The following is a 57,901-nucleotide window of genomic DNA, read 5'->3' on the forward strand; positions in this document are numbered from 1 at the left end:
CAAAATATATAGGGCATAAATTCGATTTTCTATTAAAATCTGAAATCTAATCCCCATAAAAATAAAAATAAAGGAGAAAAAGGATAGAATAGAAGAGAGTCAGAAGCCTATTTTTTTTTCAATTTTCCAGCTGTGTTTGCCAATCCTCGCATCACATGGCGTCCCTAAAATCCCCCACCAAATCCCTTAACCCAACCACGCAACCCTCTGTAACTAACCCTGGTTAATTCCCAATACCTTTCTTTTCCTTTTATTCCCTTTCTCTCCTCTCTCTCTGACACTGTCCTCACACAGCACAACATAGCACACAGTCTCTCTCTCTCTCAAAGAAAGCCACTCATAATGAGCGCGTTACAGCTGGTCTTCGTACTGGCGGCCATGAGCGCCGTCGTCTCCGGCCACAACATCACGGCGATGCTGAAGGACTTCCCGGAGTACAGCGAGTTCAGCGACTACCTCACCAAAACCAGACTCGCCGACGAGGTCAACAGCCGGCAAACAATCACCGTCCTCGCGTTGACCAACTCGGAAATGGACGCAATCGCAAAGAAGCCTCTCTCAGTCATCAAGAGCGTTCTCAGCCTCCACATTGTCCTCGACTACTACGACCCGCAAAAACTCCACAAAATCCCCGAAGGCTCAACCCTAACCACCACTCTTTACCAAACTACCGGAAATGCCCCTGGGAAGCTCGGCTTCGTCAACATCACCGACTTGAAGGGCGGCAAAGTCGGCTTCGGCTCAGCCGCGCCGGGATCCAAGCTCGACTCGTCCTACACCAAGTCGGTCAAGCAGATTCCGTACAATATCTCCGTGCTCGAGATCAGCCAGCCGATCCTCGCGCCGGGGATCTTAACGGCTCCGGCTCCGTCGGCTTCCGACGTTAATGTAACGGCGTTGCTCGAGAAAGCTGGATGTAAAACGTTCGCCTCTTTGATCGCCTCCACCGGAGTCGTTAAGACCTACTCGGCGGCGATGGAGAAGGGACTAACGGTGTTCGCTCCGAACGACGAGGCGTTCAAGGCCGAAGATGTTCCAGATCTGACGAAGCTCACCAGCGCCGAGACAGTTTCGCTTCTTCTCTACCATTCTCTTCCTTCCTACACTCCCAAGGGGACTCTCAAGACCACCAAGGGCTCGCTCTCCACGCTCGCCACCGGCGGCTCGGGGAAGTACGGTATCACCGTCACCACCGCTGGGGATGACGTCACTCTCCACACCGGAGTCGGTCCCTCGAGGCTCGCCGACACCGTGGTCGACTCACCGCCGTTCGTCATCTTCTCCGTCGACAGTGTGCTCCTTCCGTTCGAGCTTTTCGGAAAGGCTCCGGCACCTGCGCCGGCGGGAGAGCCGGTTGCTGCTCCGGCGCCGGAACCGGTGCTTCCTCCGACTCCGGCCTCTGCTCCGTCGCCGCTCGCGGATTCGCCTCCGGCGCCGCCGATGGATTCTCCGGATGGATCGCCGGCGGGAGGGCCTGGCGCGGATGCAGCTGACAGTACGGCGCCCAATGGCGCCGGAGCGCTTGCTCCGGTGCCGGCGTTGTTTGTGGTGATGGCAATGGTGTTGATGTCGTAAATTCGCTAGTGTTTTTTTTTACGTCGTTTTGTTTTTATATATGTCGTTTTTTTGTTTGTTTTGGGTTTGTTATTAGAAGGGGAAAAAAAAGATGTCTTTTGTTTGATTTAATTTATTCCATAATTTCATTGATGGAGTGGTGTACTTCTACGACTATGAGCTTGGTTTGCTGCAGATTTTAGCAGCAATGGCAGTGAACTTCTTGTTGATGCTTTTCTTAATTGGTTCAGCTTCTTTCCACTTTCCAGTACTCTATTTCCTTATCAATTTAGTGGTTTACTTTTTATTTATTGATATTATTGGGTGTTTTATCGCGTGCTTCGCATCAAGTTTCCTTATGGTGGACAGTGTCGGTGGGTAGTGATTGGAATCCGGGTTTTTGCATAGATTTTTGTCGCAATGGACTGTGAGCCCACGTGGATACGAGTGGTCCCCATTCTCTTTTTCTCTCTCCATATCTGGCCCCCACTTTATTCATTTGAAATTTTTTGGCTGTAAGTTTAATTATTCGATCTTTCTAGAACCCGACATTATTAATGTTAATGTGTTGGACTTGTGCGTACAATTCAACTGGTGCTTGTGTTTTAGCTTGTAATCTGCACTGAACTTATTAGTTTAACTTACAGGGCATTTCAAACTGGAAATAAAATAAATAAAACGAGCTTTTACAATGCTGGTCAAAGGAAAGAAAAGAAAATATACGGGGCTTATACTTATTTGAATGAATCGCCGAAAAATTGCTACAGCTAATAATTTATGATCTCTACACGTAACTTAACATTGTGCAAATCCAAAGCATAATTTGCGGTCGTTGACCCCACACGTAATTTGAAATCCTCATGGTTTGAGTTGTTTAAGGTAATAAGAATATTAAATTGAATGGAAGACTGAATTGAACATGTCATGCATGAGAAAATCATGGCCAGAGTCCTCTCTTCAATATTAAAAAAAAAAAAAAAAACTAAAAATGAAGACTCGACATCACAAATTCACAATCATGCTTTAGCTTCATAAATTCACTAATAATGGAAATTAGTAATAGACCCACTGATGGAATTAATAGCATTAAAAAAACCCTTACATTGGTTAATACACATACATATATACATGCATGCATAAAATAGGAAACGTCATTTAAACAAGAATGATGTTGCTATCTAGCTATTTTTAAGTTTGTTCATGGTAAAATAGTTAATTTTTTTTAAGTTGAGACAAAATAGTGTAAATTTTAATAAAACCTCCAAAAATACCCTCACATCGCTAGGCATCCAAACTCGGCTCTGCGCGTCGTCCATCAGATCTCGCTAGACGCTGATTGCCGCGTCGCCGACAGGCTCGAGCGACGAAGAGAAAATCGCGATCTCACCACGAGGGATTCTGAACGCGCGACGGAGGATCGATTCGGGATCGGAGCTCAGCGACGGATCGGAGGCCTCCATAGCCGCGATGCACGAGTTAGGCGGCGAGTCACACTGCAGAATAGTCGAATCGCTGAGTCGGCTGAGCCGATCGTGGAGAGTGATTTGGGTGTGGAGTTTATGGTTAGGGTATGGCGACTAACGCGCCGGCGACGGCCAGGACGAGGAGGATAAAAGCGAAGATCGCGATGAGATTGTGTTTCTTCGTCGAATAGGGTTTTTGAAGCGATTGGTCTTAGAGTTGGTCATAGTCTTTGGATGGCTTCGCCATCGATCGTCATCACCGTCACCATCACTGCCTTTTTTTTTTTTTTTTTTTTTCTTCTTCTTCTAGTTCATAGAAGAGTTGATTAAATATTTTGAAAGCTGATTAAATATTTTGACATTTCGTTGCCTTCTCGTTGCATATTACTAGACTTCAAACATTTTGTTGCCAATTTAGATGGCGGATTGAATATTTTGAAGGCACGATCAATTTTTTTTTAAAACATGTACCTTGACTGAAATCAGGTAACTTGTTTGTGTGTTTTGGAACTAGATTAACAAAATTAAAGGTATGATTAAATTTTTTGAAAATTTGTTGCCTATTTTTTATGATGGAATTAGTTTTTAAACTATTTGGTATATATAAAAAGTGTAAAAAAATAATGGATTAAAATTTTGGACACCTAAATTAATTATTTTGAAAATTTTGAAAAAACAGGTTCACCCAAAAATTAAAAGTATATCAATATTTTTACACTATAAGTGGTTAGACATCACTAATTTATAAAACTTTTGCTATTTTACTAAACATTTAGTTTGAATTAGCTACTTCGTACTTTAAACAAATATTTTATAGCATAAATTATTCAATTTATGAACGTCAACAATTAACAAAAAAATGATTGCGGCCAAATTTCACTTTGTACGTCTTTTATCGACATCGAAAATGTAGGACAGAAGTCACAAAATTACCATCGGGGTTATACAATCAAACTTGCAAAGAAAAAAAGAAGGTAACATTTTTTTTTTGTCCAACGATAAGAAGAAGCAAAAGGGGCACGATTTCATCGGCGTCGGTCAGTTCTACGGGTTTATCACGACTTTAATTTGGGAAAACCTAGTATGCTAATTCCCTCTTGAATACCACTTAATCTATCTCGAGTATAAACGGGTCTAATTGTTTGACGAACTTACATCTTTTGACTTAAATTTTATTAAAACAAACAATTGCATTTGCTAAGGATATACGGGCAACTACACAAACCGCCTAGTCTATCTAGATCTAGGTCGAAATGTAAGCGAACGGATTGAGCACACTTGATTATCCTCTAGGTGCTTAAACAAGTCTAGGGGTCCTTTTTTAGTTAGCTACTCTAAGAAAATATATCACTCTAAAATTAATTCCCTTGAGTACCACATCCACATGCAAGCACACTCCTATATGATTTAACAACCGAACTAAATTACATGACTACACCTCACCTAAACTTGGGTATTTGGAATGAAAATAGGGTGAAATTCCATTCCTTCTGGCCAATTTATAGGAATGGAAATTTCTTTCCACTGACAATGCATGAAGGGAATTATTTCTTCCGTTGACCGGCGGAAATCAAGGGAAATGGTACGGAAATGTTCCTTCAAATTGTTTTTGTTGATTTCAGCCTTTGTTTTATTCTTTATTTTTTAACCCCTCATTTTTCTTATCCTATAAATATCACCCTTGATCACATAATTTCCTCACAATTTTCTCATATAATTTATTCTCCTACCCTCTTTAACTACTATAACTCTCATAAAATATTAATATATACTTGTTTTATTATAAAATTTCTAATTTAATTTTCATATATAATTTTAGTATGTATTTTTAATATACAAATTTAGTAAAAATTATCGTTTTCTCCACTTTTTTTTTGTTCTTCTTCATATATAGTTTGTAATATAGTTTTAATAGGTAATTTTAATATATAAATGTAGTATATAGTTTGTAAGATTTTATGAGTTTAAAAAACTAAATTACTCTCAATTTTCTCACTTTACATTTTAGTCTTTATGTAAAAAACACTACATTTAATCCTTTATAAAAGTATTTATTTTAATTATTATTTTTTATGTATGAAAATAAAAATTTCCACCAATGGAATGAAAATTCCCTTCTATAATGAGTGAAATTCAGGTCAACACTAATAACTCCTTCCAGTCAAGCACAAAATTCCGTGTTCTATGGAAGTGAATTCCACTTCCTTCCATAAGCACAAGTTTAGTCATCTCCCCTTTTAAGAATTTAGCTCAGCATTACTTTTATTAAACAAAATCAAAATTGAAATAAGTAAAAACATCAAAGGATATAAGAAATGAAGACATGAAACTTCAATTCAATAACAAATCAACAATCAATATCAAAGTTCCAATTCCAAATCCACAAACTCAAATCAACAATAATGGATAACATTAATCTAAATCTAACCCAAATCAACACTGAGTAGTTTCAAATATCCAAATACAATTCATCAAAACATCACATGAGTCTAAATCCAACTCAACAAGTTAAACTAAAATAAGTATTTAAAAAAAAAAGAGAACGAGAGAAGAGTAAAACTAATGAATGAGTGTATAAATAATGACGATGGAGGTAGCTGTCACAAGCTCCTCTCTTTATTCTTCTTCTTCAATCCAAAAGCTCATAATTCTCAATGGGCTTCCTTAGATTTCAATGCCCAAAACTTATTCCGAATTTCATGTCAAGTGTAATGTTCAAAATCATATAAATTAAGAGTATATGGGATATGTTTAAAGCATTTGGACTCTTGGATATCATCCAAAGGGCAAAAATACACAAAAAGACTTGTGAATTGGCGCATCCGGCCACTTGTTTGGCGCGAAGCTCCGCTTTAAAAATTTTGATAATGGCGCGGCGCACCGTGCTGTATACTCTAAAATTGGCTTTTAAAGTGCGCCGCGTTGAACCTCTCTTTTCTAACGCGCGCACCAATTTGTTGTTTTGATGCCCCATGACTTCCAAAATGTCTCTAATGTGCCGAAAAATGCTTTCCATTGGCTTTATTAAGATCGAAACACTTTTTTTTAGCTCAAAGACTTGAAATTTTGCTAAAAAAAACAATATAACATCAAAACAGTTATCAACAGGTATCGATTCTTGCTCAAAAGGCATTAATAACTGTAAATTAATCACACTTATCATCGAGCTGTTGATAATTCATAAATTATAAAAGTCTCACGAAACATAAAACGTGTTAAATGCATAAATTTTATAATAAGTATTTTTATAATCCAGAAAAACACGTTTCACACAGGTTCTTGATCTTCTATACTATCATGACTATAGTGTGGCTAAATATCAAAACTCTCATAAGAACACAGATTATAAGGACTTGCATATAATCCCGCTATTTTAATTTTCAGGCGTCTAACACAGTTTTTAGTTTGTTCTTCATGATCCTCGAGATCTTCAAGATGGATCGACAGAAAGTCTTGCTAGTCTTTCTCTGAATTAATTAAGACAAAGGCGTGAATCAACACTTTTGTTCACAGATTAATCCAACGAGTGAGTCAGAATAATTTTCTCTTCACGAGAAGTGTAAAAGTAAAAACTTTCTCAAGCACAGAGAGAAAATTTGACTTCAGCATACAAGGGAGTTGGACGATTGTTCCTCTATGCCTAACCCCTTTTATTATAGTTTTTTAACGACTTAGGGTTACACCCGCCTACAATAAGCACATTCAAATCCAAGTGACATTTTTCATGCTACTTAACTATTAATATTTTTATATGTTAAAGCTTCTTTTATAAAATATAAAAGTGTTCCATGAAACCAAAGTTTTGAGCTTGTAATCAATATAAATACATATTCAGAACAAGAATATTCTAATTCATTTCATCATAGCCAACTAGCTCACTATCGACATAATAACTCAAAACAAAGATGAACATGAATTTGAGTGTATATAAGGTTTCCTATTTTTCTTTTAATTTGTTAAATCTTGGTGATATTCCACTAAACTCCCAAGATTGCACTATCAAAATTATCATAATTATATATACTTGATTGTGAAACATTGTCCAATTAATATAGTTAGTACGTGAGCACCTACCCTTGAGGTTCATGCCATGACTTGAAGGATGTATATTACTATTATACCATTCCAACTATACATGAGCCCTGAGTTCCATTGATTCTCAAGCGAAGATTATTTTGTCACTCACAGTGCAGGATTGATGCTAGATTCAACTATCAAGTGAGCAAAAATCATGAGAGCTGAATTTTATTTGTGGTGTTTACTGTTTTTCACTGATTATACTTGCCATCTTCTAAAATAGAAGTATTTAAACATATATATATATATATATATATATATATATATATATATATATAGCTATAAACAAATGCTTCTAGATCGAGTATATATAATTTTGGATTCTAAGAGCACCTCTTGATTAAAGTTGATCATAACTGTGACCATTATTTGTGATTTCAATTTGTGACTTGTAATGATTTCTTAAATGCTCATCTTTTCAAGGCATGTTTTGGTCATGTGTGGCATCCCGGTACATGCTCTCATCAGTGAGATGAATATGTAATCTTTTGTTTAATAATTATTTAGGCTTAGACGAATTTTTGTTACGTAATTTTAAATTTTAAATTGTCTACGTGCTTACACTAGATAGAACGTCTTTCCCAATTTTGTTTTCATGTGTAAAAAATAAAAATGACAATACGTAAATTTCAAATCACCAGTTAATTTTTCAAAACATTTCTATCATTATATCTAGCATCACATTTCCGTAAAATAAAATAAAGGATATGATATAATTACCGATTTAAGTTAGAAATTCTACATAACCCGATTAATTCTCAAATTTCTAAAACTACCAATTTGAATCAAAACTCATACAAAAAGCATATTTGGTCACTAGACAAACTACAAGAGCATACTTAAACATACTTTTTTATTTATAATTTTTTCGACCTAAAAGTTATTAATAAACCCGGCTGATCATGAAAATTTAAATAAATTGAAAATATTCAAACGCACAATATGGTAAAAGGGTTTAAGTACAACTTAAAAGCAGTATCATGAAATTAAATTGATTAAATTCCTAGAATTAAAAATATAATTTCGAGTACAAAGGGTAATTTGTTTATAGAATGAAATACTTATTTTTGTTTTTATAACAATCTAATATAAAATCGTTAAGCAGGCATTTTGATTAAACCCGAAACAGGATTATTGTGCTGAATCCCAAACGAGACTTTCGAAGTCCATATAGTCCAACTCAAAAGCCGAAAGCTTATCGTCGTCTTGAGTTCTGAGCCAAAGAAAGCTATGGCGGTTCAGTCAGAGCCTTCTTCCTCGACCGCGAAGACCGAGAAACGACACCGTTCAATCTTCGAAGTGTCGGAAAATTTCTTCGACTCGTGTGCCCTCATTCCTTCTCCGCATTATATAACCTTGGAAGCACCGCCCGAGCCCTCCAAAACCACCGCTCTCGAATCGCTCAGTGAAGAGGCCGAGTCGGAAAATCGCTCCCAAAACGCCGTCGCTGCACCGAGGCTGACCTGCAACATCTGCAAATCCGAGTTCGATTCGCTCCAAGACCAGCGCTCGCATTTCAAGTGCGATATTCATCGATTCAACGTAATATCTCGATTCATTTTTGTTAATATTGTTTCGGAACTTCAATTTTCTTATCATCTGAAATCGTATTGATTGGGAATAAGTATTATAAAATTGAGAGTCAAATTGGTTAAATTTTATAGAGAAAAAATTGTTTGTTCAAATTTATTTATTTTTTGTCATGAAGTCGAGGATCATCATGTTCGAATTTACAAATTTTGCATTAGGAACCAACGTGAATTCGATTCCCTGTTGTTAAGCTTGTTTTGTAACCTCAATTTTTCTCATCATCTTGAATAGCATTGATTGTGAGTATCATCGTGTTTGAATTTTACATAATATGCAATAGGTTAAGTTGAGTATTGCTGGAAAGAATATCGTGAAGGAAGATGATTTTGACGAACTTACACCTGATTCGTTCAAAGACTTCGACGTTTCAAGTATATCAGGATCCGAAGACGAGGCTGAGAAAGAAGTTCATCCCCGAAAGTTTTTGGCCGGGGCTCCTAAGCAAAAGTTGTTCATACTGCTTCCGACGGGCGAGAGAGTCTCGGTGTGGAAGTGTTTGGTTACAGATGAGTCTGCAGATCTGACGTTCGATAACGATAAAGGAGGGTTTTCAGGCGCCGGTGAGATTGTACCGGGTTTGAAGGAGAAGGATGTTGTTGATAGGCTTAAGGGTTTTGTTTCCGAGCCGAGGGACGGTACGCGTTTCAGGGTTTTGTTGCTGGTGAGCGGTGGTCATTTTGCAGGCTGTGTGTTTGATGGTAACTCCGTCGTGGCTCACAAAACGTTTCACAGGTTGGTCGGTTGTTTTTTCTTTTTCCTGTTTAGCCTTTTCACATATCTGCCAAATTGAATAAGCTTTTTCATGGAATGTAGTTTGGGCTGCACATTCTTTATTTAGTTTTGGCTGACATTTTCACTCTCCAAAATTAATGTCCAACTTGACATTGGCCAGTGTAGCCCTTTCATTCTTTAGTCTTTGAAGGATATCTTTACTAATTGGAACTTGGTTTTTAGATTTGCTGACAGATTTCATTTTGGTCATTTTTAGATATGTTGTGAGGGCTAAGGCGGGAAAGAAACAGTCTTCAAATGATGCAAGTGGCAGGGTTGCTCATTCTGCTGGAGCCTCACTTCGGAGATACAACGAGCTTGCGTTGAAAAAGGTACTGATTACAGCTTTGAGTTTTCGACTACAGGACCCATGTTTAGGAGAATTATTTAGCAGCCCGGAAATTGTATTTTTAGTTTATCTCTTAATTTGCGAAAACTTGGCTAATGTATAGGAAATTCAAGAACTGCTCGCAGCTTGGAAGCCTTATTTTGATGCTTCCTCTTGTGTTTTTGTAAATGCTGCTTCCAACAGCCGTCAACTACTTTTCAGCGGTGGAAAACCTTGCTTTAGCCATACCCATTGTGCTGTCCGCCACATTCCATTAACCGTTCGAAGGCCTACACTGAAAGAGGCTCGACGGCTTTACAGTCAACTGACTCAAATTACCCACGAAGTAGACGAGAACGAGATACCTTCAAGTGCTGCAAGTGATTCTCTTCCTCTATATAGCGAAGTGCCTGCAAGCAATGGAAGCGAAACAGCTTGCAAAGAGATAACGATCAATGAATCAATTGATGAGAATTTGAATAAGCATCCCAGTGATAAAGTTCAAAGCGAAGCCTCTTTACCATGTGAGGCTGAAAGCGGGGAAACATGTTCGGCCACCCCATTACATGAAGCTGCACGGTCTAACAACGCCGAAGAGGTTTTGGAATTGTTGGAGCAGGGTCTTGATCCTTGCACCATGGACGAAAGGGGTCGGACTCCATACATGCTGACAAGTGACAAAGAGGTCAGAAATACTTTCAGACGATTCATGGCCTTAAACCTGGATACGTGGGATTGGCATGCTGCTAAAGTACCTAGTGCATTGACAAAAGAGATGGAGGAATCTCAGGCAGTTAAACAGGTATCTTTTGTGTATCCTTGTTGCTGGTTTTTTTATGAATGTTAATAACTTAACCCCAAAGGGTTGGTCTAGTGGTAAGGGTGATTCTTGAGACCTTAAAAGACCCCAGTTCGATTCCCCCTGGACTTAACAATTGGGGCCACTGGGTTAGTCTCCCGGTCGATAATGCCAGGGCCTCGTGGAATTTAGTCAGGTCCAACCCAAACACCACGGTTATAAAAAAATGAATGTTAATAACTCAGACTTTGGGAGTTCCCAGATAAGTCTACAGGATCTTCGTTATTTATGCATGGATACTAGGATACGATTATGGCCGTTTGAGATTGTACTGAATGGATAAATATTACTGTGACGTCCATAAAGCTATGTTGCTTTTTTTATTTTTTTATTTTTATTTTTATACCAGAAGTGTGAATTTACTAAACAAAAGTATGATGGAATGCTTACTAGGCTTATTGTCTTCACATTTTAACCATCAATCGTGAGCAATCTTCTTGTTACTGACTTAATTTTTTTTTAAAGCAAGATTTAGTTGTTTTATTTAATCAAAATATAGAACACCTGATGTTGCTGGTACAAATACAATTACTATGGTTGTGATTTATGTTTTTTTCAAATGTTAACATATTAGCTATTCTCTTTTGGATGATTTCTCAGGCAGAAAAAGACGCCAAGAGGAAAGCAAGAGCAAAGGAATTGAAGAAGCTTCGTAAAACAAAGGAAAAGAAAGCCCAGGTGCGTGTATAAAACAAAAATTTGGCATTGTTTCATTAAAATTTCGTTATCTTGCATACTTTATTTCCTCCATTTAAATTCAGGTCCTTATCTTTAAACAAATAATGTTGGGAATTTGCAGGCCGAGGCTGCGGAATTAGAGAAAGCGACAAAAGCATCACAAGCTCAGGGGACTTCTTCTTCTTCAGCACCTGTTAAAGGGCAACCTCAACCTTCTATGTTGCGACTTTCTAAAGAGGTGAGCTTAAATCTTCTTGCAAACAAACCCTTTACATCTCTCAAAGCTCTCTCCCTCGCGCCCGAGTGCGTGTGTGTGTGTATAAATACACTTCATACTCAAACTAACGAGGACAAGTGCCAGTTTGGTATTGTTGTAGCTTTTGCAATCATCGGCATCAGCTGTGTTGCCAGTAAAATTAAATACAAGAATCATTAAAGTCAAGTCGCACAAAACTCTGATTTCGAACGGAAGATTGACGAGAACGCGGGGGGGTCAAAAGTGGAAATACCAAACTGGCCATAACAATCTTGTCTGTTGTGTTTTGCGATCATCAGGAGGAACTGAGGAGAAAACAAGCAGACGAGAGGGAAAAGAGAGCGGCGGCGGCGGAGAGAAGAATGGCAGCGACAACAGTGAGTGGTGACCAATCAGGCTCTGACGTTGTTTGCGCTTGTTGCGGTGTCTCATTGGCTGGCAAAGTGCCGTTCCATCGCTACAGCTACAAGTATTGTACCTCATCATGCATGCACGTCCACTCGGAGATGCTTCAGGATGGGTGACTGATGATGAGTGTTTTTTTTTATTTTTTTTAATTTTTATTCTATACATGAAGAAAGATACGAAAATAAACGTGTGAAATACTATCCATACACAAGGGCAATGATTAATTTGAGGAAGTTTTGATTTTTCTGCTAAAGATACGTACTTTGCGTCCGAATTTGAGCAACTTTTAGCTTTGCTCAATATGGCATGAGAAGCACAATTGTACTGCACCACAAAGTCTGTAACCTGTTATCCTTATTTACCATATGGCATGAGAAATACCTAGTTTTGATAAGAAGCTAAGTTACTCAGAAGTGTGAATTACATTTATTTATCATATTTTTACTCAAATTTGCGTGACTGAAAGTTGATTCAGCTACGCTCATGGTGTTTATTAGGCAAGCCTTATCTTCAATAAGGTGAAAAACAACATTCCAACATAAAACAACACCATTAAAAATGGCATTCACGGGTCTCGGCGGTTGAGGCTTGCAAGCGAGGGCAGTTGAAGGGGCTTCCCGAATGTCGGCTTTGAGCCAACAGATCCGACTATGGAGTTTTGACTAACGGCGATAGAGACAAACTTGGTCACTTCAAGTAAACGAAATGAGCCAAAAAGATATACACCTCTCTGCAAATGCCTTAACGAGCAACAAATGACTTGCCTCTTTGCAAACAACTCGACCAGCGAGACACATCTCTCCACGCAGTTCCATGGGCGACAAACACTTCTCCGTGAAAGACTCGATGAGAGATGGACACCTCTTTGCGAACGATATACACCTCTCAGCGAATGACTATGAGCAATAGATACCTCTTCATGAACGACTTGACAAGCAATTGACACCTCTCCACTAACGAATCAACAAGCGATTGACACTTCTCCGCGAATGATTTAGCGAGAACACTTATCCGCAAAGGACTAGATAAGGGATAAACACATCTCTACAAATGACTCGACGAGTCATGGACACCTCTCCTCCAACAAATCGACGAGCAACATAACCCTCTTTGTGAATGACTCATAGCTCATTTTCTTTGTTTTGTTAAGGTGATAGAGATTATGAGACCCATCTTCGGGCGAAGATGATAATAATAAGAGTGTTGTTTGACCTATTGTTTTTGTTTTTCGAGAATTTTTTAGTGATTGTGGAATTACGAGTTTGTCCGTTTATTGTCACGTGTGTTCTTTATTGTTGATCTAAAAAATAGTATAAACTATATATACCTTGGATCATGTATAGCATTGCACGTAACAAAAATAAGCATAAAGAAATTAGATCTTATATAATGTATATTGATACTTCCACTTGTGGTTTTTTTTTCAATATTTGAGGTACCATTTTCTGACCACTTAAGGGAAAACAAATTACTGATTGTGGCTTCTAAGAAAATTCTTAAACAAACTTAACCTTTTAGGTATAAATGTGATATGATCAAATTTCACTTGTTATATCGTTAATATATTTTGATGTGATTATTAAATGGCGAAAGAGAGACAAAATGATAATATAATATGATAATGATGAGCGAGCAATTAAAGGCGAAAATTGGATGTGAAAATAGTTGTAAATAATATTCCAACTACAAAACTAGTGAGTTCAAAATATCAATTTAAAGCATTTTTTTGGGCATAAAAATTAAAAATTCTTATTAGAAATCTCTGGTGAGCTCTGGAAAGAAGGCTAAGTTAGTTGTGCTTGTGAGAGAGAGAGACGTGACAATCCCGGCAAAATATTTTCTAATTCTTCATAATTATTTAGCGCGAGCTCTCAGCTCAAGCGACACACAGCAAGACTCTCAGACCAAGCAGTCCCCTAAAATCTGCTGACGGAAAGAAAAAAAAAATGGTTAGTCTTAAATCGATTCTTGCTTTTGTCTAGGGTTTAGTTGCGTTCACAATCGTATTAACCAGAATCGCTTTTTTCAGTCTGTGACTCTACACACAAATCTGGGCGACATCAAGTGCGAGATCTTCTGCGACGAGGTTCCGAAATCCGCGGAGGTTCGTATCGTATATTATTGAGCATTTTGGCACTCTCTCTTTCGCTTGCTCGTTTATACTGAGAATTTGATGTTTGTTAATGGTGGTATTGACGACGAAGTACAGAACTTTCTGGCTCTATGTGGTAGTGGCTACTACGATGGGACGATATTCCACAGAAACATTAAAGGTTTCATGATCCAAGGTGGTGACCCAACTGGTACAGGCAAAGGTGGGACCAGCATTTGGGGCAAGAAGTTCAACGACGAGATTAGAGAGTCCCTCAAGGTAATACCAACTAACAACCTTCTTTATCTCGTTCATAGCAATGACTGCAAAAGAACTTCAACGGGAATTAAGGCTCGGCGTGCGATTTGTTCTTAGCCTAGAGTTGTAAATGCATTGCCCGTGTTATCATAGAGTTGAAGAAACTGTAATGACCTATTTGTATGAAGTCTCCTACGTTTAAGTTCCGATCTCGAGTGCATTACTGTTTTGTGTCGAGACTTGAGAGTAGTCCGGTGTGACAACGAGAATGGATTTTGAGTCTGGTTTTGTGGTTGTATATCTATTTCGAGACACATGAGACTGAAACTTTCATGACCTATTGAAAGTTTCCATCTTTTGAGATCTGATCTCTAACGCATTTCCGCTGTCTGCACTGTATTGAAAAAGTAGTCTGGTTTGTCAACATCATCTAATTTTTGAATCTGGTTCTTCTTGATTCACCTTTTTTTTTTTCCTCACAGCACAATGCAAGAGGGACAATGTCGATGGCAAACAGTGGACCAAACACGAACGGAAGCCAGTTCTTCTTAACCTACGCTAAACAACCACATCTGAACGGTTTATACACCGTGTTTGGCAAAGTAATTCACGGCTTCGAAGTTTTGGACATCATGGAAAAGGTTTGTTATGAGAGTTTCCGTCTCTTTATTTGGTGATCATTATTTGCTGAGATATATACTAACGGGCATTCTGAATCACTGCAGACTCAAACGGGGCCGTTAGATCGACCTCTTGCTGAGATTCGGCTCAATCGTGTGACTATACATGCGAATCCACTTGCTGGCTAGGTGGTATTTTTTTAAAAAAAAAACCATTATATGTATAGCAGGCAAGACTTTGAAGTTTGAAGCTATCCACACTGACACTTAAGTTGCTAACAAGAAGCGTTGATTTGCCGAGCAGTGAAATTTTTCCCAGAAAGTTTTTCTACAGATATTATAATTGAGAGTTTTAAGTTGTAGATCTAAGATTTCCAATTCGTATTCTAAAACAATGTTTGGTGCGTAGTAGATGTGATTTCAATTTATATAATTTAAATTGAATTAGCGTTTAGATGTGCTGAAGAAATATTTTTGTAAAGAAAAGTTATTTGTATGCGCACTTTTTAGAATTTATATAGAAGTGAAAGGTAATCATCAATTCTCAATTCTAGTTGAATCCATAAAGTAGTAATTTTGAAGAATCAAGTTTAATTTGAAATTGAGGTCTATACAGAGTTAAGAGAGAATAGGCATCGTAATTATTCGAAGTCACCCCCATCAAATTGTACTAAACATTCCAATTCCGACTCTAGGCAGGAGAACTAGTACCATGGGATTACACGGGACATATGATACTTTGCTAATTTTAACAAAATATTGGGCATGATTCAAATGACCATTAAAAGTAGTCAGATCTTTATATTCCGAGTGATTACAAAACATACAAACTGGAGTAGTCTGGTTCCGGTGAAAGCGGCGTAGCTACAACTTAACTCAACAGAGTTAATAAAGCAATAGAACTATACAAAAAAGATTCACCAAAACAGACTACTAAAAAGACTTTTCATTGTGAAAAGAAAAAAAAAATGTTATAGAACATAATAGAGGTGGCTTAGGTGTTGCAGACGCCAGTTGGGTCAGCATTCTTGACTATCCAAGGATGCTCCAAAATGTTTTGAAGAGATAGCCTCTTTGACGAGTCCTTCACTATAAGCTGCAAAAACAAAAACAAAAACAAAATATGATCTCCCACTAAGAAATCTATGTCAAAGAAAAAGAGGAGAAGAAGAATAATTTACCCTGCTTATGAGATCTTTCGCTTCAACCGAAACTTCAGGAACCGTGGGGAAGCAAAAATCAACTCTTGCTATTCTGCATCCACAATCACTCGCTCGATAAACACACATCGATTATCAAAGAGTGATTGTTGGCATAATAAAAATTACCTCTTGAAAGTGTCCTTCTGATTCTCAGCCTCAAAGGGCGGTTCGCCGTAGAGGAACTCGTAGCAAAGAATGCCCAGAGTCCAGTTATCGACGGAGTGGTCATGAGCTTTGTTCTCCACCATTTCCGGGGCCAAGTAGTCCAACGTCCCACACATCGTGGTCCTCTTGTTCCTCGACTGAACCGCCCATCCAAAGTCCGCGATTTTAAGCCGACCCTGCATAATCAGAACACAATCGTCTCAAACCAGGAGAAAAAAAAAAAAAAAAAAAAAAAAAAAAGAATCGAAATTTCACCAACTCAATGTGAGAAAGACATAATACTAACATGGTGGTCAATGAGCAGATTTTCCGGCTTTATGTCGCGGTGAATGATGTGCTTCTCGTGACAATACGCCAATGCTTGTGCAAGGCTCATTATGTACTGAACATTTAAATAAACCATTAAGAAATCAGTACCAAATGATTAGGGGGATTTGTTAAGTGTACCGTGGCGGCTTGGTTCTCGGAGAAACGGCCTAGCTTCTTGAGCTCGCCGTAGAGCTCGCCGCGGAAGGCATATTCGAGGATCAAGAAGATTCGGTCAATGTCGTGAAACCAACCGTAGAGTTTGAGGATGTTTGGATGGTCGAGACTGGACTGAATCTCCATTTCCCTCTTCAACTGGTGGAGCATCGAGTGCTTCTCCACTTGCTCCCGGAATATCACCTTCAAAGCCACCACGTACTTGCTCTGCCACCACGAAATTCATTATACATATATCTTCGTTTTCTCGGTTCAGAAACACACCGAGTATTGAAATGAGGATCGGAATCTTTTTTTCTTTTTCTTTTTCTTTTTTACCTTGACCTCCCGAACGAGATAGACTCGGCCGAATTTTCCTTTGCCGAGAGGCTTTCCGATCTCGAAATTCTTCAATGACCAATTTCCCTTCTGATTTTCGGGGGCTTTTTGGGTCTCCGACGCCATGTTTCCTTGGGTCTCCGACGCCGTTTTCCCTTTACTGTCTGCAATTTCGTAGTGGTTTGGATTTGAAATAGCGAGGGAGGGAAACTTTTTGCATTTTTGATCCCTCTCTAATCCGAGAAGACCAAATTGCCCACGTCCTCAATATATTGTAAAGGTATCAAAAGGGCCGGGCCGAACCGGCCATTTATCTTCAAGCCCAAAAGAAGTCCGACCCCGATCCGACATTTTAGTAGGGGTATTCATCAAAACCGCCAAATCGAACAACTCGATCATCCAAACCAACCCGCACTCTTTTTTAACCACCCCATTAAAACCCGATGAAGATTTGAGTTGTAATCAACCCAAACCGCAATTGTTTCACTTGTGAGACATTGGCGAAGTGGAGACTCGTTAAGCATCACTTGATTAAGGTGGATCCGAACTGTCACTATCTCAAAAAGATCCTCTAAATGACAATGACTTCCTTTGACTGCGAGACAACCGTAGCGAATTGAGGACGATTACGAAGAACAACAATCACCAATATGAGCCTCGGCAAAGAAGATCTAGGTGGAGAAAAATATATAATGTTACGTTTTAGTTGCACCATACGTACTTAGGACATTAAGTTGGATGAAAAAACACATGTCAGTATCAGATTTAATGAATTTTTTTCTTATTAAAACTAATTAAATATTAATTATATAATATAAAAAAACTTCAAAAGAAAAAACTTTCTCCTCGTTTGTATACAAAAATCATTAATTTTTTTCTTAAAAGTAAATAAAAACTAATTATATCATTTTATAATCCAAAATAAATTACAAGACAAAAAAATTTCCTCATTGATAAAAAAATATTACGATTAATGTTTAATTAGTTTTAGACAAATTATTCATAAATTTTTTCGTATTCTATAAGGATATAATTAATGTTTAATTCTTTTTTTAAGAAAAATTACAGTTAATATTTTTGTATTGTAAAATAATATAGTTAAATGCTTAATTAGTTTTAAGAAAAATTACAAAAAAATTTGTATTATAAATGATATAATTAATGTTTAATTATTTTTAAGAAAAATTAATAACTTTTGTATATTAATAATGATATAATTAATGTTTAATTATTTTTAAGAAAAACTGCTAACTTTTGTATGTTAGCTACGAAAGATATTTTTTTCGTTTGAAGTTTTTTTTTAATAGGAGAGTGAGCATACTAGTCCAATCAACCTACCAATATTAGGAGAATAGTCCAAGTTTGAATAAATTAAGTGAATAGCTCAATTAATATTCCACTACCTAAATTACTCTCATATATAAGAGCAAAACTCGATTTTCCCAAAACCTAAACCTAAACTCGTTCTCGTCTTCATCCATTTCACTCCACCGATCCACTTCACGCCGCCGATCGCCGTCGATCCATTTCACGCCGCCGCGTCATCGCCAATCGTCGTCCATCTTCGTTGCTGATCCCTAACGTCGTCACCGAGATCCGCCATAGACGCTGTCAAGATCCGCCATAGACGGCGTCGATTCCGTCGAGCTCCGACGGCGGCGATGCTCGACCTCACCGGAGAATCGACGGCTCGGATTGACTTGAAAATCGGCGGGGGGGGAGGAATTGGCGGCGGAGAGGAAATCGGCGGCGATGGAGGGGATTGAGGAGAGACACTTTGTAAATTCGCGAATCGGTTAATTTAATTAACCTACTGGAGTAAGTTAGGTTAATTAATTAACTGATTCGTGAAGGATTTGAAATTCAAAAAAAAATTACAAAAATCATAACTTAAGTCAGTTGATATTCAAAGCATTCAATTAATTAACCTAATATCGAATTCAATCATTTAGTAAATTAATTTTACTAAAAAAAAATCAGAACATAAACTAATATTCAATCAATAAGTTAATTAATTAACCTAACTCACTTCAGTAGGTTAATTAAATTAACCTATTCGCGAATTTACCAAGGGCATTACGGTCTGAGCCGAAAATATGAGATATTTGCTTAATAAAATGAAACTTTGGCTATTCTCTCAATAAGAATGACAAACTTGGCTAGTTACAACAAATTTCACACATTATATATAATTAATATTTAATTATTTTAAACAAAAAAATATTATTTTTTCATTTAATTGGATACTAAAAGAGAAATTTCATTTTCTAGACCTAAAAGTAAAAGTTATGAAAATATCTCAATTAGACCCTTTAATTAAAAAATATCCAAAATTGGACTTTTGTACCAATTTTGGACGAAAATACCATCAATTCAAAATAAACCTCATCTCCATCTCTTTCCATCTCTTTCATTCTCACTCTCTCACTTTCTCTCACTTGCTCTCCACACCCAACCACACCAAATCCGACGTGAGCCCCATTCCGACGCAAACCACACTAAATCCGACGAGTTTCGACGCCCACCACACAAAATCCGACGCCCACCACCATAAATCCGACCTCCATTAAGCTCTCAAACTTCCATAACCTTCCATACCTCAAAATGACAAAAAAAGTTAGTTTTTTAATGGTTTTTTCATAGTTTGATTAGTGTAGGATTGATAGGATAGAATATTTGAGTGATTATTAGTTATTTAGGGTTGATTTGAATGATAGAAGATAGGTGAATTTTTTTTTAAAAATCTGGGAATTTTTTATGGATCCCATCGGATTCGGTCGGGATCCGACGAGATTCGACCGAATCCGATGGAATCCGACGGGATCCGACACAATCCGATGGTCTTCAAAGAGACGGGATCCGACCGTCTCCGATGAGATCCGACGATCCGACCGTCTCCGACGAGATCCGACCTCCCGAAGCCGTTTTTTTAATTTTTTTTTTTTCAGATTTTAGTTGTGTTTTTTAATTTATTCAGATTTTAGTTGTGTTTTTAAGTAAAGAAAATTAATTAGGTTATAAAGAATGAATGAATGATATTTGTTTTTTTTTTTATATATAATTTATTAGTTGATTTTTTTAAATGATTTTTTTATATATTACGTGATTAATGTTGTTATAATTCGTGTTTTATGACAAATTGACGTTTTTATGTGAGAGTAATTTTCCGGGTCGAATTACGTATAAAGAATGAATGAATGATATTTATTTTCTTTTTATAATTTATTAGTGGATTTTTTAAAATTATTTTTTATATATTACGTGATTAATCTTGTTATAACTCGTGTTTTATGACAAATTGACGTTGCTATATGGGAGTAATTTTCCGGGTCGAATCACATATAGTGGTTCGGGAATGTTGAAGATTGTGAAAGAAAAATTCACCGCTCTTGATCTACTTCAAAGGATTGTAGAGACTCCGTTCGCTCAGTTCTTCTCGATTAAAAAACCACGTTTGAAGTGTGAATCTAATGAACTCAAGCAAAGTGGTGATGGGAAACGTTGTAGCATTCCTCGTCTTATTGTTGAAGCTTTCTGCATTATTGCTTGTCATTATGACAAAGGGAAAAGTTTTAGTTTTACCGTTTTCCAGGGAAAAATGCTCTTGCCCACCGATCAAAACCGACTTCATCGAGATACTTAGCCATCTCGACATCTTTTCTCCTCAATTGTCGAAAATTAGCTTCGAAAGCCCACTTATTGAAGGCATAAGCGGCATCATACAGTTCAATGCCACAATGATCGGTCTTGAATTTATGCTGGACATTTAGTTTGAGATGATGGAAGCATGTTCCATGAGGGATACCGGGGAACACCACTTTGACGCCATGTATGATGCTAACATGTCGATCGGATATGAACACAAACTCTTCAACGTCTTCACCGATAGCTTCTCTCAACTTTCTCAAAAACCAAATCTACGAAGCTTGACACTCGCTACCTACTACCCCTAATGCAAGTGGATACAACTGAGAATTAGCATCCATCGTAATTGTGCATAGCAACTGTCCACCGTATTTTGCCTTAAAAAATGCACCGTCTAATAAAATGACTGGTCAACAAGACTTGAACCCTCTACGACACGCCCCAATAGAAAAGAACGCGTATTTGAATCTATCGCCATCTTTCAGAAACGCCGTAAGAGTCCCTGGATTATTCTGCTCCAACATGTATAACCAAGATGGTAACTTCTGATAAGATTCTTCTGGCGTACCCCTTACGTAAGAAATTGCTTTATCCCTTGTTCTCAAAGCTTTCAAGTACGATATGCCAACACCCCATCTTGTCACCCATATATATTACGCATTTTTGAACACGTATAAGTGTTCATTTCTCTCCCATGTGCCGTTAACCATCAACAAAACTGCAAGAAATATCACATAAATACATTAAATAAAAAAAATATCGGATTTTTTCATTTTCTTGGGACACTATCGGATCCGGTCGGATCCTGCCAGATCCGGTCGGATTTCTGGCAGCCTGTCGGATCCGATCGGATCCTTCCAGATCCTGTCGGATTTTGGACCTTGCCAGATCCTGCCAGATCCGGTCGGAATTTCAGCTTGAATTTCATCGAAAATAGTACTTAAATTTCATCCTAAACTATCGGATTTCATCGGAAATAACGTTAAATTTCGGGTTCTTTGACCAAAATCTACCAATTTTTTTTTTTTCTACACAAACTATATCAACATACTCGAAAAATGATGAAAACGAGAGGAAATGAGAGAGAATGAGAGATGAAAAGAAGTAGGGAATGAAGTGAAGATGGTTATATTATCTTGAAAGTGTATTTTTGTGTGAAATTGGTACAAAAGTTTAATTTTAGATATTTCTGAACTAGTGAGTCTAATTGAGATATTTTCATAACTTTTGAATCTACAAAATGAAATTTCTCTACTAAAACTTATTTTTCCATCAAATTTAATGGCCTAAATATTTATGGTGTAATTAAAGGGTAATATTATGTATTTTTCATGTCGAGAAAAAAATAAAATATATAATTATAAATATAATATTTAAAAAATATTAAATATTTTTGCTGCTGTAATCTCTTCTTTTAAAAAAAAGGGCTTAGCCGAAAGGGCCCACCGATATACTGAACCGGAGAGACAGCGAATTCAGTAGTCTCGTACTCTGTAAGCTTCTTCTCAGTCGTGTGTGATGTGTCTATTTTTTTTTTTCTTTTTTTCTTTTTTTCCTTTGTCTAGTAAAAATTAAAATTAAACCAACAAAATAGGGTGGGTAGGGAAAAGTGAAGCAATTAGGGTTTCAAAATCCCCGCCAAAATTTATTTCCCTCGTCCATGGCTGCCGCGGAGGAGCAGAATCAGCCGGGAATTCCGAAGCCAGCGCCGGCAATACCCGACGCCATTGCTCCGAAGTCGTGCGACGTTATGGTTCTCCTCGCCGCCAATGTCTCCTCTCAGCCTCTCCACAACTTCGATCCTCTCGTCTGGGGTGTCTTCACAGCCATCTCCAAAAACGCACGCAAACGAAAGCAGGTTGTAACTATTATTTTATATATATATATATATATATATATATATATTCTCTATATATATATATATATATATTCTCTATATATATATATATATTTTTCATTTTGCTCTAGTCATTTCCAGTTAGATGTTGAAGATCTGAATATATTTAGAATCCGTCATTTGTGCGATTTGTGCAATCTGGAATCATATAATCTGAGTGAGAATTGTTCGATTGGAAATACACATTTAGGGCATAAACATTATTTTCACTGCCGATGAGCATTGCATCGGCAGAGTGGTAGAGGATGTGCAATTTCAGCTTGATGCGGTCGCGGCTAGTGGAAATCATTGCAAGGTTTATAGGAAGACAGTTATTTGCCATTCCCAAGACTCTTCGAGTTGTCGCACTGCGGTTATTTTGAAAGATACAAGGTCTCAGATTGTCTATCCCAATTCTTTTCTGGATAGTTTTCTTTTTTTCTTTATAGAGAATTTTTGTGTGATTTTTCGAGAATCTTGCAGCACCAATGGGACCTACGTCAACTGGAAGAAGTTTAAAAAAGAAGAAGTTGAGATTCGTCATGGAGATATCATTTCATTTGTGGCTCCCCCTGAGCACGGTGATGTCACTTTGCCTTGCTCTCAATTTTTTTTTTTTTTTTTTTTTTTCTGTTTATAAATCGGCTGCTTTAACGCCAAATTTGTTAAAACGTTGTAAAGAATATTCCACAGATTTGAATTTGGTTAACCTTTTCTCTTTACATCATACTTTTCAAATACTGATGGACAAATGATAAAATAAAATACGGATGCTGATGTTTTTTGTTTCCACACATAATAGCAGAATTAGCGCTTGCATTTGTGTATAGAGAAGTAGTTGCCTCCACTGCTAGTACAGATGGTTCAGCTCTGAAAAGAAAAGCAGGTATGGATTATGTTTATATTTTATTCTTTACTTGGTTGAAATTAGTGTGCTATAAGTGACGCTCTGAACATTGCTAGTATAGAATTCTTCATATTTTTAGTAACTTGTGGATGTATACGAGTGGTTGAATTATGTTGTCTTTTTCATGGTTGAAACAGCCACTGATCTGAGAATCCCTGTTACACATGGGCTTACCTAATTGTAGAATAAGTTTTGAGATGACCTCGACTCTGATTGATAAGCTTGTTACTTTTATGACTAGCATATGTTATTAATTCTGTTGTTTTTTTTTCGTAAGGTTAACGTATGATTAATATTATTCTCTTATGTCTCTGGGCTATTGCCTTTGAACAGAGGAATTAAATACTGAAAACAAGAGACAAAAAGGTATTGGGATTGGTGGTCCACAGGGCCCTTTATCTCTTGATGATTTTCGGAAGCTACTGAAATCGAACACGGTAAATTTGCCTGCCTGGTGATTTTGTCTTGGGAAGTGTTTTGTGTTGTGTTTAAATAGTCGAGAAATTTTGACTCACATCAGTTTTCTTTTGAATGATGTCTTCAAAGTGTTTTTCTTTTTATATGATCTTTGAAGAATTTCATGTAAGATAACTGTATTCTTCCCAATGCTCCCTTGGCAGGAATTAAGAAAGCAAGTAGAAAGTCAGGGTGTTACAATCGATAAACTGCAAAGTGAGAACCGTGCAATCATTGACCGGCATGAAAATGTATGAGCTCTGGCCTTTCACTACATTTTCCTGTCATCATTCCTGGTTCCACTTCTTTTTCTCTCACCTCATTATGTCACAATTGTGACATTATGATTAGTCATTTTTCTTTTCTGGTGAATGTTATTTGGAAATGCTATAAATGTTTACTTTCTGGAATCAAATTTTCTTAGGGAATAAAGGAGATCAAAGAATCAGTTTCCAAGTCTTACCTTGACCAACTCAAAGAGTTGGGGGATTTGCTTGAAGTGAAACAAAATGAGCTGACGGAGATCAATAAAATATCTGCTGAGCAGCAACACTTAGTTGAAGACCTTCAAGAGAGACTGAATGCTTCTGTTCAGTCACATAAGGAAGCAGATGAAATAATAAACAGGTAAGGATGCTTAACAACAAAACATTTAGTTAGTAAAATAGTATATAAGCTTGATGGCAACGATCAGCTTCTTCTTGTTGAACAAATTAATTGCGAACTATTAAAAGCATTATTAGGAACTTGAGACTCGGTGACATGTTTCTAGAAATCGTATTTCCTTGTTTAATTTCCACTGACAGCTGCCCCTTTACAGTGATATGGAAGGATACAATTTCATTTAAGTGTCATTTCTTGGCATAAGAAATTATTTATGATTTCTTTTCTCTCTCAATTTAGCCATTGTATTCCTCTGTCAAGTGAGCTAAATTTTAAGTTTTGAGTTGCATACTCCTTTGTTGCTGAAGGATAAAGGCTAAACATTATAATTAGTAACATGTTAAGACTTTTTGATTATTTGATTTCAATGTTGTAGTCAGAAAGCATCTATAGTTGAGCTGAAGGAACTGCTGGATGAAGAACGAGAGCAAAGACGAGAAGAACGAGAAAAGGCTGTTTCAGATTTAAAAGCAGCAGTACAGAGGGCTATGTCCGAGGCCCAAGAGGAATTGAAACGATCATCCGAAGCAGCCTTAAGACGAGAAAGAGAACAACAAGAAGTTATCAATAAGCTTCAGGTTAGAATCAACAGTTTATTGTCTGTAACCGAACTCACTAATATGTGTATTATTATTTTCCATTGAACCCGAGGACTGATGGCCCACTAATTTTTTGTCTTCACAGGAGTCGGAGAGAGAAAGATGTGTACTGGTTGAAACCTTGAGATCCAAATTGGTATTGTATTTTATCTTAATGAATAAGCTTCTTCCTTATTGAGCTGTCTTAGAGGGATTATTCTGACTTCTAATTTATCCTTCTGGCTGCAGGAAGACGCTAGACAAAAGTTAGTTGTCTCTGAGAATAGAGCCCGTCAGCTTGAAACCCAAGTTCGTGATGTTCAATTGAACTCTGAAAGTGGGAAGAAGGTATTTACCTTTCTTCAGTTCGTTTAAGCTTAATATCATTTCTTGACCTACAAACCCATTCTCATTATATGATGATCGTTGGTGCAGAGAGTGGAAGAACTTGAACTTGAATTGAAAAAGTTTAGGCAAGAGCTTGACAGGGAAAAGGTAGGAACTGGAACCCAACCCTTTTTCGTTGTCGTTTTTGACAAATAAGAGCTCGTGAAGGCCATTTCTTTTTATAAATATTCCATCTTCGTTCAATTTACATACCTTTTAAGCTGAGTTATTTCCTAATGTGCTTAGCAGGCTGCTCGAGAAGAAGCATGGGCTAAAGTTTCTTCCCTAGAACTCGAAATGAATGCTGCATTGCGGGATCTTGAGTCTGAGAAACAAAGGTTAAAAGGTGCTAGGGAAAGAATTATGCTCCGGTAAGCTCTCTTTTTTCACAGCATAATCTTGATTATAGTTCTATGACTTCTTTATTTTAAAAAAAATATCAGTTTACTAAATAATGACTGTGTTACGCTTTCTTTGCCAGAGAGACACAGCTCAGAGCGTTTTACTCGACGACCGAGGAGATCTCGGCACTCTTTGCGAAACAGCAGGAACAGTTGAAAGCAATGCAGAGAACTCTAGAAGCTGAGGAAAACTACGAGAATACATCGATCGATATCGACCTCAACACCAACTTGCCAGCAACGGACACGAACGTAACACGAGGCAGAGAAAACGACGCGACCGAAAATCCTCCGAATAACACCGCAAGAACAGGCTCGGCCACTTCAGCCCAGAGACGAGAGATAATTCAGATCGAAGAAACTTCGAGCGACGATGCCAGCGCCACCAAGAAGCACGACTGCGACGCTGGAAGCTTAGAGGCGGTTGAAAACACCCAAGAGATGGAATTTACGAGCTCGGTGATGGATCGCGGTGCCGCAAAGATCGGCTTCGGCTCTGACATCGATGGCATTGGAACTGCCCCGATGACCGACAGAGATGGCTTCGGCAGCGAGCAGGTCCCTGAGACCGAGAGCCCCGGAATCCCCGACCTGAACAAGAACAACGTCCCTTATAATGTAGACACAATGCAGCTAGACGAAGAAGAAGACAGAGAAGAAGGAGAAGAAGAAGCTCATCACGCGCGGGTTCAAGCGGACCGCCCTGAAACCTCTAGAGACTCCCCGGTGGAGAACGGGAATCGAAAGTGTTTGGAAGATGATACGGAGCCCGGAGGGATGATTAGGACGGCGGATCTTTTGACCTCGGAAGTGGCCGGAAGCTGGGCTTGCAGCACCGCTCCGTCTGCTCACGGAGACAACGAATCTCCGATCGAGGAGTCTCCGGTTCCTGGAACTGCCCTTCTCGAATCCAACTTGCAAGTGGCAGAGAGCCAGAGTAACCCGACTTCCGAGGCTACACGGAAACACGATCGCGAAGCTCTCTGCGAGATGATCGGAATAGTGGCTCCTGATCTGAAGGAAAAGTTCGGCGGCGGTGGTGATGATCGATGTGACGATAAAACGTCTGCTCGTTCTGGTTCCGACACCGAGAGTTTCTCCAACAACGAAGACGACGACGAAGAAGAAAAAGGGCGTGAGTCGGTGTCGGATGCTGAGACCGAGGACAATGATCGAGCGGACGGGAATGGAAAAACAGATCATGCCATGGATGAAGATGATGATGAAGTTACACAGCAAGATTCCGTTGGGTAGTAGCACTGACATTCCGCTGTAAATACAAGGCCTCTGTAAGTTCTTTTTTATCTTTTGCATATCTAATAATAATTAGTGTATAATTTGCTAACTGTACCTTGGTGTTATTATTTTCAATTGAGATTACTTTAGCAATGTGTTTGCATAGGAGCGGGTGAAATGAGCGATTTCCTTCTATTAATGCTTGATGTGATAGGAAATGTTGTTTTAAGAGTTTTTTTATCTAGTACTTGGGTTTCTTTTGGGTATTAGTGGAAACTCTAGCCAAATGTAGGTTGATTGAGAATCTATTTAGTATAGATACTGTTGTGGTAAATCGAAGTGTTGGTAGTGTTAATAATGACTGTAACATGTTAGGTCTCGCCATATTATTTAGTCCGTCGCTTTCCTGGCTGAACTGTTGGGTCTCTTTCAGTGCTCATGAACGCATAAATTTATGTGAAATTGGGTTCCATCATGATGATAGACGAACATGGACGCAAAAAGAATGCAATTGCATTCAATTGTGATTCATGAAAGTAATAATCACTAGAACATGAAGCCAAAAAAATTGTAGCTATTCATCAATAGTGACATGGCTAGTATAGTGTAATTCAAGTACCCTTTTTTTTTTCATACTCCGTAAAATAAAATAAAAAACAAGTCTTTTTTTTTGGAAGAAATTTGAATCAGGTAGTAAAAATTTCCGAACAAAAGTCGTAACTTCCTATGTATTACAAAAACTTGGAACACTCGAAGTTGGTTGCCGATTGACAAAGAGAGTGAGCACTTTGTCGCTCGATCTAGGTACCCATTCAAGCTTAACAAAACTAAGAACTTGACAATCTACGAAGAATGATGCCAAAACGGACAATCCGAATCTGTGAGAGGTTGTCTAGTAATGCCTTGTTGTTTCCTTCTAAAATGATTTGTTGAACATTCCTGAATTTGGCAAGCTTTAAGGTTAGGAATATACCTAAACGCTCACCCTCCTGCACCGACTCAGCAACAATTGGACTTCTACGATGCCCATCAATAAACCGTACAAGCCTCGGGGTTTTTTCCACTTCCACGCAATTAATTTAGAAATATATATATGTATATATATTATGTACCGCCTCACTAATCATTTGAAAAAGTGCTAAGAAGAGGAAAAACACATCAAATTAATTTATGCATTGTTGTGAAAGTACATGTCATTTAACACTAAACAGACATTGATTTGGAACCAAATTTAGGACAGGGCATAGATTTTACCGCTAAAGAAAAGGGGCATCTACGTCCGAATCCCTATACTGCTCTGATTTATAGTTTCCTATCAGGACTAATATCAAGTGCATCACAAAAACCATTCCCTTAATACGACCCTAAATACGGCTATACCCGTGATAAGGTCAGCTAAAGATTACCGGTTTATGCCTATATATCTAAGAGAAATTGCTCAAATTACCACCTTATCACTAATTTTTTCCAAAAATCCACCAAAGTATAATTTTGGCCAAAAATACAAGTTGGCCACTTGTGAAAAACCAAGTTTACCCTCCACTTTAAATTTTCTTTCAATCTCACACCTACCCTCTCATACCTCATTTAATACCATCATTTAATCCATTCTGAATTAATTTTTTTTTTCTCTCTCTCTCTCTCTCGTCAGAAAATAGCTCAAAGCTCAAAACCAAAAGAGAACCAAAACCCTAGATTTGAGCTCACCCAATCCTTGCCAAAGTTGAGCTGACCCAAACTCTTGGATTTGAGCTCCGACACGCTCAAGTAAGCACGACCAAAGCTCATAGATCTGGTCACGACGAAGACCGTAGCTCCGACCAAGCACGTAGCTCCGATCCTCGTCGAAGGTTAGTTTTGTTTTTTGTTTTATCAAACTTTTCTTTCGTTTTTGTGTATGTTTATTCTGGGTATGTTTAAATTTGGGGCAAAAATAAGGTTTTCGTGATTCTGGATAATTTTTGAAGTTGTTTAGCGAAGTTCGTAAGTTTCGTCAGATGTCAACAGTTGACGTCAACAATTGATGTCAACAGTTGATGTCAACAGTTGACATCAATTGTTGATGTCAACTTTTGACATTATACATCAACAATATATGTCAACAGATGACATCAACTGTTGACATAAGATGTCAACAATTGATGTCAACTGTTGACATCAATTGTTGACGTCAACTGTTGACATCTGACGAAACTTACGAACTTCGCTAAACAATTTCAAAAGTACCCAGAATCACGAAAACCTTATTTTTGCCCCAAATTTAAACATACCCAGAATAAACATACACAAAAACGAAAGAAAAGTTTGATAAAACAAAAAACAAAACTAACCTTCGGCGAGGATCGGAGCTACGTGCTTGGTCGGAGCTACGGTCTTCGTTGTGACCAGATATATGAGCTTTGGTCGTGCTTACTTGAGCGTGTCGGAGCTCAAATCCAAGGGTTTGGGTCAGCTCAACTTTGGCAAGGATTAGGTGAGCTCAAATCTAGGGTTTTGGTTCTCTTTTGGTTTTGAGCTTTGAGCTCTTTTCTGACGAGAGAGAGAGAGAGAGAGAGAGAGAGAGAGAGAGAGAGAGAGAGAGAGAGAGAGAGAGAGAGAGAGATGAAAAAAGTTTAATTTAGAATGGATTAAATGATGGTATTAAATGAGGTATGAGAGAGTATGTGTGAGATTGAAAGAAAATTTAAAGTGGAGGGTAAACTTGGTTTTTCACAAGTGGCTAACTTGTATTTTTTGCCAAAATTATACTTTGGTGGATTTTTGGAAAAAATTAGTGATAAGGTGGTAGTTTGAGCAATTTCTCTATATCTAATAAGTCTTGGATAATTATGTATCACGCATTTAATAGGCCATGGTCCACTCTAATTTATATATATATATATATATATATATATATGTATATATCTATATATAAAAACGTTTACCATTTCATGGAAATTTCACAAGAGCTATGATTGTACAACATACAAGTGTTATGATGATGGTGGTAATAGAGTAAAGGATGAGGATGATGATGTGTGTGTACACAAACTTGGGCTCAATTTAATAATTGAAGGCTCTCAGATACCATGGCATAAATGTCCTATTTACAGATTATGATAGTGATGATGGTGATGTGGACCACGACCACAAACCTTCAATGTGAGGGCTTAGTGAACCACTCATGATTCTTTAATTAATAGTTCAGTTTATATATCGTCACATAACAACATTTTTTTTAGAAAAGCAATCGCTTGTAGATGGAGAAGGATGGAATTGTAAGTTGTTGCCTAGGGCGGGTAAAGAGGTTTCGCTCACTACACTCACTCAAGCGCTACCGAACTTGGTGATGAGTGTTTTCCTCTCCACTATAGGACATTTTCGTGATTTAGATAATGTATTTTGTAAGTTTTAGCGGCACATTTTATTAGCAACGGGATATAAATTAGGTTGATGAGGTCGGAGAGGATGAGCAATCACAAACATATCGGAGCAATGAGTTTTAGAAATATGCGTGATTTTCACTTGGCACTTTTGGGGAAACAATTGGAGATTATTATTGGTGAATGAGGACTCTTGGATGGCTGATCTCAATTCTTCATTCATAGAAGCTGAATCGGGGCATAATCCGAGCTTTTTCGGAGGAGTGTTACTATTTTGGGGAGTTGTGTCTATCGGCTAAAGATTGTCTTGTTGTAACTTTTGATCTCCCAACGATGAGTGAATTATACGTATCAAATTCACTTAAAACAAACATGTGTCAAATATTTGGACGAATATATTATCCTGGTCCGACTGGACCTCTCTAGAGGTCAAACAATTATTTTAAGCTCCCATTAAATAAAAGTTTAAATCATGTAGAAAAGGCCTAAATTTAATATATTTTAGGCTTTAAAATATATATTTTCTAGGCTTATAGTATAAATAAATGTAAAAAAAAACCTACAAAAATAAATTTGTTTTAGGCCTCCAAAATCTTAGAACCGGACTTGTCTCATACTTGTTTGTGGAGAGAGATAAAAACATGATCCTTGTAATTTTAGTAATACTCCGTCAAAAACGCGTACATATGAGATAAAACAGACCTGTGGTTTGGAGTAAATTTCGATTTTACTATTTACATCATTTCAAGCTGCTTAAAGTATGTTTTATTCGTCGTATCAAGACATTTTAAACTTATTAGAACCTTTTAAATTCCTTAATATATTATCTGTATATGTCTATTAAGGAAAAAGAACTACAATATATATACTGATTTATATCACTTTTATATCTCCCTATACCGTTCATCATTATACCAAACACTAAAAAACAGAAGATTCCAAGTTTAAATTAGGAGTGAAAGTTGATATACATGCTCTAGTTGACTTGCTTTTTGTGTATATGTATATGTGTACATAAATATTTTGGAATTGGTGGTAGTGAACAACAAAATACAAATGAGTGCATTACACAGTTTTGGTCCTAGTCCTAATAATCAAGTGGCTAAACTTTCACAATGTCCTAAAGGGCATGATGATATGATATTGAAAGGCCTGTGTTTTTTTTTTAATTGATTAGTTTTTCCATAAATATAGACATACTCGATGCTATATACGCGTATCTTGGAGGTATATAATAATGGTAAGAAGGGCATTACAAATATCTCATATTTTGGAGATATAACTTATTCAGAGAGATTCAATTAGATAGGAGGGGGGTAGAATACAACCAAAATATACAAATTTTAAAAGTCTCAATACATAATACATATATAGATTCGATCTTAAATCAAATCAGACTCATCTATGAAATAAAATAAATTCGTTCACGAGGTTAAACGGGCGTCCCCAACTTCAATAATGGAATGTCAGTAATACACAAAATATCGAGCATAACATCGACTATTTGACGAAAATCTCTATATAATTTTGGTGAATATGAATTCGGTCAACCAACGTCAAGAGACCTAACAAACTGAATAAAACTATATCTATTATAAACTCCAGAAAAAATTTCTAAAATTAATGATATATCATCATAGATGAAAACATACAACACAAATAAATAAAATAAAACGCAAACAGCTACAAAATATGGAATTCGACAAGGGTCCAACGTTTTGGACGCAAGACTTCGTAGTTTGTAATTGCATGAACTATGAACTAGTCTTAGAGTTGGAGATTCTATCAAATCTCTGCTTAGGTCCAATTTGGTTGGCCACTGTAGTTTCAAATAGATAAAAACGAATATAAATCATAAACATCATATTTGAATTGTCAAGCATTTGTTTTAAAAAAAAACTCTTAAACTTGACCGGATCTGGTTTAAAACGGTTTTGTCTAATCCGGTCCAGTCCAATTTTTTGGACCGGTCTAAAAAGATCTGGTTTGATTTGAAATATTTACACCGCGGTTCAAACCGGACTGGAACGGTCTTAATTTTTTAAGTTTTCTTTTGTTTTCTTAAATAATTATAGCACATTTGAATAAACTAATTTGAGTTGCACATCTTAATTAATATATGTTTATATTTACATTATTATTATTTTTGGCTATTTTCTAATTAAATTTGTACAAAAAAAATATACTTAAAACGGTTTAAACCAGTCTAAACCGGTTTAAAATGGTTTGGTTCGATTTAGTTTATTTTATTAAACGGTTCCATTCGATCTACAAATTTTCAAACCATTTTAATCGGTCCAATCTGGTTTGGACGCCGGGTTTAAATTGAACCGGACCGTGCACAAGGGATCAAAATCATTCCATCTAGAATTTATAAACTCTTACATTAGTTTTAGACGATATTAACACGTTTAAATAGGCAATTCAAAAAGACTAAACACATAAACATAAAATTTAACAAACTTTTGTGCCAAATTATTGTTGGCTAGTAGTAGAGTTGAGCAGCTAGTTTCAAGGACTAGCATGTGTATATTTGGGCAGCTAGTTTTAAGGACTATCATGTGAAGAGGTGGGTTAAGTGGGAACAAAATACCACAAATACCCTCCATCGTTATCGTTATGATGATGATGAATATACCATCCAATGGACGTGAGGGATAAGGGGAGATTATATTGGTGGCCGTAGTATGATGAAGAAGAAGAAGAATACGAGGATGAAGCCAAAACGGGTTTCATTTTCCAAATTAAATGAGCATGGGTTTTGGTACTCAATTACAATAAGAAAAGGGACAAAAAGAGGACCTAACAACATTGACTATTCTATTCCCCTCTCTTCATTTCATTCTCATCCCACAACCACAATAATATTAGAGCCCCTACTCATTATAATCTATACATACATACCTCTCCATTGGGTTATATCTCTAGTGGCCCATTTGTGAATGTTTTGGCACGTGGCTTTCACGTGTACACCCGTCTCAATGTATTTTATTACTTGATTTGGACTTGGGGTGACGGCAATACATAAATTGCTAAATCGGTTCAATATTTAGTCACGAAGTCAAACATTGAAGGAAATTATATATTAGAAACTGATCCCTATTAGAAAAAGGTGTTATATAATAATATATTCGATTAATAAAAGTATGTTTTCAAGCTAATGTAATGATTAACGATCAAAATAGTTGATAACAATTGGTGGAACGAGTCTCCACTATGCCTACTATTCTTTAGTATATGAGTCCCGCGCAAATAATACTTTAATAAATACCTTTCTATTTTTTACTTCTCAATTTGACAAATTTGTCTTGACTGATAAGTGTGCATAGATATAAATTTGAATGTATTAACAAAAAAAAAAAAAACGTTGTTACAAATTTACGGTGAATAATCCACGGATGTCGACCAGAAAGGAGATAAGAACTATGAAGTTCTCAAAAGATTGAATTGTCGCGAATCTATATATACTAGAGTAAAAAAAATATAGTGATGGTGTCGTGAGAAAAAAAAGTTCGCTAAGAAAAATATAATCACAAGCTTTTTCAATATTTTCGATTCTGTTGAGTGATTTTTCTCCTATCTTATGGGCTATGAGCGTTTCTCTATTTAGTCTTTGAGTCACTGGCTCGCACTTTCTTAGCAGCAATATGAAGAGCTAAGGCATTCGGTTATCCCATATATTTCCCTATTTTAATAACAAAAAAATTTAAAAAAATCATTCACCTGGTAGCTAGTAGTTATTAGTTAAGCCTTCAAATCCATTACTTCCAAACACTTCTAAATGAAATCCTTTGTCTTCTTATATGTATATACGCATGTATGCATATATTAGTATAAGATCAACTCCAATCGTAAAAGGTGCTACCAAAGAGATAGCTTACTTATAATATATCATAAAAACAATACTATTTTTATGTTAATAATGGGAAATAGTTTTACAAATATTGACGACTTCAAAAGTTGTCCATTATTATTTTAATATTTTTTATTTATTTTATCTACACTTTATATTTATTTGTGTATAAAATATTAATGAGCATTGGTGCTATATATGAGTACCATTGTTTATTATGGCATTCTTAAGTTACTCATAATGCAATAACAACTCAAAGCAATTTCCACCTAAATTTCACCTAAGTATGAGCCCCTTCATTAAAGTACGTTGCTCTAAGAGTCAAGCATATATCTTGTTTAGACCCCTATATTAAAATTCTAACTTTATTACTTAATAATTTAAAGAAAACGCTCATACTAAGATAAAACGCATGCTTGATACAACGAGAGAGTACATAACTTTAATTTAGGCTATATCATTAATACTTAAATAATTGAGCTATCATTTTAGTTAACTTTAGTCACACTTGTATAATGAATAAATTAAATTTTGATGTCTTATAATTAGAAAATTAACATCTATACATTATAATTAGAAAATTAACATTTATATTTTGCCATCCAATCTTAGATAATAAAGTTTCAATAATATTTATTTGATCGATAATAGATAAAATATGAATAAAAAAAGACGGTCTTATAATAACTAATTAAAATGCTTTTAAATGTAAAAACAAAATAAATGAGAAGCTTAAGGGGAAAAAAATAAATTATGGTACTTGGAACGGAGTGGAATCCAGCCGGAATGTTCCTTTCTAGGCATATTCACATAGAAAAGTTCTATGTGATTTTTTATCCAGGGAAATGAGAGATCGGTGTAATTTCAAACAAATATATAAAATTGATATCCCAACTTTTTGACCATGAAACTATCTAGCTACTATTTCTCAAGCGATTTATACGGCATGATTTCAAGTGGACTAAAGAAAAGCATATTTGCAAAAAGTCAAACTCTCATATAATACATGGAAGAATATGGTATCAACTCTCGACCGACTCAGCGAAGACTAATATCTATTTTAAGTAATAATTTATGAGCTAATCTATGTAAATTTTTATAATGTATGAAATGCTATATGTTAAATATAGCAGTCTTTCAAAGAATAGGAGGACTCACTTATATAGATAGAATAATATCTAATGAATAGAGAAACACATGGTTCATGTATTCAACGATACGATCTAATAATCCATGTCCCTTCTTTTACATATGAACGCCATAGTCATTCGGATCTAGTCTCTTTACATTTATTGTATTGTGTGGAGTAAATAAATAAATAAATGGGAACTAAATGGCTGGATTTTACATCTATTTATAGTTTCATATGAAATTAAGATTAGAGTGAGAAAACTGGTTAAGTACGGTAACTGGTTTTCTTTGTCATCAGTTAACCACGAACGATTAACCAGTTAAACATATGCTATTTCAATTGATTTGTATTGTTTTAAATTTTAATAAGCCAAAAAGATTTTACCTAGAAAAAAAAAACAAAAAAGATATATATATATATATATATATATATATATATATTTTATAATTTCACAAGTCGCATGTATCCTTTAGATATGAACCATCCTAGTCTGAAATTAAAATTCAAACCGGCCATGTTGATTTTGTGAACTGTGTAATGATTTCACAAACATGCATCTAAACAAGATAACTTTTAAATAATGAAAGAGTTATTCACACCAAAAATACTCAATATTTTTTATTTGTTGCAGTTTAATACTCATTTTTAAAAATTACGAGAAAAATACCTAATATTATAATATATTTTCACCGTTATTATGTATCCGTTAAAATAGATGGAAAGACACATATAAATGAGCAAAACTAAAAAATAAACATCATATTTTTATAATATTTACAAAAATTAAAAAAATTGCTACTCTCTATCTTTAGTCAAAATTATCTACTCTTCTAACGCATTTTTGTTTATTTTAATACTTAAAAAGGTTGAATACTCTTTATTTTAAATAAATTACAAATATATTAAAGTAACAATAAATAAAGAGCTAGAAGCAATTTATTTAATTTAATTGAAAATTATTTATTTTCTAAAGCATAAAAGAATTAAAAATTAAAAATCAATAAAATGCTATTAACATGAAGTTTGTAAAAAAAAAAAATCGTATATATAAATATACATGCTCACGGTGAGGAAAAAGAGGAGAGGAGAGGTTATAATTTTTATTTTATTTTATTTATTTTATTTTATTTTTAAATAATAAAAAAAAGTTAAGTTTATTTTTAATTTAGCTCATTTAAATGATTTACTCGTGTCTTTCCATCCATTTTAACGGAAAATAATAATGGTAGAAAAATATTGTAATATTGTATATATTTTTCGCAACTTTTAGAGAATGAGTATTAAACTTGGGAGAAATCCAACAACCCATAATGAAATACAAACATATCATATACGTGAGGCCTATTAGGCAACCAAAAGGACCCCACCAAAAATGTCCTTTATAGAGTGAAAGAGAGAAGGTCCTAAATTTGTAATTCTCAATTTAGGGTACACAGTCCTTTTCCGTGTGACTCAATCAAAGAAGCCCACATAATAGTAAATTACTATAAGTAATAACAAAAATTACAATAATAAATGAGAGAGACTGAGAGAAGAGAGAGAGAGAGAGTTTGTTTGATTGTTTAATACTGTTTGAGAGAGAGAGAGAGATTCTATTAAATAAAAGCTAACGCCCACATAATAGTAAATTACAATAAGTAAAAACAAAAAGAATTAATGACATTTTTGGCCCTTCGTTTTTGACATCTTTAACACATTGGTCCCTGATTAAAAAAACTTGCAATCTTGACCCATTATGATAGTCATTTTTTCACACAGATGGAAAATGGATCATGTGCGTATCACGTGCCTTTTAAATGAGGACAAAATCGTAATTTAATAATAAATTAAAAAACAAATCATATTACAATTAAAATTAATAAAATACTAAATAAATAAAAAATAATAGTTAAAAAAAATAAAATCTCTCGCTGCTAACAGAAGAATTTTCAGAGTACCCCGACGAAACCACGAACGCTACGGCCTCGTCCTGGCCACCCTGGCAGTAAATCCGTCCACCACGATCCCCATTCGACAGACCTTTTCGGCGCAATCCTCCGCCGCGGCCACGAGCTTCCACAGGAAGGCGCAGAAGGACTCGAGCTTGGTGCGGCCCGCGAGGGTTTTGAGCCGCTCCAGCTCCTCGGCCTTGACGTGGTATATGCGGCTCACGAGGGTTACTCTGCCAGCGTGTGATCAAAGCGCTCCACCGCAGGCTTTGAGGACGAAGGGGAACGTGTGCTCGTCAGGAATCCAACCAAGCCTCTTCATTCGGCTATAAAGCCCGAGAACATCGATCAACGACCCGGTTCGAACTGAGACTCGAATCAGCTCGTTCCACCAGAACACAGACACGTGTGAAGGCTCGAGATCCTCGAGCAGAGTCAGAGCACGCGATCGGCCATTTCTGCAGCCGATATACGCTCCGACGAGTTCGGGGACGAATTTTTTACCCAAGCCACGAACTAGGGTTTGTTGGTGCAAGAGCATGGCGAGATTCAGGGACTTGCATTCTTTCAAAAGCCTTGTCGACACTAAATGTAATACCTTTCGCCCAATCGACAAAACTGCCATTCCTAAATTAGGGGATTTTTTTTCAAGTTCGCTGGTTACGATTGGAACCCTAATTTAAAAACACACACTACAGGAAGGGGCGAGAAAAAAAAAATGAAATTAACCAGACTTGAGCGAAATCGGAGAAGCGATAATATCTAAGAGACGAAGAGCAAACGTAACCTTGGAGAGTTCGAGCAGAGCGTTCTCTCGGAGATCGTGATTGGAGAGATCAAGCACCAATTGCTCGGCGGAGGCCATTTTCGTCTCCTTGCTCGGCGGAGAGCTCGAAGTCGGGTTCGACGGAGCTCCGAAAGGTGAATTCATGGACATGGAAAGCGATATGTAAGTACAGAGAGAGAAAACTATGGAAGAAGACAGAGAAGAAGAAGAAGGGACAAAAACACCATTAATAAACTTTCTCTGCCTCTTTGCTTTTCTCTCAGTTTCAGTTTTGTTTGGAAAAATAATTTAGCGAGTTCGCGGTTCTCTGAGAGCTCGGAAGCCAGGAGAGGATTCTGAGCAGAGTCTCGTCGGGCAAGAGGAGAGTCCAGTCGGAATCGGCGGCTCTGAGAGGGCGGGAAGTGGGGCCGGGCCGCGGAGGAGTCGCTCGGGAGAATCGACGAGCGTTGGACGCGTCCCAGGCGAACCAGGTCCTGAAGATTTATTTTAATGGTGGTGGTGGTGTTGTAGTGGGGGGATTGAGAATATTTATTTATTTATTTATTTATTAACAATAATTAGGAAGTAGAATAGGTAAGGGTATTCTGATAATTTCCTTTTCTTTGTTTTACACGTGAGAATTTTCAGTCAATTTTAACAACAATGCTAACAGAAGGACTGAAAGTGAAAAAATGACTATCATAATGGGCCAAGATTGCAAGTTTTTTTAATCAGGGACCAAGGTGTTAAAGAGGTCAAAGACGAGGGACCAAAAATGTCATTAATTCAAACAAAAATTACAACAATAAATGAGAGAGAGAGAGTGTGTGCACTTATGCTTTACCAAAATTTGTAACCCGAAAACTTGACTTTGGAAAAGACTCACAGACATTTCTCTCTTCTGAAAACCCTAGTTACTGAGCTCCAGATCCAGATCTAGTTTCCTCCGCCGCCCCTCTGGGTTCGGACGTGTCTCTAGGCAACCCAGTGACTCGGCTCCGTCCCGGGGGGGAGGGCGTCTCACCGCTGGGAATCCGGCGACCCTTCTTTCCTCCGTTCATCTGTCTTTCTGCCATGTCGGTGCCGCCGTGCTCGCACGCCTTCACCACTTCCAGATCTGTCACGTGGTTCACCTCCATCTCATTCCTTTTGGTTTCTTGCCCGCACGGACCTCTGCGTCCACCCCCGCAAAGCTCCGGCGAGAAGTTTAGACCGAGGTGCTTTTCGTTGACGATGGCGGTGCATCGTTTCATGTTGGGGACGGTGGAGCGTCGCTGCACGTTGGCGGTGGAGGAGCGGCGTGTCTCCCCGGAGTCGGAGCGGCGACAATCCTCGGTGACGAAGCTGTGGCGAGCCTCCCGGGAGCCTGTGACTGTGCAACGCGGTTCCTCCTCGACGGCTTCTGTGCGGTGATGGGCCTCCTCGAAGGGGGTAGAACGACGTGTTCCACTCGCTTCTGAGACTGTGCGACGTGGCTCATCGGCTACAACGTTGTGGTGTGGCTCCTCGGCGACGAGGTTCCTGCGGCGTGGTCCCGACGATGCAGTGACATGGCTCATCGGCGACGGAGATGATGAAGTGAGGTTCTTCAGTGTAGGCTATCAATATCTGGTGGCGGATTTAAATTTTATTTTGATTTTCTTCGTTTTAAAAGTATTTGGGACTCGTTTGTTTTGTTACAGCGTTTTGGTTGCTTTGGTTTGTTTTGGACGCGGATTAGTCGTCGTCCACTATCCCGTTGTGGATTTCCTGTTAGGTTTTGATCTATGCAGGTTGAAGAGGCATCTTCTTCGTGGTCAGCGGACCGAGGTTGAGTGGATCTTTCCATCAACAACCATTGGTTTTTCTGAAAGAGCTTTATGTGTGCTCGATTCATACTGTGCTCGTCGATCTTCTTCTTGTCAGAAGTATGCACAAATCGTACGATTATCGGAACTTAGTGTTAGTTTCACTTTGACTTAGGTTCCAGGTGTTCCATGTACTAAGGTGTTATTCTCCTGTATTGATGAGTTTTGTTACCCAATTTTAATGGAAAATCCGTGAAATTTTAAAAATAAATAAATAAATAAATGAGAGAGAGAGAGATATCATTCTATTGAATAAAAGCTATAGAATAAAAGCTAACATATTTTGTACTCTCCTAAATCTTAGTTGTCACGCTCTTTTTTCAAGAGATAAGACTTGGATATTTAATTTTTGGTATCGTCGCTTCCACTAAAATACGGAGATTCCATGGTCTTGATTAATGAAGGACTCTCGATTAGATAAATGTATTTTTTATTTTTATTTTCTTTTTCATGTTTTGCCTTTTCTTTTGATTATATTTCAATAATCCAGACTTATTACATCTGGCTTTTGTAGTAACAAATTTTTAATCGGAGTGGTTTAGAATATATCTAAGATATGATTTTCGTCGGGAGTGGAACTCAATAGGGCAAAACCCTTAAAACCGCAACCTGCAATAGGCGAATACCGGCGTTTCCGCTCATGATTCCTGTGGTAATCCGATAATGATTGGTTAAATGCATAGACGGATAACTCACAAATTATTTTTTGTTGTATTTATGATTGTTTGTGGTCTGACGGAGATTTTCCTTAACTAGAAAAACTCATACGGCGCAAGTGCACTTGTCGTCAAGTAATAAAGTGTGCATGAGCACGGGTATCGATCCCACAAATAATTTTTCTATTTTTCAATGCAAACTAAGTAGAAAATCTTTATGAGTTGAGAAAGTGTAAAAGGCGGGGGTTTTGATTAAAGCTGAAATTTTGGTTAATTATATAATTTTGATTTATTTTTTAACCGAAAATACTTGGTTAAAATTAACTGTACGTTAATTTTAACCGGTTAAATTAGAAGTTACCTTAGGTTAACCGAAATAAAAAAAAAACTTTTAAATATTTAAACACTTACAACATTTGCCGAATTTGACCACAATCCACAACTTTAGTCTGCCACATGCTCAGACTTTGTACAGATAATGATAACAGTCTGCTACAAACAATTCTTTTTTCAATTTTTTTAATTCTAAAAGTCTTTGTTATTTATTTTTTGTCACTGAGCCACACATACACTTACACGGTTAAACCATATCAAACGGTAATATTACCGTTCAAAATATCAAACGGTCCAATTTTTTTTACAACACCACACATACACACATCTATAAATAGACACATACACATATCCATTGTACACAAAGCCAAATATCATCAATTATTTTCTTCATCTTTTACACAATACTAAATATGTCTTACCATTCCGATTCCGAAACTCAACCAATCGATGGCTATGATGTTGATAATTTTGACGTCAATGCTCCTATTTTCCAAGACCCTTTACAATTTATGAACACCGTTGATGATATCAATACCACTATGCGAAATTTTCCTCACCTTGCCAGTACCCAAGACCAAGAAGCATTGACACAAGGCATATTTCAACGTAGTCGCTCTCGAAGGGCAAGGAGACAATTGTTTCCACCAATCTCCACTCCGGTATCACAACCAACCTTGGCGCCGGAATCACAACATTCTCTTCGACAACAACCGACTCAACAACAACTTCAAGAATAACCCACACCACCCTCTTCAACGGGATCTCATCAAATCGACACCACCGCTCCAACAAGCTCTCGCCGTAAAAAGAGTAAAATTGGCGGAAGTCAACGGTCCGATGTTTGGGAAGTCTTTGAGAAGATCGTCACGACGTACCCCGATGGTTCTTCGTATGTCCATGAAGTGAAGTGCAAAATTTGTACGTATACCCTTGCTTACTCCGGTGGAGGCACGTCATCACTACGCTACCATATCAATTCACATGAGAAGCGAGGAGAGTCAATCGATCAAGTAAGTACAATTTCATATGATGAAGCAAAGGGTAGACGAGCTATAGCTAAATTTATTGCATCTACCGAACAACCACTAGGGATAGGCTCTAACCCCAACTTTGTACAAATGGTTAGAGACGGTTTCAATGCTAATTACAAACACGTGTCTCGTCCTACGGCTACTTTAGATTTAATGAATTTATATGAACATGATATTTAAAATGATATTTTAAAGTCAAAACCTTTATGATAACTGACAAGTTTTGGGGAAAAGAAACACAAAAAAACAACCGTATATGAGTTTCCCATTTACACGGTTAAATAGATTAACTTCAATTAATTGGACAATTTTTTTTTAGGTTAACAATTAATTATTGACCGTAGATTTCAGTTAATGGTTAACCGAAGTTAACCGAAATTTCAGCTATAGTTTTGATGGTCTAAAAGTGTAATGAAAATAAAATGCAAAAGTAAACAAAAGCAATTAAAATAAATACTTGACAAATGTTATGGAGAGTGAAGGGGTGTGACTTCGATGAGTTATTCGATTCGATCGGCTATAGAGTTCTAGCAACGGTTAGCATTTCGGTAAACGTAGTCTTATTCCCTCTTGAATACCCATTAATCTATCTCGAGTAGAAACGAGCCTAACTGGTTGACGAACTTACACCTCTTGTCTTGAATCCTATTAAAACTACTAAGTGCATTTGTTACGGGAATTCAGACAACTACACAAACCCCTTGTTTTTCTATAGATCTAGGTAGGCGGATAAGAGAACGGGTTCAGCACACTCGATTACCACATCCCAACGTGTAAACGGGTATAGAGATTCACTGCATAGTTCGTCAAGTCAAACAATGATATTAACCACCCCAAGTTCTCTTGATCACCACAAACAAACCACATTCAAGCACAAGTCCAGACTAATATACTAACCGAATCAAATCACCCAACTATATCACACCCCTCATATGTGTTTAGCCACTCATGATTATCAATAAACACAACAATATAGAGATGAACACAAACATAAACACAAAAAGAAACATATTCATTCAATAATCAATACTCCACAAAAAATTAATATCCAATTCCAAGAATCTCATAATAATCAAAATCAAGATCAACAAATATTATCTCAAAATACTAACAGTATTCAAGAAAGGAATGGAAATGATTAACAAAATGGAGTTCAAGCAAAGTAATGAGAAAGAAGAAAGGATAGAAGGATAAAACTATGGAGAATATGACGGTGATGAATAAGTTGGAGAGGCTTGTCACTATCTCTTCTTCTTCTTCTTCTTCTTCAAAACCTTTGATGGCTTCTTCTCCATGTTAAATTTCATCTTAAAACTAATTGCTACTAAGTGGAGAGGCTCAACTGATATATAAACACATGTCCATTCACACACACAATCAATATGGGACTATCCAACTTCAATACTCTCCCTCACGCGTAGCGTGACCAGGCCGAGTAACAATCCCCCTCACGCTTCGCGTGAGCCGGGCCAAATTCAAGTTGTGTGAATGGAAAAGACTCTGATACCATGTTAAATTCCATCTTAAAACCAATTGGTACTAAGTGGAGAGGCTCAACTGATATATAAACGCATGTCCATTCACACACGCAATAAATGTGGGACTATCCCACTTCAATACTCCAAACCTTCACTTTTCTCTTTTTCCCTCTCCAAAATCAAGTTTAAGTGTAATCTCTTACAATGACCTAAAACAAGAGTATAAAGCTCTCCAATGGGTGTTTTCGGAGCATTAGGGATCTTTAGATGTGATCCAAGGGTCAAGAGCTGCCTAAACGCAAGTTTTAAAAACCTGCAAAATCACCTACACGCGACACATCGGGAATGAGACGTGTTGCGTCGCCTTGGTGCGTCGCGTCGCCATGCTCGCTGAAGCTCATGTCTGGAATTTTGCCTATTTGATGCGATTCATGGGAATGGGACACGATGCATCGCGAGTCTTGGGTTAGAGTTGACTTTTTGTCAACTTTATGTTGACTTTTGACTCTCATCTTCAAATGGCCATAAGTTCCTCTTTTTTGTTCCGAATTTGCTCGTTTTCGAACCAGAACCTTCTCTTGCATTCTTGTACCTAAAAATGCACTCAAAAACTACAAAACAACATTAAAAAAAAACTCAAGAACAAGTCTTGATTCACTCTCGAAAAACATTGATAAGTCTGATTGAATTACACTTATCATGATCCATATTTTATATTTTCTTCTTGTAGAAGTTTTTGAATGCATGAACGTGTTTAATTTTCACAACTTTTTAAGGGACATTGTGGACTCCAAACGGTGTCAGACGAGGCTGATGAACGACCATAAGACTATTAATCTAAGTCCTTGGTAGCCCATCACGGTATACCTATACAAATGATCAAAATGCATGGCGAAGCGGGATCGATAATCAACATATGAGAAACATTAGCCAAAACGACCTTCTTGAGTTTTCTCCGGATCCTTCTTCCTTGTTTCTGAATTAATAAAATCTGGCACTTCGAGTGCCAGATGATCTATGATTGGGATGGTGATGGTCATGGACGAGGGGGTCTTGCGTTCCACTGATTTTTGAATGAATCAAAACTCCCTCGATCTCAAATCTTCTGTCTATAATTTTTTTCGAATACTTTTCGTAACCAGTTGAAAGAGCGCCTAAGAAATGAGACCAAACCTATATGTTGAAGAGTCAGAAAGGGACATACTTAGTTGTAAGAAGTTGTGTCACCGATGAGGAATAATTTGAGACAACCATCCATCCTTTTTTAGCCAACATTGCATGATTGAACCAGCCTAATTCCTTGACCCCAGTACAACCTTCGGACTTTAGTTTATAAAGCATGCTCCATGACTGCTAGTGAATCTTCATGCGATCCGAATCTTCTCCCAAAATAACTCTTCATCTAATTGCAAAGTAAGAAAAAATATGAAAGGTGCTCATGATAGGCATAGGAAGAGCAAGTGCCAAAACTTTAATAAGAGTCTCTCTCCTGGTTTTTCACTAAGAAAGTTTAGAATAAACTCATTCATGTGCCGTTTAGAAAAGATATTTTTTTTCTTACGGCATTTAAAAAGTGAGGGAGGTCTAGGTACTTTTTATGAGAAAAAAATTATCTGAATATGCCTAGGATCACTCTACTTTAGCATATGTTGGTGTAGGACTTCGTCCTTTTGACCGAATGAAAAAACGAGCTCAATTAAGAGTAAAAAATATGCCCAATAAAGTTAAGGAATATCGACGAACAACAAGCAGATTAGGAAAAATTCAATTGGGTCAAGATTATCTCGATTTATAGAAGAAAGGCGCGAGAATCGGATGGTTAAAGAGATTAACGGATGACATTTTTCGAGCGTTAAAGAAAAGGAGGCATTAAGCGCGGGATCCCACATTGAACGTTATATACTATAAATATCTTGATATAAAAATTAAAAATAGAAACATCCCAATTATATATTTGAAATCCCATTATCATTCCTTTGTGTTTCAGTTCGCAAGAGTGTTGCGATATTTTTATAACTAGTACGCAAGCGGACGTATCGAACAAGTAATAGTGTTACGTAAGTAACGGATATCGATCCCACAAAGACTAGTTACTATAACGACGCTAAACAACCCAAAGCAAATTGATTTCACAAATTTGTTGATGGATGTGATTATAAAAAAAATAGCAAATGAATTAACGTAAAATAAAAGAGAAACAAACACAAGATAACAAGCAAAGAAAACTACGGGGTCACGATTTCACCAGGTAACACAGCATCGGGGTTTCGGGAACGAACAATCACAACTATTCCTATGTAAGCTAATCTCATTCTCTCAATAATATTCCATAGCCTCTCTCGAGTGAACTAGCGAACCTACGCAATTGTCGGATTATTTATCCTCTCGGTCTCTAATCATATTAAAACAACCACATGCAATAAACGCGAGAATTCTAACGATTACACAATCGTCTAAGCCGTCAAGCAACCTAAAACAATGTGATGAATGAAAAAGGGCACGAATTTTTACTCTCTCTCAAGCAGCTAAAAACTCCAAATAAACAATTCTAAAGGTGATCAAGCTAAAGAATGCATTAAGAACACTTCCACACAAGCAAACATATTCATGAAACAGTTAATATAACTAATCAAACCCTAACGAAACCCCTAAGCTACATCTAACCCCGACTACATCGTAACCCCGCTAAAGACTTAGCCTCTAACGGTGTTCATGACCATGATCAAAGCAATAAGAGTGATTAAAAGCAATAAAACTAGCATAGAATGAAGGAGAGAGCTCATGATTATACGTGATAGGAATTCAAGAACACAATAAAAATTAAGAGCAGAAAATAAAGAGAAGGAATAAGAAAAACTATTAATGGAGTTCCGGCTGATCGGATTTTGTCAATTCCGTTGATAAGCTTTCTCTCCGTTGCAAAAGCTCTCCAAAACAATAATAAAATAAAGTGTAACCTAAAAATAGAGGCTGAGTTATGTTTTATAGTGGTTTAGGTCGAAGTACAATTTTGGATTGATCTGGGCCTTAAAAAACAATCCAACGGCTGAGATTAAGTCAAAATTCGACTTTATTTTCGTCAGGATTCGTCGTCTCGCGGCACGCCATCCATCCTCGCGGCGCGAGGCTCCTTTCTTCGCATCGTCGCGGCGCGAGATCACCGCGAGGCGCACCGCGAGAAGCTCCTGGAACTTTTTGTGTTCGTGAAAATGCAGGGGTCGCGGCGCGAGGTCTTCTGATCGCGGCGCGAGGTCTTCTGGTCGCGGCGCGAGGTCTTGCGTACCTGCCTCCAAATCTTCATTTTCTTCATTTTGACTCCAAATTCATCGCTTTTACTTCCGTTCCATCGATATGTGACCCGACAGCTACTTTTCATCTATGTTGACCTGAAATTCACTATAACCACACTAAAACCATCAAAAACACTTGAGAACGCGCTAAATCCAAGTCAAACGAGAGCAGATTCGTACGTAAAATACGCACTCATCAAAGAGCTCAGTAATAATAAACGTATATTATCATTCTTTTGACAGTTTTTACGCTTACTTATTCATCTTGTTTCTAATTCTCAATTATATTTATTATAATACATATGTTGATGGATTAAATAGACAAGAATTTTAGGACGAACTTCTAAAATATAAATCGGACTTTGGTTTTTTATGACTGATTTATGAGATGATTCTCAACATCTACTATTGATTTCCGGATATTTGATAATTGACTCGATGTCGCAACATATAGATATCACCATAATTGGGTACAAATTTAATTTTCAAAAATTCATGAGACGTATCCCCATGGTCAGAGCCGGCCCTGACTGTAGGCGAGGTGCCTAAGGCCTCAAATTGGGCTAGTCCCCAAAATGTTAAATATATATTGCCTAAAATATTTATTTATTTTATATTTAAATTTTTACTATTATTGAACGGGCCCAAAATATTAATTCACTTAATTAGGGCCCCTAATGAATTCGGGTGAATTTGCCCATGGTCCTTGGCTAGCTCCGCCTTGTTGAGAGGCCCTTAAAATCAAATGCGGGGAAAGATAACTGCATCAGCGAAGATCACGATGATACGTGACTTTGCCTTCCGTGGATTCATTTATGAAAGAAACTTGTCTACCTTATGCACCTCTCTAACTCAAAAAATAAAATTGATAATAGATAGGTTTTTTTTAATAAAATATTTTACAAAATTTGGTTTTGATTAACTTTTTTTTAACTGGCCGGCTTAAAATGACTGCTTATTTTGTTTATTTACATTATCCACTTAAAAACATAAATCAAAATATTATACCTTTAGACAGAAAGAAAGGGAACCACACGAAAAATTTAAATGGGCACATTTGAGGGAAAAACAATCTCCGCGACTCCACCAAAACCTCTATATATGAATATGCTATTATCCATACGCAAATGATAGTAATTACGAAAGTTGAGAGAGAGACAGAAAAAATAAATAAAAAAATAAAGGCAAATTCTTCGTCTTCTTCGTCTGCATTTGCACTTCTTTCTTTCTGGCCTTTGTAATCATGACCTCTTTTGCCATCATTGCTATGAAAAGTCTCTCTCTCTCTCTCTCTCAAAGTGCAAACACCACACAAACACAACCATCACAGCTATTCCTCTATTCCCTCAAAGATCTTACATCATCTCTCTCCCTATTTATATCAAGCAAACTCTCATATCCTCTCTCAAAAAATTAATATTCAAGCTCCATTTCTTGCTTTTCCTAGGTGACGTATATAGTTTTTTCATTTATAATATTTTTTTTTCTCGATCTCTCTCTATTTTCTCATGCAAAACTAGTGAGAACTGTACTAGGTATCTAATATCTATATATATTGAAGAAAATGTGCTTGAAATCGGAAAAGACTCGCACTTATAGACCCACCAACTATTGTGGTTTTGGCCTTCAACGTCTTCACAAGAGAAACACTATAAGAGTTATTGGCCTTGTCAGGTAACAATATAAGAAATGATCTCAGTGATCTTTTGATTTGTTTATTCGCTGAGTATTATTAATTAATTAATTAATTATATACAATATGGTATATGTATTGTAACAGGATGAGAAACAAGGTAGAGAAAGAAGCAGAGTGTAAGAGATCAGAAGTGAAAATGGAGATGAAGAACTTGAAGCTGTACATTGAGAATCAGAGCATTATGGAAGAGAATCAGAAACTGAAGAAAAAAGCCCTTCTTCTTCGCCAAGAGAACCAGGCCTTGCTGTCTCAGCTCCAACACAAGCTCTCTCATCAACAAAACAATTAAGCAACTTAAATTAGGGTCAATTAATATAGCTCTTCGTTTTCCATGTCTACTTTCGTGATTTTAATTTGTGTACTAGTTGTTTACTTTTGGCCTAGGGAGGGAAATAAAAATAAAGGTATATGGGAATTATGGGATAATGCTTATCGTCTATTTCTATATATATATACATATATTGCACGTTCTCTCAAGCGACAAGCCAACTAAGTGGGAAATATTCGATGTAACGTTATAAGAAGAGTAGTACTGCACAGATTTGATTTGGTTTCATTTTGTTTCTTTTAATGCCAAGTATTTGAAGTAGCTTAGTTTGAACTTTGAACCAAGATTGGCTTGAAGTTTGAGCATATAAATTTTCCTGCTAATACGTGGCGCCAGATATTCCTCTTTGTTTATGACGCCAGATTTTTTTTTTTTTTACACTAGTTAATTCTGATTTCACAGGTTTTTCTTCTTGTGTTTCATTTTTCATTCCAAAATGAGACAAGGTTTTCTGGGGTAATAAATGCCAGAGAAGACGAAAACAGTCGTTTGTTATCTTCTTTGGCATTTCATTTATTTATTTATTTTTATTTTTTTTAAGATAACAAACGACAGTTTTCATGTTTCCGTCAAAAACTAAGAAGTACAGTACTATTGAAAATGCTTCTGTTTTTTTGCCTCCGACGTGTGACTGTGTCACGTAGCTTCTTCAGATTCAATTCATTCAGTAAAAAACAAAATAAATAAATAAATAAATCCGCGTAGCTTGGAAAATGCATATCCGTTTAATTTGAGCCGGGCTTGAATTTTATCCCTTTATTTTTTTATTTTTGTCCATTTAGTGTCGACGGAAAATGCTTTACAAGAGTAATTTAAAAATACCGTTGACTGGTGAACACCACCTTCTAACTCGATTAAATGATTTTATGACGTTTAAGCATAATTGTTTTACTTGAAAAACCATAGCTCAAGTTGAGCTTCATTTTCAACAGTTAGTATATGTATGATGTATGTAGACACTAGTATATTTTTAAACGGTGTTTAAAATTTCAAATACTCGAGTTAAGACTTTTTTTATATACATATAATTTAGAATGCATCACCCTTTCCATTTAGAACAACCAAAATTTATGACGAAGCACCGATAAGTTTAAACGTTCTGTCCTGAAATTGATTTAATATTCTTTTCACGAACGAAAAGTCAATTTAGGTGTCTATATATCCTTTGCGAGAGAGATTTTTCGTCCACCTAATTTATTGAAAATTTATGTTAAAAAACTCAGTTATATTATGTAGTTCAAGATTTTTCTCACTTGGAATTGAATTATGAACGTGTAAAACAAAAATTATTCATAAAAAATCTATTCTGGAGAAAGGTACTATATTTATCGTACTTTTAAAAATTGTCATTTCTCCTTCATTTGTTGCAACAAAAAAACACTGCGAATGAGAAATATAGAGGCCATATCACAATTTTTTGTTAGACTGAAAAAACCATGGTATAAAATTTGCACTTATAGCTGAGTTTGTTTTCATTTCCACCACTTGATCGCATTAACATGTCAGCGTAACACAAAACTAATTTCAAAATATATAAAAGAAGAACACATCAAAACTGTATATAAACGAAACAGACAAACATGAGAAATATCATTTCCGAGGACGTCCGTAATTAAAAAAAAAACCAACACAGTTTGATCTCTGGCTTACAAAGTACCAACCCTTCCTTTATTTATCGGAAGGTATGAAAGTGGAGAGCCTCAGAATTGAACCAACAAAATAAGAAAAGAAAAATAACGGAACAACAAAATCAGGTGTGGCCGATTAATATCGATCTACCAAGACGAAATCGTCATCTTCGAGGACCTCAACACCTTGCTTTCCGACGAAATTCTCGCGCCCGATGCTCTCGACTAACTCGACGAACTCTACTCTCTTCTCCCGAGGGAGAGGAACATAAGGAAGCCTGAAAACCGGCCTCACAACCCCGAGCTGAGCGAGAGCCGTGTTCAACCCGATCGGATTCGGCTCCTGAAACAGCCAATCCATGAGAGGCAAAAGCTTCGCGTTGAGGGACGGGTTTTTCCCTCCAAACATGAGGTCCCTCATCAGCCCCGGAACCAAGTTGCTAGTTACCGAAATGACCCCGGCGGCCCCGTGGTCCCACCTGGAATCGTGGCACTGGTCGTCGTTCCCGCTCCAGACAACGATCCCTTGCGAAGTGTATTCCTCGACACGCTCGTTCCCAACACACTCCTTCACGCCCGCCAGGTTGGCGCTCCGAGCCAACCTTCGGATCACCGTCGGGACTATGTCCTGGCCGGTCCTCGAGGGCACGTTGTAGATGATCGTGGGTCCCATGGAGATCACGCTGTCGAAGTGGGAGACGAGCCCGTCCAGCGAGGTTTTCCCGTAGTAAGGGTTGATGTGGAGAGCGGCGTGCATTCCGACCGCGAAGCCCTGCTCGGTGGCGTGGATCGCTTCCCTCGTCGAGTTGCTTCCAGTGTTTCCGATCACCTTGACGGAAGCGCCGAAGCAGTTCACCGTGTGTCCGATCAGCATGATGTGCTCGTCCCAGCTCATCAGCTGACCCTCGCCGGTCGTTCCTCCCACGATCACGCCTTCGGCTCCGTTTGAGATCTGAGTGTTCACGAGGGCATCGTACGCTTCCAGATCGAACCTTCCATCGGGTAGATATGGGGTTTTGATGGCTGTTATCAGCCGCAGAGACTTAATGTCCTCTGGCGATGTCCTGCAAGTTAACATCGTACATAACTAGGAGTATCATAGCTGTTGTGTTGAAATATCATTCCTTCGTGTGAAAAACATGGGCACTTGATATGATAAGAATATTGGTAATTCGTTTATAAAACGACAGGAATTATAAATCGGCTATTCGTGATACCTGTACCTCTCCTGAAAGGGATTTCCTCCTAATTTCCATTCTAATTATTTACAACCACCCTTTAACTAACAACAAATTATTGTGATTACCTGACCCCTAAGATCTAATCACACGGCGTAACTGTAATTTATTCTATTATCCCTAGTTCCACATAGTCTAAGGGAAGAAGAGCAAACTATATGTACATGCACAAAAATTACCTGTTTTTCACTTCATTACTGCGCATTGGAAGATGAAAGTTGGGAATTATTGCTGCTTGTGGAGACCTCCATTTTGCATTCCTGTTTCACATCATTTAATAAACGGGCATGAGAAAGATTTGGTGTATAATAAGAACAAGTCCACTTTTGTTCTCGTCAATTATAATCAGTGCACCATTTTTTTAAAGATAAACTATAGATATACGCATGAATGAGCTTGGAAATAGCTAGGAGATAGGATAAAAAACCATTCACTGCCATAAACAAAATCACAAGATGATTTTGGCAGTTTCATACACCAAAGAATAAAAATAAAAAGCCATAAAGAGACTGACTATGGATTGGCCAAGCTCCCTATAATCAGAGCACTAGTAGCACCTTTACTACGCAAACATATTACTAAAGGAAATATGCAATGTGGCCTGGATATAAAAGGCCAAGTTAGTACGAGTATGCTTTTTTTTTTTTAAAAAGGCGGAGAAGAATTGACTAAGACACAAATGGAAACTTTGATAATTTCCGAGCTGTAGAGAACTTAAACCTCTAGATGCGAAATCACATTATTGATTTACTTGAAGACCAAGCACTCCCAAGAAGCTCAACATATATACACTTTCTTTTTATTCCTTACCATGCCCCAATATCACTGCAAGCCTATCGGCATTTGAATCAGGGACTAAACTCTAAAAAGCATAGGAACCAATCTACCATAACAACATGTCATAGAGGAAAATACATGGATTGAGGCATCTATTGGGGCACAGCTACAACCGATTTCTAAACTTGTAAGATCATTGGAAAAAATACTCGGAGTAAGAAAAAAAATTGATCATTTGATTACTAGATGAAAACATTAGCATGGAAAAACCAGTAATTACCTAAGCACTTTTAGACAGTTAATCAAGAGTCATGAAACTCGCGGCACCGTAAGCTAATTCAATATAAAAAATAAATAAAACATATCGCTTTCGTGTTTTTTTTTTTTTTGCTACACCGCTTGTCAAAGTGCCTAAACGTCAAACTATATATGAATAAACTAATCAACAAATAAAATCATCAAAATCAGAGATTAACCAAAAAAAAAAAAAAAAAAAAAAAAAACCTCTTGGAGCTGTCACCAGAACCGTGTCGCGGAATTTGGAGAGCTGATTCTCTGAAGAAAACACCAGAGGTCTTCAACGACGCCATTGATTTCCACCAAAAAAGTTGCCGAAATGGCTCGATAAGAAGGGAGAGAATGAGAGAGAGGAGAGCTTTGTCTCAATGAATAATGGCGGTGATGATGGAAATTGCTGTGATAATAATAGGCGTCGAAGAAGTTGGAGAATGTGAGAGAGAAGCGACGGTGAGATTGTGGAAAAGACGAGCGGGCATGGCTAGGGTTTAGAGGAGGAAAAAGAGTGGGTCAGTGGCGGTGGCTGAGAGACTTGTTGGGTTGAATTGATATTTTCTGAGGGTTTTGTTTGGAGACGAGACTCTACGTTACCAAGTATCCTTTTCTCCAGAGACTATTATTTGGTCCTCCTGCCACGTGTCTCGTATTTTTCTTGACTGGCAAAAAAAATACAGATAAATGTTGCGATAAATTTAAAGTGGTAATCGATATAATTGATTTCTCGGGTGCCCTATATAATAAATTATTAAATTTATAGAAAGTGGTAAGCTCGCCCTCTTTCTTTATTTTTTTTCTTGGATTAAACTTATAGCTGGAATGCCATTCTTTCTACACTTATATCATATGTTCAGGAAAAACTAATCCTGAACTTTCATGCAAGCATTTTTTTCCCTTAAAAAAAAAGTCGTGAATAGTCTCCAATTTTATTTATATTGGATTGTCCGTATATTCCAATCTGACAGTGGCAGACCCACGTTGAAGGCCCAAGAGGCCTGGGCACCAAAAAAAAAAAAAAAATTCAGGCTTAAATTTTTTTTTTTTTTTTCCGGCCAAAATTCAGTTTTGGCCCCCCGCCGCCCCCCCCCCCCCCCCTTCCGAGTCTGGATCCGCCACTGCATTCTGATTAAACTAGTCCATTATATTAAAATTTAGATAAAAAGAACAGGAACTTTTAATTAAACATAAATACCATAATAACAAATAAGAAAAAAACAATAACTAGTCGAATAGCTACCTTTTATTAAAATTATTATTCAAATATGAAAAATGACTAACTCATGCCTACTGTCACATGATGCATGTACAATACCTAAGTTTGGTATGTATTCTTAATTATGAAATAGTTTAGACCAGAGTTTTAACTTAGGAGTTTAAAATAATAATATGTATAACTCTCTCTTGAAAAATGACAACCTACTAAAAAGCGGTGAAGAAAGGCATTCGATTTTATGCTAAGTTCAAACTCAATTTTACCTCGTCACCTTTAAATTGGCACAAAACACCGTTTGGGCCTTTGTCCCACGAATTTCTTGAGCTCCTATTCAAATGATTGTACGGTGGTAGAGCTTAGTGCAAGACATTGTCAAGATCACAGTGCCGATTTTTTTTTATGAACCGGAAAACAATTAATAAAAATTAAATGTAAACAGTAAAATAAAATGAGTCTAGTAAAACTGTAAGCAACAGGGAAAAAGCTATTAAAATGAGGTTTTTCGGAATAAGTTGAGGTATTCCTAGAATAATAATGAGAAGAGAGGTATTCTTATAAGTTTCCACACCAGTTTATGGTCATAAGTTCTTGTTCTTGTAATGGGCTGAAGGCCGAAGGATGGCCCAACTAGAAAGTCTGAAAAGCGCTTTAAAAAGCAATCTAAAGATAGCTATACTTTATCAAAATCATTGTCCACGTTAAAAAAGGAAAGGACAATTCGTCATAGAAAAATCACTTAATGAATAATTCTAATGAAGTTATTCTATTTCAAATTTTCAATATAGTCCATGATCCATTTCGCACTTTATTGGTCTGCTTTTCTGCCCAAAATACAAAAGTTGACTGAGATTATGTGGGACAATCAAAGCACCTTTTAAAACAATGTAATCATACATTTTAAGAACGACAAAAATATCATGTACTATTGAGGTTATTATTTAAAAATTAAGTGGCAAGAGATTTTAGAGCTTGGCATTTAAAATCTTGTAAATCGTTTTACCAAGCTACTCCATAACTAGGGCCACTTTTAGGCTCTAGCCTACAAATGTAAAATTGAGTTTGAATGATGAAAAGCACCTAAAGTCACGATTTCTTTAATTCTGATAATCATAGTGCCAATCTCATTTTAATATAGGACATATTTCTTTTCCCATTAAATAACCTTTTAAGGTTATCTCATTAGAGAGATTCTAATTTTTTTTTCCCTCTTTTCCTAAATAGGCGTGGGTCCTTCAGAAAAGACTTGCGTCTCTAGGCCTTATTTCTTATTCCGGAAGAGCAGGTTATGACAAAACAAAAATTGGGACATAAAAGCGTTATTATCAAGTTTTTGAGGGTTAGGTATAAAATGATATCACTCGTTTCAAGTATTTCAATGAAAAAGTAAGATGTTTATTATATGGTTTCCTTACATATTAACAAGAACAGTATGTTCCACGTGTTCCAACGAAATAATTAATATATTTTAATTTGAAAGAAAAATATATGGGAAAATATACAAAAATATCTATTTGAAGAATTTTTTTTTAATTTTTGAAATATTTTTATCTTATTGATTACAAAAATATAGGTAATACTTGTGTCTAGGGTTTGATCTTTTTTTTTTATTAGAAAAAAAATATTCTTCATTGAACAGTGATTTGTGTTTAGAGATGAATCTTTTACTTTTTATATATATAATATAATTTTGCGCAATAATGAGATGACAATGGCGAATTGTGCTATACAAAAACTAGTTTTTTAATTATTATTTTTTATAGAAAGTTTAATTTATATACACCATACAAAAGTCTAACTGAAAATTATACACTAGTTGTATACATAGTGGCATCTAAAACGAAACACACACACACACACACATATATATATATATATATATATATATATATATATATTTAAATTGACGAAGTTATCAAAAATCTAGTATTTCTCTATAAATTCTATAAGTTTTGATAAATAAATAAATAAGATTGAAAAAACAAACCATCATAAGTTACAAGTAACCATAAAAAAATGTTGATTGATAAAGCGAACAAGGATTTGTCACCATATTTCAAGTATTTACAAATTTTAAGGAAGCCAATTTCAGTGTCATTTCTTATCATTTGATTTGTATAGACACTTATATGGGAATGTAAGACATTAGAGCATCTTCTTCAATGGAGAACTTTAAAATTCTACATAAAGTTAAAGTCCTCCAATATTAAAAATTCTAAAACTCTAAAACTTTATATTTGTTATAATATTGACAGCAAATGAACATTATTAAATTTAGTGTAACATTGTTCATTTGGTGTCAAAATTACACCAAATAATTAAGCACTATTTTAATCTAATTAACCATAATTAAAAACACATATTTTAGTTCATCTAAATTTAATTAATATTTTTAATTGTTTAGAATTTATTATTTCATTCGATAAAATTTATATAATTTAGCATGCTAATTATTTATAGTAATTTTTTTATTTTTATAGTAATTAAATGAATTAATAATATGCAATTTTCGTATTTATGTTTTTTAATGGTGTATTATTTATTTCCAAGAAAAATGTTGCACTATGCAATTAAGTTTATTAATTTTTCACTAATTATATTTTTCTATTTTTAAATAATTTATACTAAATAGTACACATAATTAATAAATATAATATAATTACATTATTACACATATAATTGATGAAATTAAGAAATTTCATCTAAAAGCATATTCTTAAAATAATCTCTTTAGTGTAAAATGTGGTGTTGTACCATTGAAGTAAGAGTGGATTAGCCCGCTAGTTCAAGAACCCACCGCTTTTTGAGAAATAGCCCAAATTTGATCTAATTAAAAAAAATAGTCCAAAACATCTAATTTGACATTAGACTTCGAAAATTACCCTCATGCTCCAAAAACACGCTCAAACACTCAAATGCCAAAAACTACTCGGACCCACAAACACGAAAACCCTAAAATCTCTTGTTCCATTGCGCCGATCCGCACTTTGTCGCGCCAATTCACGTTGTCGCTCTTTGCTTCGTCTCCGCCAACACGTTCATCTTCGTCCCTAACACCTATCTTTCGAGACAGTTTCTCTTCTACCGTTCCGACAGATAAATTTTTAAACTCAAACGATTCACTGCATCGGATAGAAATAATTTCTCTTAAATAAAAAAAAAGGCGGGTTAAGGCTTTGCAAATGTCATAATTTATTGATAATTGTTTCATATAGTATTTAACGTACGAACCAAATTCAAGAGAGTGTTGGTACACCTCTTTTAGTCTGTGTCACAATTCTCACGCAAGCTGTGAAAAAGCAAACCATAAAAGGAAAAAAGAAATGATAGAAAGAATTGCATGATGCTTTTCCTTTTCTTTTTTCTTTTTGAAAATGGAAATTTGATTTTGATTGTAATTTAGACATGAACCGTTTATAAATAATTTTTTTTGTTTACAATTTTTTTTGTTTGGTTTATCAATTGTCTTGAGATAGGTATTACTTCAACATCAAAGTCTCAACCTTAGACAGCTTTATCATACCTTCCAATTATCCAGTTGAGATGATATATTAAATAAATTTATATCAAATCTATCTGTTTATTATTTTCAAAGATAATTAATATTTTCTTACCTCAAATTATATACCTTATTTAATTTGCCTTTCCAAAAAAAGAAAAGAAAAATAAGAACAAACATAAACAGAATAAAATGGCCATATTTGTGATTAAATTGAGATCAATTAACGCGATAGTTGTGTCATAAATCAATGCAAAAATTCATAAATTGTCAAAAACTCT

General features: G+C 36.5%; 7 protein-coding genes across 10 annotated transcripts; 5 read left to right on the plus strand and 2 right to left on the minus strand.

Moving 5' to 3' along the window:
* Window positions 1-230: 230 nt before the first annotated feature.
* FLA8 (FASCICLIN-like arabinogalactan protein 8) lies at window positions 231-1,884 on the plus strand. The gene has a single exon (XM_089611111.1). It carries the CDS (start codon window positions 343-345, stop codon window positions 1,573-1,575), a length of 1,233 nt encoding a protein of 410 aa, XP_089467237.1. The 5' UTR covers window positions 231-342; the 3' UTR covers window positions 1,576-1,884.
* Window positions 1,885-8,222: 6,338 nt separating this feature from the next.
* Window positions 8,223-12,237, plus strand: LOC149400455 (zinc finger protein-like protein). 2 transcript variants are annotated; one of them, XM_089611109.1, is made up of 7 exons: window positions 8,223-8,636; window positions 8,965-9,416; window positions 9,673-9,787; window positions 9,908-10,585; window positions 11,243-11,320; window positions 11,442-11,558; window positions 11,876-12,237. In XM_089611109.1, the coding sequence occupies exons 1-7, from the start codon at window positions 8,325-8,327 to the stop codon at window positions 12,098-12,100; spliced, it is 1,977 nt and encodes a 658-aa protein (XP_089467235.1). In that variant the 5' UTR covers window positions 8,223-8,324; the 3' UTR covers window positions 12,101-12,237. The 2 variants fall into 2 exon arrangements, with proteins under 2 accessions (XP_089467235.1, XP_089467236.1); XM_089611110.1 differs by having other exon boundaries at window positions 11,682-11,925.
* A 1,456-nt stretch (window positions 12,238-13,693) lies between these two features.
* LOC149400456 (Cyclophilin-like peptidyl-prolyl cis-trans isomerase family protein) lies at window positions 13,694-15,508 on the plus strand. The gene is made up of 5 exons (XM_089612300.1): window positions 13,694-13,933; window positions 14,014-14,088; window positions 14,194-14,355; window positions 14,817-14,975; window positions 15,060-15,508. Exons 1-5 carry the CDS (start codon window positions 13,931-13,933, stop codon window positions 15,141-15,143), a joined length of 483 nt encoding a protein of 160 aa, XP_089468426.1. The 5' UTR covers window positions 13,694-13,930; the 3' UTR covers window positions 15,144-15,508.
* Window positions 15,509-15,595: 87 nt separating this feature from the next.
* Window positions 15,596-17,359, minus strand: LOC149400457 (serine/threonine-protein kinase Aurora-3-like). Its single transcript, XM_089612301.1, has 6 exons — window positions 17,123-17,359; window positions 16,769-17,011; window positions 16,608-16,703; window positions 16,283-16,497; window positions 16,136-16,208; window positions 15,596-16,050 (listed from the first exon to the last, which is right to left on the minus strand). The coding sequence occupies exons 1-6, from the start codon at window positions 17,246-17,248 to the stop codon at window positions 15,949-15,951; spliced, it is 855 nt and encodes a 284-aa protein (XP_089468427.1). The 5' UTR covers window positions 17,249-17,359; the 3' UTR covers window positions 15,596-15,948.
* Window positions 17,360-22,221: 4,862 nt separating this feature from the next.
* Window positions 22,222-27,728, plus strand: LOC149400458 (SMAD/FHA domain-containing protein). Of its 3 annotated transcripts, none has more exons than XM_089612056.1 (13): window positions 22,222-22,625; window positions 22,855-23,036; window positions 23,127-23,224; window positions 23,446-23,529; window positions 23,884-23,987; window positions 24,171-24,257; window positions 24,431-24,633; window positions 25,046-25,247; window positions 25,354-25,404; window positions 25,497-25,595; window positions 25,683-25,742; window positions 25,884-26,005; window positions 26,116-27,728. In XM_089612056.1, the coding sequence occupies exons 1-13, from the start codon at window positions 22,428-22,430 to the stop codon at window positions 27,287-27,289; spliced, it is 2,664 nt and encodes an 887-aa protein (XP_089468182.1). In that variant the 5' UTR covers window positions 22,222-22,427; the 3' UTR covers window positions 27,290-27,728. The 3 variants fall into 3 exon arrangements, with proteins under 3 accessions (XP_089468182.1, XP_089468181.1, XP_089468183.1); XM_089612055.1 differs by having other exon boundaries at window positions 23,449-23,529; window positions 25,881-26,005; XM_089612057.1 differs by having other exon boundaries at window positions 23,449-23,529.
* Window positions 27,729-48,514: 20,786 nt separating this feature from the next.
* Window positions 48,515-49,116, plus strand: LOC149400459 (uncharacterized). Its single transcript, XM_089610436.1, has 2 exons — window positions 48,515-48,624; window positions 48,731-49,116. Exons 1-2 carry the CDS (start codon window positions 48,515-48,517, stop codon window positions 48,933-48,935), a joined length of 315 nt encoding a protein of 104 aa, XP_089466562.1. The 3' UTR covers window positions 48,936-49,116.
* A 1,366-nt stretch (window positions 49,117-50,482) lies between these two features.
* Window positions 50,483-53,519, minus strand: LOC149400460 (4-hydroxy-tetrahydrodipicolinate synthase, chloroplastic-like). Its single transcript, XM_089612944.1, has 3 exons — window positions 53,122-53,519; window positions 52,020-52,100; window positions 50,483-51,666 (listed from the first exon to the last, which is right to left on the minus strand). The coding sequence occupies exons 1-3, from the start codon at window positions 53,205-53,207 to the stop codon at window positions 50,739-50,741; spliced, it is 1,095 nt and encodes a 364-aa protein (XP_089469070.1). The 5' UTR covers window positions 53,208-53,519; the 3' UTR covers window positions 50,483-50,738.
* Window positions 53,520-57,901: the final 4,382 nt, after the last annotated feature.

The sequence above is a fragment of the Urtica dioica genome, chromosome 4 (assembly GCF_054948205.1).
Source record: "Urtica dioica subsp. dioica isolate 48M chromosome 4, U.dioica_male_clone48M_v1_H2, whole genome shotgun sequence".
Taxonomy (NCBI): Eukaryota; Viridiplantae; Streptophyta; class Magnoliopsida; order Rosales; family Urticaceae; genus Urtica; species Urtica dioica.

Excerpts from the sequence above, each read along its gene's own strand:
- FLA8 (XM_089611111.1), top strand. The coding sequence starts at position 343 with ATGAGCGCGTTACAGCTGGTCTTCGTACTGGCGGCCATGAGCGCCGTC.
- LOC149400458 (XM_089612056.1), top strand. The coding sequence starts at position 22,428 with ATGGCTGCCGCGGAGGAGCAGAATCAGCCGGGAATTCCGAAGCCAGCG. Across the intron at positions 24,634-25,045 it reads GCAGATGAAATAATAAACAG|TCAGAAAGCATCTATAGTTG; the intron begins GTAAGGATGCTT and ends TCAATGTTGTAG. Across the intron at positions 25,248-25,353 it reads AAGTTATCAATAAGCTTCAG|GAGTCGGAGAGAGAAAGATG; the intron begins GTTAGAATCAAC and ends TTGTCTTCACAG.
- LOC149400460 (XM_089612944.1), bottom strand. The coding sequence starts at position 53,207 with ATGGCGTCGTTGAAGACCTCTGGTGTTTTCTTCAGAGAATCAGCTCTC. Across the intron at positions 52,101-53,121 it reads TCTGGTGACAGCTCCAAGAG|GAATGCAAAATGGAGGTCTC; the intron begins GTTTTTTTTTTT and ends GATGTGAAACAG. Across the intron at positions 51,667-52,019 it reads AGTAATGAAGTGAAAAACAG|GACATCGCCAGAGGACATTA; the intron begins GTAATTTTTGTG and ends GTTAACTTGCAG.
- LOC149400456 (XM_089612300.1), top strand. Across the intron at positions 14,356-14,816 it reads AGATTAGAGAGTCCCTCAAG|CACAATGCAAGAGGGACAAT; the intron begins GTAATACCAACT and ends TTTTCCTCACAG. Across the intron at positions 14,976-15,059 it reads TTTTGGACATCATGGAAAAG|ACTCAAACGGGGCCGTTAGA; the intron begins GTTTGTTATGAG and ends GAATCACTGCAG.
- LOC149400455 (XM_089611109.1), top strand. The coding sequence starts at position 8,325 with ATGGCGGTTCAGTCAGAGCCTTCTTCCTCGACCGCGAAGACCGAGAAA. Across the intron at positions 9,788-9,907 it reads ACGAGCTTGCGTTGAAAAAG|GAAATTCAAGAACTGCTCGC; the intron begins GTACTGATTACA and ends GCTAATGTATAG. Across the intron at positions 11,321-11,441 it reads CAAAGGAAAAGAAAGCCCAG|GCCGAGGCTGCGGAATTAGA; the intron begins GTGCGTGTATAA and ends GGGAATTTGCAG.
- LOC149400457 (XM_089612301.1), bottom strand. The coding sequence starts at position 17,248 with ATGGCGTCGGAGACCCAAAAAGCCCCCGAAAATCAGAAGGGAAATTGG. Across the intron at positions 17,012-17,122 it reads ATCTCGTTCGGGAGGTCAAG|AGCAAGTACGTGGTGGCTTT; the intron begins GTAAAAAAGAAA and ends TCGTGGTGGCAG. Across the intron at positions 16,498-16,607 it reads ATCTGCTCATTGACCACCAT|GGTCGGCTTAAAATCGCGGA; the intron begins GTTAGTATTATG and ends CTGATTATGCAG.
- LOC149400459 (XM_089610436.1), top strand. The coding sequence starts at position 48,515 with ATGTGCTTGAAATCGGAAAAGACTCGCACTTATAGACCCACCAACTAT. Across the intron at positions 48,625-48,730 it reads AGAGTTATTGGCCTTGTCAG|GATGAGAAACAAGGTAGAGA; the intron begins GTAACAATATAA and ends GTATTGTAACAG.